At 40.2% G+C, this 72,089-nt stretch overlaps 1 pseudogene; it reads right to left on the bottom strand.

Moving 5' to 3' along the window:
• Positions 1 to 37,848: 37,848 nt before the first annotated feature.
• Positions 37,849 to 47,543, bottom strand: LOC127643552 (uncharacterized; annotated as a pseudogene).
• Positions 47,544 to 72,089: the final 24,546 nt, after the last annotated feature.

Here is a 72,089-nt window from a genome sequence, read left to right as displayed (position 1 = left end):
GCCTTTTCTATTTTAAGCAAAGGTGATTGGGGCTCTCAAGATCGAACCCTTAGTGTCACTACATCGACACAACGTCTCGTTCCCTCCATCAGGGAAGAGGGGTTACACCAGTGAACCAGACATTTTCACACTTCAATAGGTCATAACAATATGACCTGACACCATTAGTTCAACCCGTGCAGAACTCACTGTACCGAAAACGGAAGTCTTTTTTGGCACAGTCTCAAGAGGGTATAAAGACCTTAACTAATCTTTGATTGTCAAACTAACATCTCAACCCTCTAGCTCTTCACATCTGATCTCCAAATCTTGACTCTCTGTACTTTAACCTTTTTCCATTTACTTACTTACAAAGACAAGACTTTGTATTGTTAGGTTTATACCAGGACTTATTCCTTGGATATATCCTTAAGATATATCTACTTAATATTTCATAATCAATCATTTATTTTCAGTATTGTTGCATTTATTTTGTATTCATTATTTCCTTTTTTATTAATTTAGTAATTTTTACAAATTAAAATGTGTTATTCCTTCTACAAATAATCAGATTTATTGATGTAATTTCTATTTGCTTGATCTGACTGTATCAATAGTAATGATGGAAATTATATGAGTACACTGATCTCATAGAATGATAATATCAATTCTATAAGCAGTCAATATGAATTTGCACTCACACTTTCAGGATTTTTAAAAGAAGTAAATGAAAATATGTAATAATTTATAGACAGATGAATTTTAAAATGTTTTTGTTTCATATGATAGAGAGCTGTTTCGCTGCCTGCCTATATACACTAGGCAGCCACCTTTTAAGGTTGCATCCAAACATGAATGGCATTCGGAATGCTCTACATAGACAGCAACTCAGTGTGCCACAAGGTTCAAACCATGTAAACTAAAGTAAGTAAACACAGACGTTTCTAGCTACGATTTCAGTCATTGTTGAATTTAATTGATTGGTGTTAGCATGTTGCTAAGCTAACAATGCAGTACTCTAATAAGAATAAATAGGCTTAAACACAATCACAAAACATAGTGTGCAGTAGTCAATTGTATATTCTAATAAACTAATTGTATTGACATTTTTCAGTTAAGTATATTTACAATCAACATGTCTTTTGCATTGTTAGCCATGCTGTCACTGAGCTCATAACGTTCTGTGATTGCAATTGCAAAAGCTAACCAGCTTATTGTGTTGAAACTCCTTAACCAGAGATACAGAGGCAGCTGACTAGTTTTTGGAACAGAATAGAGTTATTTAATGGATTAAAAAGTCTGACTAAGAAATTATAATGATTATGTGAAGATAAATATACCTCTGTACTCAGTAGCAACTATTAATAAAGAGGGTATTTAGAAAAATATGGAGTCAAGAAGAAAACAAACATCAGAATTTAATTTGGGGAAAAGGAAACTATTAAACTATTAGTCACCCTCAAAAAATTGCATTGAAATCTGTTTCGTTCATTTGCAGGAGCAATTTTCTTTGTCTCCCCTCAGGTAGAATCCTGGTGACCATTTCATGATGTTTTCTCTTCATTATTTATTTCCATCAGTCACTCTGTTCTGTCACCCTGTTCCCCTCTAGCTCTCACTGTCAATGGCAAAAATATGTCAGAGAGAAAAATGGTCTGACCTCAATCTGTTTTCTACAAACACATTTAAAACATTAATCATCATTAAACTTAAGAAACCTAAAATGTTTGTGTGTGTGTATGCTTGTATATATTATAAAAAAAGAGGTGAAATGGAAAGTGATGTCTTAGTGTACGTTTGCAGTAATATAAAACACTGCTGCTGCTACTGAGAAACAAGGTGTGGAATCTAAGTATAATCTTACCTGACATTTATTTAAAATATATAGTGTTAAACATCAGGTAAACAACTAGAAAAGAAACAAATTTAAATTGCTTGTCTCAAAAATATCAATGTATCAAGGACATGCAACCATTAGAAATTTCACTATTAGTCTCATTTTAAAGTTGCAAAACAAGTAAAACTGTAGTCAGCCACAATTTATTGGTCACAAAGGTACAGTGGTCAGGTATACAGTGTCATGGTAAAATGTTCATATGTCAGACAGTGAGATGGGGGCTAGGTATTGTTGACATGACACTGGTCAGATAATGCATGTCATCTCATAACTCTCAGTCAGTATTCATGAAAAATGACAGGGGCAGAGCACCCATTCCTCAGGGACTTCAGCAGCAAGGATGTACTTTATGTTTCATCTGACCTGTCAGGATCTACCTTCTAGGCAGGGCACAAACTGAAAAGATATTTCAGCCAAAACAAGTTGCATCACATTACTTCTCTGAACAGATCCAAAACGTGAATCTACTGTAAGTCAAGACACCAATTCAGTTAAAGTGAACCGATATGAACAGCAGACATCATTTTGAATTGACCTTCATGTTTTTACCAGAGGCTAACATTCTCTTATGTCAATGTTAACAGATTAGATGATTTACTAAACTTGTAATGCCATTCATTTAGTTGATTGATTTGACTGAATGAATGATGAAGTTTGAGACAGATTAAGACATTTTACTTGAATTCAAATGAAAGAACAAGTTTAAATGGAGCAGAAAATGGTCATAAATGGTCAAATCTGTGATAAACAAAATACTGTATAACTGTAATGAGAATCTAATAATAATCACCACAGATAATAATGGGGAAATTTTTTTAACTACACTGATATGTTTTAAATGTTAAATAAATTATTGCAGAAAGGATTAAGTAATTTCTATATTGAATAAGTTAAAGTGTGAACTTGAAAACATTCAAGCTGAAGTATGTAATTTTTTTAGATGTTGGATATTATGAATAAAACTATTCCGCATTTTAAAAAACAGACTTTGGGGACAGGCTTGTTTTGTTTACGGGACTCTAATATATAATATAATATACAGTTTTACAACATGAATGCTTCTCAGATTGCATAGTTTGTTGAAGAACGACTACGTAAGGGTAATTCTTTCAGGTGAGCTCTCATGTAAACAATGGAGAATATATCAATATTTCTCAGATTTATCACTTTTATGGAAAAAAAGTGCTATTGGATGTTTTTCAATGAACGCTTGTCATGGACAATTGACCCAAGTGTGGCGAACTGGATTCATCTGGCGATCGCGTTTTCATAACAGAGATATGAAATCCTTTTGATATTGCATGTTTTCATTTGTGCTCCTGGCTAAAATAACTAAATTGCTGTTTCTGAAGCATTGCTATCGTGAATCAGAGATCGGATATATCAATGTTGAACCCTTAGACCTTTGAAAAGATGTATAATTTGTTAACATTAATTACATTTATAGATGGTAAATTGTATATTAAATGTAAGCACAGTGATATCACTACTGGGTGCAGGGGTTTTGCATATCAACAGGTTAAAATACTTTTTTTCTATCTCAGCTTAAAATGCAGAGACAACTGTAAGTAAACCATTCATAGGTTAAATATCTTAAAAAAACAATGTTATTCAACCAATGGAGTTAGTTATTTTCAAAATAATTCCATTAATAAGTTGTATTAATCAATTAACTTCATTAAAAAGTGCAGTTAACATAAAAAATAGATAAATAAAACAATATTTGATGTGATCACCATATTCCTTTAAAACAGCACCAATTCACCTAGGTACACTTGCACACAGTTTTTCAAGGTTGTTGTCAAAGAAATTGCTCCAAGCATCTAGGAGAACTTGCCACCGTTCTATGTATTTAGCCTGTCTTCATTTCTTCTGTCTCTTCATGTATCCCAGACAGACTCAATGACAGTTTCCACCTGGTATTACAATGCATTTCGGTTAATCCGACCATATATGTTGAGATGAGACACATCACTGTTTACACCTGGTCACTTAAATTAATCTTCTGTGACCACTTGTGTTCAGATTTGGATGGGAGGTCTCCCTATCTTCCCTATCGAGGTCACTCGAGCTGCGTAATCACTGTGGGGACACGTCCCGTGTCACGTGGTCTGAAGCCCTCATACAAGCACGCCAATTTATTGGTTGATGGTGCTTAAGCAACGGCCCCAGGGAGCTACGTCACAAGCTCCATAAAGTTGCTCTCTTCACACCATCACTTCAGATTTTTTGATCTTCAGTGCACGATTTTGTCTAAGCCGTGTTTGTACCAATGACTCATATCGAAGCGAGTATCATTATTCTCCCTTTTGAGTGGATATACAGCGTAGCAATTTTCATTTTAATGTATGTTTTTCTAAACATTGCAGGGATCTGAGAGAGATAGCAGTGCTTTTCGAGGCTCATAATTTCTCGCCACGAGGCGTTATCCCCACCCGCTCCAGTTCCAATGCCTCTGGATTTGAAGCTCCGTGTGCTGGAGAAATTAGGGATTTGAGCCCTGTGTCTGAGAGGCTGGAGTGCGAACGGACACTGGCTTCTTCCTCGTGTTTGTCACTCTCCCCCTGAGAGAAAGTACAAACCTCATCGGACATGCTCTGAGGCCTTGCTCGGTGACCATTTTCTGATGAACAAAGCATGCGAAAGAGTTACCAGTTGGTATATTGAAGATGTACACGGTACGGATTAAAGTGCTGCAATTCTACACCATTAAGGAAACAGTATGTATGAGCTAGGAACTAAATTAAACTGTCCTTATTCTACATTATTACATAAGGAAATGTATAATGGAATTAGTCAAATTCGACAACCATTATAAGTTTGATGAATTACAAATAACTAGATTATTCGTCTCAATAAAATTCTGCACCATTAAAATCATAATACAACGTCTCGTTGTATCCGCTCACAATTTCTACAGTAAGGAATTACCTTTAATAAGGGAATTATGATTATTTCACTTATTGGAGTAACATTAATCTCATGGCTTATTGAAAATAATATTACAATTTTTTAGGTACAGCTTTGAAGCGAAATCTTTTAAAAACAGGGATGAGATTATTTATCAAAATATACCACAGTCAAATGATCTTTGAATACAGACCAACATTATTGCTATTCTAAACATAAAACTAATCTAACACATACGACATGAAACAGGTTGGTGAGTATTGACAGAATGTGCAGTAAATGATCAATACAGGAAAATTTACATTATAGAGTTTGTTGACAATGCCTTAAGAACCATGTATCCTTCTTTGAGTCTAAATCATTTTGCTATCTTATTACCCAAAGTATTTAACTAATACACCAACACATTGAGCAAAAGTCTGGAGATGTACTTTCTTGTCCTTGCATTGTGTTCTTTGGCATTTGAAGAAAGTTTAATGCGTCAATGTTTTGGACTCTGATGACTGCGGAAAGTTATTGACTGGATGAAGTAAGGCCTTCTGCAAGGAGGACTCACGACTCCTGTAGGGTGTATGAACTGTAGAGCAGAGATTGAGAGGCTTCCTCTAGACTTCGAGTCCCGAACTTCCTTGGACTCTACATGGCACGGAGGATCTGGAAGCAGCAAGTGATGAGTTCAGCAGAAGAGAGGCATGAGAGGAGGCAGAAGCTCCAAAAGAGTATGAAGGAAGAGAGAAGTGGTCGAGAGCCGAGAAGAGAGAGAAGAATTCTTGTTTGGAGACATTTGAACTGAAATCGGCCGAATCCCCAAAGGTGTCTTGCTCCAATCAGAAGTGACTTTTCATAGTCACATGGTGTCTGTCCTTTTTCAGAATTGATTGTTTGGGTTATTCTTGAGATTTGCTGCTCAGAAATAGTGCATGTTTAATCACAAAATATGAAATCCGTGATTACCAATCATACTGGTTAACAACATGGATAATACATTACACTTTATGAGAAACCTGATTGTTGGGGTATATTAACAAATTAAGATTACAAGATTAAATAATATACAGTAATCATCGATTTGTTGATTACAAATCACTACACATGTTTTAAAAGGTACATCGGCTATAATCATTAATTTCTCGTCCAGAATAAAGAGTCATAGACTTGCCGTTGATTTGTTAATCGTAATTTAGGCGGATCTCTCAAGGGTAGCTTGTTCACTCTGTCCTTTATTGCTTGTGACCTCTGCACCCAGGGGCCTCTTTGCAGAGATGTTCTCAAGTCATGTGCGATCTAGACCAGTCTCTTTTGTTAGTTTATTGGACAAATGGGAGCGTCAGCAGAGACTTGGACGCCATACTCTCTAGTAGCTGCAGAGGCTCATGCCTTCCTGCAGAAAATCTTACACAATGGCATGAAGCGGGCGCCTTTATGGAGCTTGTGATGTAGCTCCATGCAGCCATCGCTTAAGTGCCATCAGCCAATAAATTGCCAAGAATGTATAAGGGCTTCCAACCATGTGACACGGAATGTGTCCCCATAGTGATTACACAGCATCTTGTTCCCTCTTAGGGAACCAGGGTTACACTTCACGTTACCAAGACGCTTCATGAAGACATACATCAGTCACTATGTCAGAGTGTTACTGCATGATAATAAAGCGCAACAAAGACAGAAAAAAAAAATGGCACGCTTTTTCTCTCAGATTCAGTTGAAATTTAATCTAAGAACAAACACATGTCGAGCAGAATTATACATTATTTTAGTGGATTACATGTTTTAAAGTAGCTTCAGGTGTTCGTGCTTGTCATCTGTGTTGATATCAGACTAAAGAAGATCTGTGAAGCTCCCATGATTGTGTATATATATGCTTTTTTAAATTTTCTGATCAGACAGATAATTACTTTTAAAGCCGCTCACAAAGTTTGAAATCTTGCTTTAGTACAGAGGTTGATTGACAGATGAGGAGTGGTGCTCCACTCATGTCAGGGCACACAGAGGACAGATTAGCGTTTACACATCAAATTTTATGTGGTCACATGTGTTTTTGACCACCTTCATATTTGGTTTCTTTGATCCGATCACAAAACGTTTCAGACCCCATTTAGAGCTGTATTTAGGCCTTACCACATGTGATCGGATCACCCAAAACTCATCTTAATACTAGGTGGAAATGGGGTCATAAATCTTGAGATCCGGGCTCTGTGGGGGGCCATACTATACTATCTGTTGCAGGACTCCTTATTCTACTTGGATTTGCAAAATAAATTTATGGGAATCTTAATTAGATTTTTCCCATTGACACACCAAAGCAAAAGATAAAATAACCATCTTAAGAAAAATGTTTTGTGAAACGTCTAATGTGCCTAACACTGTAGAATTAACACTTGAACACATAATGTAAACACATTAATTACAATTACCTTTTTTTTCCATTTGAATGGTATAAAAAATAAACAAATGCAAAAACGTGCTTGCTCTTTAGCCGATTCCTCAATCTATGGTGAGGTAAGCTTTCCCTGATTACTTGCTCAGACTTTATGCTTTACCAGACTTCAGTGTCTGGGCTCTTTGCATTGCTTTGTCCTAATTGGTCTTTCTTGTGCTTGGGAAATGATGATCTTGACTGTTGATGATTGGTTTTAGATGTGCAGGCAGCTGAAACAGACAAGGTAGTTATTTGTATGATTGCTTCTAACAAACACATTTCTCAAACTAAAGGTGCCTAATAGTATAAACATTTTTAAAATGAAGAAGCACCATTATGTCCAACTGATATATAAATATGGGACTTCTTGTTATTTTATTTTCATCTTAAAATGTAATCCTTTTTTTTCTTCGGTCAGTGGTAAAAATGAGTTGCCAAGACTGAGAACTGCAAATAAATCAATGTCTTTCAAAATAATGGGATCAGAAAATAGCTTAACAAAATAATGGTGACATTGTTTAAGAACAAACTGACAGTTTACATTACTTAGATTATGAATCTAATGAGGCAATTTAAGATTATTAGAAAATGTGTGAGTTCAATTGACACAAGTTCATTATATTTTACCCTGATTCAAAGCTAACTTGTCCAACTAATCTAGTTACATTTCTGTCAAACTGTCATTAAGAAAGAATCAACTGTGAAAATATTGTATACAGAGTTTTCAAGTCATACAAAATGAAGTCTTCTGCACTCAGTTTAGCTTGGTTTACCACACAGAAACTGCAGCAAATTTAATGTTACCATTGGGCTACAGTCTATCATGCAGTTCTCTAAAAAAAAAAAAAAAAAAATAATACAAAAATAAATAGAAATCTTGCAGGTACAGATAAGGAAATGAGAAGTAGAGACAGAAAAATGGAAATGGTGGTGATTGAGTGCAATAAATGGTGAGGAGGATAGATGAGGTGGGAAAAAGTGAGGAACTAGAAGGGGGGAGGGATAGTTGGAGAGAGGAGGGAACAGAGAAGGAGAGAGACCACAGAGCAGTTCATTAGTGGCCTGGTTCAGTGTTCTGAGAGAGCCATATGAGACGATCAGAGGTTGAAAAAGAGAAAACTCCCTGACAGAAATGTCAAATGACTTCAGTTCTCAAATGAAAACTACTAAATCAAAAAGCTGCATTATCAAAAGATTCAGTGACCTATTTTAGGTTTAAAAAAAAAACAAACAATATATAAATAAAATAATAATACAAAAATATATATATATCAAATAGTTTTTTATGCATATATTTTAAATATTGTTTCCTTTTTACAAAGTAACTAATTTAACATAAAATGGCCTTTAATCCAATGTATTTTTCCATTTTTGTCATTTACTCTGTAACTATACAGCAATTCATCTGTACAAATAATGACCGTAAATACTGTAGAAAATAACACCACAAAATTCATGCAAATTTATTAAAATTTTATATGATGACATTGGCATTATCACGATGGCCACAAAAATTAAAATGAAAAATGAAAAAATGCTGTTTTGGTCTCAGTATTGCTACACATGTGCACAACAACTGGGGCTTCAGTCACCTGTTGAGCACCATTTCTCAAAATTCCAAACTGCCTTCAGTGCAACCACATGGTGAAACTTGTCATTCGGCAATTAGAGCTGACTTTAGGTAAAAACAAATTCCAATGTGATCATGGTGTAATAGAGGACCCTAGTTGGCCCCATTCATCACAGGACCTGGGAAAGCGTTATCGCCACTGATTAGCCTGGGTGCTGCCGTGTCCTTTTTAAGGGTGTACTCAATTCAAGCTGTTGCTGACTTAGACTTGCTCCAGCCATGGGGATAATTTTTGGAAAATATGTGCTTACATTATAAAATTTATCAGAACTACACACTAGATATTAACTGCACACTAACATTCAGTTCACACCACAAAGATACTGCATAAATGTTAACACACCAAAGGAATCTCTTTAGAGAGATTTTAATGGAGTGTTTGTTGATGTTGAGAGAGAATGGCCAAGGGCTGAAAACATTTTATCTTCCTTTCAATTTTGAATCAGTTGAAATTTTGAAATAAAAATGTTCCCCTTGTAGCATTATCCCTTAAAATATGGAAACTGATTTAACAGTCACAAATGAATATGAATTTATGAGAAAAGAAAAATGCGATTTGTAGAGGAGATTTGAATGTTTGGGGAAACACTTGGATGCAAATGTATGCAAGAAAAGCCCATAAGAACATCTACACGCCCCACCAAACAAATCTTAGCAATGGATTTGTATTGTGAAAGGTCATAAATTAAATGAGGCTTCTGGGAAGTGTTTTCGCTGGTGCTTGGCTGAGTGCATTTATTTTTTATTTTTTTTTAGTTGTATGATAAATGCAAACTCATTGAATAAATACATCATATCAGAGTAACTTTAAAATCATCCAAAAGTCTGCTAAACATTCAAAAAGGTATCCCGAAGGAATACCCATCTTAAACATATGGTCACAGAGAGAGAATTTCCCTTGATTACCGACATTAAGAATGTTAGAATTACAAGACAAACTGGGTCAGAAAGCTTTCTCCGTCTACTGCATGCCAATTTCTTCATAAAATACGTGCTTTTCAAGAATACATGATGGGTTATTTTTATATTCAGGGCAATATATGGATTAATACACCATAAATAATATGTTCAGTTGCACACATTACAAGTTGTTCCTATATTTAAGAGTGTAACAGGCTATTTTTGTATGCATTAATGCATTGATGCATTGATGCATTAAAATGCTGTTCAAGAAACAAGCCAAACATCTTACTACATTTTAGTTTAATTGACATGAGGGGCAGTTTATGAAAATAATTTAATATTTTGAAAAAGCCAAATAGAATGAAACCAAAAATATAAAAATTATAAAGAGAACCAGCCATTTAAAAAGTACCTGGTGTATGGTATAGCAGATATAAAACAAAACAAAAAATAATAACACTATGATCCTGTGTCCATAAAACATGAAACTACCATGGTGGATATCCAAAAATCAATGATAATACCACGGTACCATATCCACAAAACGTGTAAATGAAATTTTCCATGTAAATACAATGCTATATTTCTAAAAACATGGTATGGTGCATACATTGATGAGCCGTGTGCTGCCAAAACAACGCCGACCTGTCAAGGCATGGACTCTATAAGACCCCTGAAGGTTTCCTGTGGTATCTGGCACCAAGACAATAGCAGCAGATTCTTCAAGTCCTGTAAATTGCAAGGTGGAGCCACCGTGGTTCGGACTTATTGGTCCAGCATATCCCACAGATGCTCAATCGGATTGAGATCCAGGGAATTTTGAGGCCAGGGCAACACCTTGAACTCCTCATCATGTTTCTCAAAGCCTTACCGAACAATGTATGCAGTGTGGCAGGGCACATTCTCCAGCTGAAAGAGGCTGCTGCCATCAGGGAATACCATTGCCATAAAGGTGTTTACCTGGGCTGCAATGATGTTTAGGTAGGTGGCATGTGTCAAATTGACTTCCACATGAATGGCTGGGCCCAGAGTTTCCCAGCAGAACATTACTCAGAGAATCACACTCCCTCCACCGGCTTGTTGTCTTCCCACAGTGCATCCTGGTGCCATCAGTTCCCCAGGTAAATGGCACATACATACACATGTTGTAATAGAAAACAGGACTCAAAGGACCAGGTGACCTTCTTCCACTGCTCCAAGGTCCAGTTCTGACACTCGCGTGCCCATTATAGGCACTTTCGATGGTGGATAGAGGTCATCATGGGCACTATGCACTATGCATGTTCTGCGTCTATGCAGCCCCATATGAATCAGGGTGCGATGCCCTGTGTGTTGTGAAACATTCCTCCTTTAGCCATCATTAAAATTGTATGTAACTTCTGCCACAGTAGACCTTCTGTCAGTTCATACAAGATGGGATAGCCTTCGTTGCTCTCACGCATCGATGAGCCTTTGGCGCCCAACACCCTATCATTGGTTTGTGGTTTGTCCCTCCTCGGACCACTGTTGGTAGGTACTCACCACTGCTGACCCCACAAGCCTTGCCTTTTCAGAGCTCTGACCCAGTCTTCCGGCCATAACAATTTGCCCCTTGTCAGAGTCGCTCAGGTTAGGGTTAGGTTAAAGTGAATGGTGAGATTTAGAGTAAAAAGGACTAAAAATTGTATCTGTTTCTCACACACCTAGCATAACACTTCTGAAGACATAGATTTAACCACTGGAGTCGTATGGATTACTTTTATGTTGCCATAATGTGGTTTTAGAAGCTAAAAAGGTCTGATCACCATTCACTTGCATTGTATGGACCTACAGAACTGAAATATTGTTCTAAAAATCTTTGTGTTATTCTGATGAAAGGAAGTCATACACATCTGGGATGGCATACGGTTGAGTAAATGATAAGAGAATTTTCATTTATGGGTGAATGTAAAACAATACAAGGAAACCAGCGTCAACTTAAAGGGTAAGTCTTTTAATATTTTCTTTAAAGGGTATCCAGAGACAGTCTTTGCTTCTTTTTTCTCCCGTGCTCCGTCGCTCCTGCCCTTTTTATGCCGCTCTCCTCATGTTACTGCAATCAGACACAGGTGTTAGTCATCATTTAGCTCAGGTGTGAGCCCTTACCGCTTTTCTCTCCGGACGGGCGCTTGACCACGCCCGCTGCCACATACCCCCACTGCCCGACTCAGGCCGGGCGTCATCCGCCTGCCTACCACTCCCCCATTTCTGGAGAGGAAGTCAGCGGCAGCCATCTGCACCCCGGTCTGTGGACCACCTTGAACTTAAAAGGCTGGAGGGCCAGATACCAACGGGTGATCCGGGCATTCGTATCTTTCATGCGGTGGAGCCACTGCAGTGGGGCGTGATCCGAGCAGAGGGTGAAGGCTCGCCCCAGCAGGTAGTATCGGAGGGTGAGGACCGCCCACTTGATGGCCAAACACTCCTTCTCACGGTGCTGTACTTAGTCTCCCTCAAGGAGAGCTTCCGGCTAATGTACAGCACCGGCGTTCCTCTCCCTCCACCAACTGCGAGAGCACGCGCCCAACCCTCTGTCTGAAGCGTCCGTCTGCAAAACAAAAGGGAGAGAGAAGTCAGGTGCATGCAAAAGCGGCCCCCACAAAGTGCAGCTTTAATCTCTGTAAACGCCTGTTGGCACTGCTCTGACCACTGGACCGGATCTGGAGCCCCTTTTTAGTAAGGTCAGTCAGCGGGCTGGTGACATCCGAATAATTAGGTACAAACCGTCTGTAATAGCCAGCCAGCCCCAGGAACTGCCTCACCCCCTTTTTGGTCTTGGGTCTAGGGCAAGTCGCAATCGCCGCGGTCTTGTCAATTTGGGGTCGCACCTGGCCATGACCCAAGTGGAACCCCAGATACCTTACCTCCACACGCCCAATCACGCGACTTTTTCGGGTTTGCCGTGAGCCTCGCCACCGCAGCGATCTCAGGACGGCCCTCAGATGTTGCAAGTGCCGCTGCCAATCATTGCTATAAATGATGATATCATCTAGATAAGCAGCGGCGTAAGCAGTATGCGGTCTGAGGATCCTATCCATGAGGCGCTGAAACGTGGCTGGTGCCCCGAACAAACCGAAAGGAAGCGTCACGAATTGGTGTAATCCGAACGGCGTGGTGAAGGCCGTTTTTTCACGGGATATTGGTGTCAAGGGGATCTGCCAATAACCCTTCGTTAGATCCAAGGTCGAATAAAACCGAGCAGAACCTAACCGATCGAGCAGTTCATCAACACGGGGCATTGGGTACGCGTCAAATTTAGACACTGCATTGACTTTTCTATAATCCACACAGAAACGTACAGACCCGTCGCTCTTGGGAACAAGGACGACCGGGCTGGACCAATCGCTGTGAGACTCTTCTATTACTCCCATGTCCAGCATCGCGTCCAATTCTTCCGAACTATTTTCTTTTTATGCTCGGGCAAGCGATAAGGGCGCAACGCACCACTCACGCCCGGCTCGGTCTCGATGTGGTGTTGTATGATGTCTGTACGGCCCGGTAGAGGAGAGAACACGCCTGCAAACTCCTTTTGTAGTTCGAAACCTCTGCGAGTTGGCGTGGTGAGAGGTGGTCTCCACAAGGAACCGGGTGTTAGGATCGCAGGCTTTGTTTACCTCCGGTCCGAGCTCCGCCCTCTCCGAACTACCGTTGCCAACGTCACAGAGGCCGCCTCTTCCCTCCACAATTTCAGGAGGTTGAGGTGATATATTTGACGCCACCTCTATCGGTACGCTTGACTTCATAATCGAGGTCCCCTACTCGTCGTGTGACCTCAAAGGGTCCTTGCCACTTGGCGAGTAATTTTGAGCTTCGATGTTGGGAGTAATACAAGCACTTTATCTCCGGTGCAAATTCCGTAGCTGAGCACCCCTGTCATACAGCCGGCGTTGCGTTCTTGAGCCTGGAGCAAATTCTCCTGTGTTAATTGCCCCAGTGTGTGGAGTTTTGCTCGAAGATCAAGAACGTATTGAATTTCATTTTTGGCACTAGAAGGTCCCTCCTCCCAAGTTTCACGGATGATGTCGAGGACCCGCGTGGGCGTCGTCCGTACAGCAGCTCAAATGGGGAAAATCCCGTGGAGGCTTGCGGGACCTCTCGTACTCGCGAATAACAGGGGTCCAGCCACTTATCCCAATTCCTAGCGTATTCGGTACGCAATTTACTGAATCATATTTTTGAGTGTTTTATTAAATCGTTTCCACCAGCCCATCCGTCTCGCGGATGGTACACGCTTAGTGCTTAATCGACTTAACGCTCAATAATTCGTAAAGTTCGCGAAGTGTTCGTGACATAAACGTAGTGCCTTGGTCGGTGAGGATTTCTTTCGAACCCCCACCCGGAGATTATCTTGAAGAGTGCCCGGCAACACTGCGTGCTGAGATGCTGCTCAGAGGCACTGCTTCCGGATATCGCGTTGCGTAATCCACCAGGACTAACACAAAGCGATGTCCGCGTGACGTCCGCTCTAATGGCCCGACGAGGTCCATTCCAATTCTCTCGAAGGGAACCTCGATCAATGGAAGGGGGCAAAGGCGCTTTTGGGGTGGCCGGTGGGTTTACCAGCTGACATTCGCGCACGCCGCACACCACCTGCGGACGTCGCCGCCAATGCCCGCCAATAGAAACGGGCTATTAGACGGAAAAGTGTTTTCCGTTCCCCTAGGTGACCGCCATAGGATTATAGTGAGCCGCCTGGAAAACCATTTCCGCGGCTCCGTGGGATCAACAATTGTGTCACCTCCTCCTTTGTTTGAGCGTCCTGCGCCACTCTATATAACCGATCTTTAATAAGCTGAAAAATACGGATATGAAATGGCGACACCGGCCGGAGTTGTTGACCATCGATTACTCTCACTTGGTCAAAGGCGTGCTTAAGGGTTTCATCCCGTGACTGCTCCAAGGGGAAGTCCCCTCAGGGAACTCCCTGAGAGGAGGGGTGACCCCTCGCCCCTTCCCTCGCCACTGGAGCAGCCGAGGACGGCCCCGGCTCGCCTCCCTGCCAAAGCATCGCACATCACACACCTCTTCACTTTCATGCAGGACCCATCCGCACAAACTCCCTCTAATACATTTCTAAAATTCGGCCAATCAGTACCCAAGATTAGCGGATGGGTGAGGCGGAACTAACCGCTGCCTCCACACTATGTTTTTCTCCCCGAATTTGATTGTTAAAGTCACCATGGGGTACTTGTGAATATCCCCATGCACACACCTCACCCTCACCCGTTTAGCTGTGCCCAAAGCCTCGGGTTGAACCAAGCATTGGTGGATGGTGGTCTGATTACAGCCGGTATCCATCAATGCTTGGTATGTACCCCCTGGATCCTTACTGGGACCCGCACGCTCCAGCCCGACCGGGGCAGCCTGCGGGACATCGGAGACCCGCACCACCGTCCCCACCTCCATCAGCGGACACTGATCCCGGAAGTGGTCCGGTCTCCGCACCTCCAACAGACCGGCCCAGGTGCCACGGCCGCACCTGCAGCTGGCGGCGCCACCACCTGAGGAGGAGAGCGGCTGAAGGACGGGAAGGGTTAGGCGGGTTCTCCCACGGCCGGGAAGTTGGCCTGATGTATCCTCCACGCCTCGCGGGGGCAGGAACGGGCCCTGGGGAGAGAGCAGAGCGAGAGGGAACAGGGGGAACAGGGGAAGACACAGGGAAGGGAGAGAGAGAGAGAGAGGGGAGGGCTCATCTGCCCTCGGCATCGCCGCCAGGTGGTCCTCCATGAGCTGAACAGCTGCCTCCAGCGACGCCGGGCGGTGGCACTGGACCCATTCCGCCGTTCTCCTGGGCAGTCTTTGCGTAAATTGCTCCAGTACCACCTGATCGATGACTCCCTCGACGTCGCGGTCCCCCCGAGCAGCCACCGCCGACAAGCGTCCCGGAGCCGTTGAACAAACGCAAACGGGCGGTCGGACTTCTCCAGCTTCATGCTCCGGAAGAGCTGGCGATTCTCTTCTGGGCTCCGACCAACCCGCTGCCGAATGGCCCTCTTCAGGTCAGAGTAAGCCAGGAGGTTCGTCGCTGGCAGTTGTTGTGTCGCGAGCTGTGCTTCCCCGGACAGGAGAGGAATTAGACGGGCTGCCCACTGTTTGGGCAGCCAGCCCCAGATTTCAGCCGTCCTCTCAAACAGGTCGAGGAAGGCCTCAGGATCATCTGCCACCCCCATCTTCTGTAACATGGGCGGGGGCAGCGTAGCGTGGGTGTCCGGGGTCGCGGCTGGGGCTGACGCAGGCTCCTGGCTGAGGAGGCTCCGGATAGTGAGTCGGTCCTCTGCCTGAGCCCGCATGATCTCGAAGAACCGCCGATCTTGATCCTGCCGGAGCTCAAGCAGGGATTGTTGGTGGCCTTGATGGAGATTAGCGAGGGACTGGAGGATTTCCGCCAGCTGGGAGGACTCTATGGGGCGACCTTGTTCCATCACAAAAAAAAAAAAAAATGGTCCCGGGTTTCTGCACCAATGTAAAACAATACAAGGAAACCAGCGTCAACTTAAAGGGTAAGTCTTTTAATCTTTTCTTTAAAGGGTATCCAGAGACAGTCTTTGCTTCTTTTTTCTCCCGTGCTCCGTCACTCCTGCCCTTTTTATGCCGCTCTCCTCATGTTACTGCAATCAGACACAGGTGTTAGTCATCATTTAGCTCAGGTGTGAGCGCCCTTACCGCTTTTCTCTCCCGGACGGGCGCTTGACCACGCCCCCGCTGCCACAGTGAACTATCCCTTTTAATTACAGTTCGATCAAAACATATTGCCTAATGTTAATGAATAGAACTTGAAATGTTGAAGATGTATTAGTATACAGATAAATGAACATTAACCAAGATAAATAACTGTTTTAAAAGTATTGTTCATTGTTATTTTACTTAAACTATTGCATTTACTAATGTTCACATATAAAACCATCTCTATTACCATAGTACATGTTCATAATACATGATAATACAATGTATCCTTTGAAGTATCTATGAGTAACAGGTATTTATCATGGTCTTTGCCCAAAAATCATGGTAATACCATTGTATTATTTGAAGTACCTACCATTACCATCTAAATACCATGGTGCATACAAATAAAAACGTTGATACCATGGGATCGTATCCAAAAACAATAGTAAAATCATGGTACTTTTTATTAGTGATACCAATTAGAGGGAGAAATACCGCAAAAGCTTATCAGTCTTATTTAACATTCGAAACTGCATTGTGGCTATCCAATGGATATGCTGTCTCAGCTTTCTAGTCGAAGCAGAGGTTGAACAGGTACAGGTCAATAAAAACAACCCCACACGTGTCAAACTCCATCATTTCCATGCAGACTCAATGAAACCATGCTCTCTTTCTTTCATTCCCTGTTTTAGCCGTTACTTCTCTCTCTCTCTCTCTCTCTCTCTCTCTCTCTCTCTCTCTCTCACATTGTATGAAACGTGAGCTGTTCAGGTGCATTCTACAGCAGAAACCACACTGTAATGCTCAATTAATATTTAATGACACCGAGGTCTATTATATCGACCATGTCACATCCTGCATGAAGGTACATTCTTCACACACTTTTTTCAAGGTACAAATATTACACATTAACATTTGCTTAAGCACATTTAGACATCAGCAAAAAACAAATTATATCCCTCATCTACTTAAAATTAATTTTATAATTACAAGTTCTTGCTAATAGCTATGCATTTAATTACACTACACAAAGACACTGATATCAAAACATCAGCTAAATACCATGGTGCATACAAGCATCATTCTTTGTTGTCATCATTTTGATTGTATTTAAAATGTTTGATTGTTATTGATTTGATTCATTAGCCTATATAGAAACAAGGGTTTTACAAGCGTGTGTGTGTGTGTGTGTGTGTGTCTGTACCTGTGTGTGTGTGTGTGTGCTGTACCTGTGTGTGTGTGTGTGTGTTTGTGTGTGTTAGAGTACAAGAGTGTAGGGACTTGGTGTCTAACTTGGTGAAAAAACAAGTGAATGTGTACTCTAAATGTGGTTTATTAAATGCAGCTATAGTCCGGGATAAATGTGATCTTGAAAGTTATCTAAATCTGACAAAAGCTCCCTTTAAGGACATTTGGAAATGTTTAGAGAAAGGATTCATAAAGAGATATATACTATTATTATTATTATTATTATTATTATTATTATTATTATTAAAATATCAAAAGTTTTCAATTAGGAGTAGGCTAGTCTACAGTAATTATAATTCACTTTATATAAAAATAAAAGAAGTCTTCACTATGTCCCCATTTAGGTAGCTATGTAAAAGTGTGTGTGGGGATGTGCGAGTATACATTATAATTTAAATATAGTGTATATGAGTCAGTGAGTGGATGTCTCTTGCTTTTCATCAGACATCCAATCAGTGCTAATTACAGAGTCTTTTGAAGCATGAGCTCAGTGTATGATGCTACTCTTAATGAGGCACCCTACACACACACACACACACACACACACACACACACACACACACACACACACACATGCTCATGGATAAATGGAGAGATCTTTACTCACAAGTACCCTCTACAGCAAGTAAAATGTAAACTAAAGGACTCACACTGACCAACACACACACACACACACACACCACAATTGCATAATGTTTATTAACGAGAGATAGTGAGAGATATTATTTATATTTTTGAAGACAAGGGATTGTGAGCAGTAACTTCTCTCTAAGTTTGGGATTTTTGTTTATTTAATGTGTTTTCTTTTCTGCTATCACGGTGGCATTTGGCTGAAAGAACAGGAACAGGAAACAGTGCAGATGGTGCTGACCGACTCTGGCAATTCAGAGAGCAATCATGCTGATCAGAGCTAGTGGCAAAAACACCGGACACACACACACACACACACTCACACACACCAACACAAAAAGTCTATGGTGACGTTAACCCCAGTTGTTAAAAAATAAGCAATTATGAAATTATGCCCCCTAGTGGTGATGATGGTCTCTGCAAATTTGTGGGACTCTCAGCATGTTTGTGGCTTTTGGCACATATTTAAAAAAAATGCTTACATCTGTATGTTTATACTATAAGTACTAGTGTGCAAGATTATGATTGTATAAATCACAAAAAAAAAAAAAAAAAAGTTTTTTTCAGTGGAGATGAGGAATCCATTGAAATTATGAGAAATGCAAGGTAGAAGCAAAGGTAGAAGCAAACCAAACATGTATGTTTTTTCGGTTTTCAATGGAACACAAAACAATAATTTTTTAAGTCTTCACAAAGCACTTTTTCATACTTTTAATGTGCAGAACTACGGAAATGGTTGCAGCCAAACACTAATGTATCTGTAAAGGCTTTCCCTCTTTACACAAACATTTGTTTAACTATAACAGTGAGTTCATCTCATAGACTTCACAAACCACAGATGAAAGAAAGTAATTTGAGTTTGAGATGGCATCACTGTGAGTAAATGATGAGAGAATTATCATTTTAGGATGAACTATCCATTTAAGAATTGTCACACAAGCAAGAGTGCTGTTGTTAATCAGAAAACAGCAATCTTGCTCATGTGATTGCTCGCCTTTATACAACAGTTCAGAAAAAAATTATATAATATTGAATAACTTATTTATTAATTTAGTTTATTGAAATTGGTTTCAAAAATCATAAAATATTACTGGTATATGTACAGACTACTGAAATTTTGTACCATAACATCTCCAATGTTTTATAGCGAAGTAATAATATTTTTAATACCCAAAGTAATGTTTTTACCACAGTAAACAAAAGGATTCATCTGCAAGGCAAGGTCAACACAAAAGCTTCTTTACTTCAGGAAAACGCTCAAAAGTTACACACTCCAGAAGGATAGAAGTAAACAAATATATAATAATAAAAAATAAAAATAAGAAGCATGAAGAGTGGGTTTTAAATAGACAAATAAATGAGTTAACGCAGGACAAGTTTGAGCCATATTTTCATGTCTCGAGTAGAAGTGGAGCTGAAGGCAACTTAGCAGTTGTGCTTCTCTCTATCAGTGTGGCATTTACTGTACATTACAGGACCTAAGGCCCTTCCTGGAATGACAATGATGCCTTCCCTGTCAGACCAGGTACTGGGTCGATCCTCAAACCTTCCGGGAGTCCAAGATATATCGTACCTAGTATTTGGCTTCACCACTGACTAATCTGGCTGGGGGGGGGGGGCACAACAGGAAGGTCAGAGCACTTTTGTATGCAGGCTTCAAAAATGATGCATGGAATGAAGGACATACCCGCATCATTTTGGGTAGTGTCAGCCTGTATGTTATCTTAAAGGGCCCAATGAAGCGAGCACTCAGCTTCAAAGATTGAACTCTGAAAGGCATGTACTTTGTTGACAGCCAAACTCTCTGGCCTGAACGGAATGTCTTCCCTTGCTTACATCGACTGTTAGCAGCTTTGCACTATTGTCACTATTGATTTTTAGCTGGGCAGCACTCACGGTCTTCCAAACCTTACTACAAAGTCTCACCAGGTTCTTAACAGATGGAACTCCAATGTCTGATTCATGGTCATGGAAAAGCAGGGTCTAAATTACAAACTAACACTGAAAGGGGACATGGCCTGCAAACCTCGAAGAATGACCTTACTGCAGGTCTCCGGATTGAACAGCGCAGGGCATAAAGAAATGTCCAGATTGTTCACCCCAAGGTCTGGTTCCTTTCACTAAGCCTATTTCACCAAAGTCTGAATAGACCATGCCAAAATGCCACCAGATACTGTATGTGCCAGGGATTGTCAGAAGAGCAGACTGCTGTGGTCTGTCTAGATGACAAATGGATGGACCCCTCCAACAAATGCCTCCACTCTTCCAAGGCCAACTTGGTAGCCAACAATTCCAGGTTTGCTATATCATAGTTTCTCTCTGCCCCAACCCCAATGTCCAAGGCATCCACCTCCACCACAAATGAATGATTAGGATGGGCTAAGATAGGGGCAGATGAGAACCTTTTTTAGGTCCTCGAATGGTCGTTGTGCCTCAAGTCTCCATTGAATGTGTTTAGGAGCTCTATGTGTCAAGGCTGATATGGAGGCTACAATAGAACTTACAAATAAATTACGAATAAATCTCAGATAAAAATTTGCAAAACCAAGAAAACATTGAACTTGTTACAATGTTGTGGTTTGAGATCACTCTACAACAGCTTTCACCTTTACTGGATCATTCTGTATTCCTGAGTTGTATATGATGTATCCCAGAAAAGACACCTTGTATTGGTGGTTCTCACAATTCTCCAGCTTCACAGATTGTGCTGCTACCACATTTGTTGAACACTCCATTCATGGTTAATGTGTTCTATCATATCCTTTTAGAAAACTAGAATCGGTTTAACATATATCTGAGTACATCATTGACAAAACCCTGAAAAATAGCTTGGGCATTAGTTAAACTGAAGGGCATAACAAGGCATTCATAATGGCAACTGGAGGTATTAATGGAAGTCTTCCATTTGTCGCCTTTCATAATGCGCAAGAGGATGCATTCCACAAATCCAGCTTACTTAAAACTTTGGCCTTAGAAACAATTACTAAAGCTGATGATATAAGATTAACTATAGTACGTATTCTTGCAGATATTCTTGTTCAAGCCTCCGCAATCAATTCAGGGGCACAGTCCGGCATCTTTTTTCTCCATGAAGAAGAAACCTGCACCAGTTGTAGAGGGTCAAATGAAGCCATTGCGGGGCCTCCAGAGTGTACTACTCCATAGCAACAGACTCTGGTTTGAAAAGGGAATGCAATCTGCCCCTAGGTAGCATAGTTCCTGGAAGCAAATCAATGGCACAATCCCCAGGCCAGTGTGGTGTTAGGACAATGGCTTTCTGTTTGACAATCATCTGGGCCAAATCTTAATTCTCAGGAGACTCTAGAATACAATGGAATACACTAGAGAAGAGGAAAACTACAGACAAAGGCACTGAAGAGCGACATTTGTTTAGTTGAGGGTTTTTAGGCAGGTGTCATCACAGGTAAAATGCCAGGGAGACAAAGAGGCTGAGGACCAGATAAAATTGAGGGTCATGACATCCTAGCCATGGCTAGCTGATGATAAGTGGATTTACCAGAGAATCCAGTATGAAGGAGAGGTGTTCGCTAAGATTGTCTTGTACAATTAAACCATTCTTATTTTGCCTTCTCCAACTGGAGAGCAGTCAATGCACATTCAGGTGAGTAGTAAAGCTAAACAAAGGAATGCAAATTTTTTTAGCTGGAGAATGTTCAAGAAAATTACTTTCAGCCCAAGAGTCCTCAAAGGCTTCCATCTAGTGGGTGCCCCCGGTCCATGTCAGAGTGACTGGAATGGTGAGCCGAGAAGGTGGGCTAGATGGCAAGCATGCTCCAGGCATAAAGATCTTCCCTCCCTATTGACTACTGATTTTTCCCACTAACTCTCGACAGCTGTATCTGAAGTGGCCTATAACTCCAAAATAGAAGCATTGTTCTCACGCATCTGGTTCTTCCGCTCTGAGGTGCGTTTCCCAAAAGCATTGTTAGCCAACTATGGTTGCAAGTGCCATCGTTACCAACATATTTCAACGATTTGGTGTTTTCTGAAACAGTAGTTCCAACCAACATTTGCAAACAGCATTGCAAATTGTGTGGTAGGAACTGTAGCTCTCCACCTAAATTTAGAGGCATAGTTTCTTATTAGTTTGCTGTGAGAACAACATTTGACTTCGCTAAGGCTTCTTTAACTTTTGTTCCGTATATATCTTTAATTATGTCAAGACTTCAACAGCGTTTACATGCACTTAAGAAAATGTCTTATTCTGGTGTTTTGCATAAAGGAGTATTCAAATGCCACATAAATTTGGATGCAGCGGTTTAAGAGATGTTAAAAAAAAGCACTTTAACACACATGGTGTCTGTATATATGGCAAAGGAGAGTACAAGGTATTCACAATCCAAGGTTAAACTAACGACTACGTCACAAAGGGACTTCCGCCCTGGGAATTCTCAATGTGAAGACCAATAATCAGGCCATGCAAGTCCCAGTTCCATTAACAAGGCAGGAGTTGCAAGTGTACTAAATAATGGTTTATTTATTTCACAAGAGTCTAAAATATATATTGCCCTATGCAAGGGGCACAACACACAAGCAGTAAATAGTAAAACAGTGATGCAGCACTGAGACAATAAATTATTAAAATGTCCAGGTGTCACACAACTTTTGACAGAAAAACAAAAGAAGAACACAATTACGAGACTGAGGCTTGCCAGCAGGGAGTAAGCTGAATGAAGATGTTATCAGCAACCAAAAATAAAATCAAAACAAAATCCCACTCACACACGTACACGCACTCCAAATCAATAGTGATTCATAGCACAGCACAAAAGGGAAAAGGAAACACCAGCACCAGCAGTCCAACCCCCTACTCTCCAGGCCTCAGCTCCAAGAGCGAGAGGAAACAGCAAACACAGATCAACACCGGACAGGTCAGAAATACGAACGGGAGCACAAGGAAACTAACATAGATCAACACCGAACAGGTCAGAAATACTGTGAATGGGCAGCGATCAAACCCGCCAATGGCCAGAAAACACTCCAAGCCCCACTCTCTGACAATGACGTGTAAAAGCCAAGAAAAAGCGCCGGTTACTCAGTGACAATTCCTTATGGAAGAACGCAATCTATATATACTCTTTCCCCAACACTAATAAGCCATTGGGAGAACAAATAATGCTGCCCGACTGATTAATCATCAGGAAGGGGAGGTGGAGTTACCAATTACCCTGCCACACACACACATATATATATATATATATATATATATATATACACATATATATATGTATATACACTCACCTAAAGGATTATTAGGAACACCATACTAATACTGTGTTTTACCCCCTTTCGCCTTTAGAACTGCCTTAATTCTACGTGGCATTGATTCAACAAGGCGCTGAAAGCATTCTTTAGAAATGTTGGCCCATATTGATAGGACAGCATCTTGCAGTTGATGGAGATTTGTGGGATGCACATCCAGGGCACGAAGCTCCCGTTCCACCACATCCCAAAGATGCTCTATTGGGTTGAGATCTGGTGACTGTGGGGGCCATTTTAGTACAGTGAACTCAATGTCATGTTCAAGAAACCAATTTGAAATGATTCGAGCTTTGTGACATGGTGCATTATCCTGCTGGAAGTAGCCATCAGAGGATGGGTACATGGTGGCCATAAAGGGATGGACATGGTCAGAAACAATGCTCAGGTAGGCCGTGGCATTTAAACGATGCCCAATTGGCACTAAGGGACCTAAAGTGTGCCAAGAAAACATCCCCCACACCATTACACCACCACCACCAGCCTGCACAGTGGTAACAAGGCATGATGGATCCATGTTCTCATTCTGTTTACGCCAAATTCTGACTCTACCATCTGAATGTCTCAACAGAAATCGAGACTCATCAGACCAGGCAACATTTTTCCAGTCTTCAACTGTCCAATTTTGGTGAGCTCTTGCAAATTGTAGCCTCTTTTTCCTATTTGTAGTGGAGATGAGTGGTACCCGGTGGGGTCTTCTGCTGTTGTAGCCCATCCGCCTCAAGGTTGCGCGTGTTGTGGCTTCACAAATGCTTTGCTGCATACCTCGGTTGTAACGAGTGGTTATTTCAGGCAAAGTTGCTCTTCTATCAGCTTGAATCAGTCGGCCCATTCTCCTCTGACCTCTAGCATCAACAAGGCATTTTCGCCCACAGGACTGCCACATACTGGATGTTTTTCCCTTTTCACACCATTCTTTGTAAACCCTAGAAATGGTTGTGCGTGAAAATCCCAGTAACTGAGCAGATTGTGAAATACTCAGACTGGCCCGTCTGGCACCAACAGCCATGCCACGCTCAAAATTGCTTAAATCACCTTTCTTTCCCATTCTGACATTCAGTTTGGAGTTCAGGAGATTGTCTTGACCAGGACCACACCCCTAAATGCATTGAAGCAACTGCCATGTGATTGGTTGATTAGATAATTGCATTAATGAGAAATTGAACAGGTGTTCCTAATAATCCTTTAGGTGAGTTTATATATGCAGCAGACCACCTGCCATAGGATGGACAAACACTCTCAAATCTAGTACAGTCTTTCATTCTTTCTTTCTTTCTTTCTTTCTTTCTTTCTTTCTTTCTAAGCATTTCTTGCTATTAATACATTGTTGCCCACTTAAGTGCTTTTACATTTAACAAGATGACATATAATCTAACTTGGAATATTCTACATTGAAATATGGAGGCTGTATCTTGAACACTGAAAGACATTGGTTAAGCCAGCCTATGCAGAGACCGCGATCACCATCATACCTGGGCAGCAGATGTTGCTTGTACTCATTAGAAAGTAACATGGTTGTTGTCCAGGGCTTGGCAAGACAGAAGGTGATGTGTCGGCACTGGTTACAGTGTCAAGGGTTCCTTGGCTTCAAATGAAATCCAGTACCTTAGACATAGACTTTGACTTAAAAGCTGTCGATGTGAACCTGACATGGCTCCTTATTGGAAACAATTTCTCTGAGCTTTTCTGCCTCTGGTTGGTGGATCAATGGCTACTGGTTTTGCCTTTCTGTAATGTTTTCACCAGAATAGACAAAAGAAAAAGAAAAAAAAAGGATCCACGTGCAAGGCAGGGTCAAAACAAAACTTCTTTACTTTAGGACAACGATCTGAAGGTACACACTCCAGAAGGATCAATGTACAAAAAACAGAATCCAAAACAGGAAGCCTCAAATACTGGACTAGTGACTGATTTGAAAAAAAAAAAAATACAAATATACAAATAGAGAACTTGACAGATAAAATAATCTTACTTAAAAGTAAGTATACAGAGATAGTTCACAAAGACTAAACAAATCATACCAAAAACACAGGGCTTAACAGACAAGTAAACACAGGACAAATGTGACCCATTTCTTAATGTCTCTCGAGTAGAAGTGGAGCTGATGGAAACTGAGCTGGGATGCTGCCCTCTGTCTGTGTGGCATGTACATGACAGCCTAACCATACCCCTAAACCTAACCCTCACAGAAACCTGTAAATATCAGTACAAAACATGATTTGGCTGATATATGAGCCTTTTTAACTTGTGAAGATAGCACCAAATGTCCTCACTAGTTTTCATCATGTCTCACTATGTTAGTGAGGATATTTTCAAAATTGTGACCCTGTACAAACACAGACACATAACATTTATTTCAGTTGATATGGTAAAAAATATTTTTTTCTATATCAAAGGTTTTTGTTACAGTTGTCTGTGTGTCAGAGGTGAATGATTTTGCTGGAATGATGACATAATTATATTTTTATTTTCATATCCTTGTTATGTAAGAGAGTGTCTATGTGTGTATGGGTGGGTTTCGGTGGTTTATGAGGATTTTTTTTAGGCTTCAAACTGGTAATTAGAAGAGTATTATGCTATTAATGTGTTTTAAGAGGACATTTCTAGTGTCCCCATAATTCAAATCGCTTAAGTATCATACTAAACAAAGTTTTTTGGAAAATGTAAAAATTGAGAAAGTTTTTTGTGAGGGTTAGTGTTAGGTTTAGGGTTAGGGGATAGAATATATTCCTGCAGTATAAAAATAATTATATTTATGGGAGTCCTCATAAGGATAGCCGCACCAACATGTGTGTTTGACCCAAGCCATCAACATTTATGCAGTATGGCAAGGTGAGGAAAAAAAATCTGTTGTTACTAAAACTGGCTAAAAAGCACTGGTCACAAGCCACAGCCATTTAAAACAAATACACACACACACACACACACACACACACACACACACACACACACATAAGCGCAAACAAACTGTCAGGGGTATGTATGACTGCCTGCAAAACCACTGGTGGGATGTCAGAATCACTTACAAACTCCAGACACTTACAGAGATGTGAGTTCTCTCCCTCACTTGAGCATACACACGCATACACATAGAGAGAGTCCATTCTTTTTCATGGTCCAAATAAGCCTTCCTTAAGGCTTGCAACTTCATACTCTCTCTGCAGTTTCTGAAACAAACTCCCCAGTTGTCTGCTCTGCAGCTGTCTCAGCAGGTGTGAAGAGCTTCTCAAAGCTGAGGAGACATCAACACAGCATTTCACACTGTGTCTACACACTCAAAAGACAAGCAACACCATCTGCATGTGATAGACCCATGGCCAGACATTCATAGGACTCCCTCTGATTTCAAACCCCTTTCATTTTAGCCCACTGCAGCTTCAGAAATTTCAAGGACCATTAGAACACCATCTAATACTGTTTTAAAGGAATATTCTGGGTTAAAAATGCCCATATGCACCATTTATAAGAAATAGTTCACCAAAAATGAAAAATCTGTCATTAGTTAATCCTAACCCATATGACTTTCTTCTTCACAATTTTTTTTTACAATCACTAATTCCAATACAATAGCAGTTCATACTGACTCACTTTAAAACTTAAGAAAGCACCCAAAAATGTCATAATAGTAAGTCTATGAGTTCCAAGTCTTATGAAGACATGCAATCAATTTGTATGATGAACAGACCAAAATGTAAAAATCATTATTCACTCTCAAATCAAGTCATTGATAAACTCATGTATACAAAACCCAAATAAAACAATATCAAACCTAATTCTTGTGCATCTTATGACCAAAATCATGACATCATGTAACCACAGAAAATTATATTGACTCATTCCTTTGGTTTGTTACATTAATGAAAACATGCTTAAAGTAATGCACATAGAAAGTTAGTCTAACAGCCAAATGTTCTGTGTGGTTTAAAAGCAGTATTGTAAAACAAAATTTTTCTCTTCTCCTTGTACTTTAAGTACCAATGTGACAGTGGTGTTAGACACTGTACTGCCATTTATTGTCATGGATCAGCATGATCATCTCTGCTACAGTTAGTATTACTACTATAATATAATTGCCTAAAAACAAATTCAAGCAAACAGACTTCTACAGTTAAGGACAGATTATTATTGTCCCTCATTTCAATAATCTTTGGAGACTGACGTTATTTCTAAAGACTATATTTCTAAAGACTATTAGAGAACTGCTTAGCATAACATAAACCTCAATTATCTAGCGATACAATGTGTCATAGTAAAGGGAAGATTAGAATTGTTTTTGATGATCAAATTTAGCATGTCCATGAATACTGTATTTGGCAAACTTGCTTTGTTTTCAAGCAACCAAAGACATGGTTTACACAAAATCCACAACAATCAATGTTCCAAGCTACTTTGCACTAAACGAATGAAGACGAATGCCGTTTCATCAAAGTGGATGTATATGGGCCCCCCCTTACTATAGCTTTGATAACAAAGAAAATGACATGTTGCTTTCCGGTTTAATTTGTAAACACAGCTGAAAACTTTCCATTACTAACTACTAATACGTTGACTACACACGTAATCTTAAAAAAAATTCTGTAAATTTCACTGATACTATTTTAGAGTGGTTTAAACAATTAATAATTCCTTACCTGTCCAACAAAAAAGAAGCAACATTGCCATCACTGCTCAGGTTTTTCTCCGTCATCAAATCATTTCACCTTGTGAATGCTGCACCGATGTTTACTCTAGAGTTTTGCCTTTGCCAGTTTTTCTGTCTTCTTGCTTCCGATTTTTTTCACTTCTACGGCAGTACAGCTACTGAATCTCCTGTTGTCTCTGCTTCTAAACACAATAATAAGTGGTGGCTCAGCGGTTAAGGCTCTGGGTTACTGACCAGAAAGTCAGGGGTTCAAGCCCCAACACCACCAAGACACCACTGTTGGGCCCTTGAGCAAGGCCATTAAACCTATCTGCTCCAGTTGTGCCGTGTCATGGCTGACCCTGCACTCTGACCTCAGCTGGGATATGTGATATGTGAAAAATAAATAATTTCACCATGTATATGCAGAAATGTATGTATAATGTGTGACAATTGATCAATTAAATTAAATAAAATTAAGTATGTTCCATTGTGTGGAACATATCACCAAACATAGCCAAGTGTACCTACAGTATATAGGCGGCAGCCAATTAGCACTAGGATTGTCTTCTTCGGCATTTAATGAAACACTGCAGGTCTTGAGATTTCACCATGGTGAAACACATTGAAGGGGGTGACCCACACCATATATAACAAAAACACTTTTTGGACCCACTTTATATTAGGTGGCCTTAACTATTTAATAAGAACAGAGTATCAAAAAGTTATGTGTATACATGGTATTGCATTATAATTACATTTAAAGTACCTGCAGTTAATTACATCTGTAGTTACACTGAAGTTAAATTTACCCCTAACCCAACCCTTACCCCAAAACCTAACTCTAACTCCAATCCTAATCCTAACTATACCCTTACTCCTAAACCTATCTGTACCTCAACCTCAGTAGCAGCAAATGTGGATATTTTGCAGAACAACATGCAGTTATACAGTAAATACATAGTCTTGTATGTATTTAATGTTAGTACATACTAGTTAAGGCTACCAAATATAAAGTGTGACCCACTTTTTATAGAAAAATATAATGAGTACAGTCTACATCTCATTTGTGTGCACACCATTAAGATCACTTTTCACGAAAACACAATTCATTTGTTAATGTGTAAAACTTTTTAAATTAGCCCCAAATTACTGAATGCACCTTTAAAGCATTTACATCAGTGAAACAAGTTAAAATCAACCTTTTCAGATGGGACTACTTTTCTAGGTGAAAGAACGTCTGGTTATGCACAAGCATTGCTGTGAGTAAAGTAAAAATAAAATATATAATAATATTAATTACACTACTGACACCAAGAGAAAATAAATTGGTTTGTTTAAAGTTGGACAGATAAGCTGTTTTTCTATCACAAATGTAGTAGTAGTAGTCCTTTATTGTCACATAGTAAACCAGTGAAATTGGCCATCGACCTGTCCATACAAACATACATATGACAAGGGGGTATACAGGACAGGAAGACAGGGAATTTAGAAAGAAATACAGCATGACATGAGGAGAGGAGAGGAGAAAAAAGGCAGCCCCCAGACTATGCTCCTTAAGAAGTACAGTGTGGGAACAGGAAAAAAAAACACCTCAGCAACATTAGCACATAATCAGCACACTCTACTAGATGAACAAGACTTGCAACAGGGGAGGGGATTGGGGGGTGGAGGTGGCCCAGCACAGGCAAGCAGCCATCCGGACCTGCAGCCATGTTCGGCGCTGGTCACAGACCCGCCCTGTCAGACTGGGGGTACAAAGCGCTAAGGCGAGGGATAGGGTATCGGGCGGATGATTGCATATCTGTATATATGTGTAAGAGTTCATGTGTGTGTAGGCCTGGAGAGTCACTATGCCAGCATCTAATCTAGGTGCTTCAGTCCACGAGGGTTGTCATAGCGATACACAGCAAGTTGCCATGGAGACAACCTTGATCAGGTCCCAGACATAGTCAACAATCACCAGGTGTCTGGGGAGTCGGGAAGGAACGCGAGAGTGGCTCACTGCAGTGCTCTTCCGGGGAGTTGTTGTTCCAACAGCGGCCTTGGCCAAGGCCAGTGCTGGTTGAGGGCGCCCGAAACAGATAAGATTGGGATTGTTTGGTCTTAAGGAGAGTAGCCGCATTCTAATTTACACGGCTATTCTCCTGGTCCATTTTGGTCTCTGAAACGATCCATTTGCCTTTGCAAAGCTGTGAGCTTCTCCATGATGTTATCCGTATTTTGGTTCATAGACCCAGTCTGAGTGCAGACAGCTCTGCCCACTGTTTCAATCATGACGGGCAGCCTTGTGGGGCTTTGGACAGCTGTCACCATCTTCTTAACTCCTTGATAAACCAGGGAAATGCCTAATCCAATCAGCAGAAGACCTGTTATCATGGTACCGAATAGGTGGATATCTTCAACGTCCTCCACGGAAAGAGCCGCCAGACACACGACCCGCCACCTCTCCCACGCGTCCATCGTGTAGCCAGCTGCGAACGTTCCGTCAGGGCAGACAGGTTCCCCCGAACCCAAGCTTCTCGTCGAGAAGATGGTGTCAATTGGGTTGAGAGACCAGTTGATCAAATCCATAGTTCGAAGAGCAGTGCTGAGAGAGTCTCTCAAGTACAAGACAGTAGACTAGATATGACGAGAGGAGCAAAGCAGGGAAGATAAGGGTAGGGAGAGGGTGAGAAAATGCGACCGCCTTCGTTGAGAGCCAAAGAGAAGACCGTCACATGCTTGCACATTAATGTACTTGCATGTATATCTCAGTCTTTCTGAAATCCTCAGCAGTGTTGTAGTCAAGACCAACTCATCCGAGTACAAGTCCAGTCTGAGACCAGAGTAGTTTGAGTTTGTGTCAAGACCGAGACCAGAAAAGGGTAAAGTACAAGTCAAGATCAAGACTGGAGAGAGCCAAGGTTGAGTGTAAGACAATAGTTTTTTTATGAATGTATTAAATAGTTTGAAGAACTATGGGCCCGTATATCAAATAAACCTAATTTATTATCAGGGTTGGGAAGGTTACTTTTGAAATGTATTCCACTACAGACTACAGAATACATGCTTTAAAATATAATTTGTAACATATTCCATTAGATTACTCAAGGCCAGTAATGTATTCTAAATACTTTGGATTACTTCTTCAGCACTGGTAGATTTTTTCAATTGTTTTGACTATAAAAATTCTGCCAGTACAGTAAGACAAAATGCACATGTTAAAAATACATTCTCTGAAAAAACGAAATATCTTATGTAGTGTTCTTCCAGTCAAGACCTTGTCACTAGTCCATGACAAGACCACGATCATGAATTATGGTATTGGACTTGGTTTTGAGAAAGAGTCAGTCTCGAGTACTACAACACTGATCACAAGTACAGACATCTATCTGTCTGAAGTTTAAATGGACTGAAGATGATTTTGTATTTGTATTTTCATTTGGACAACACTATCCAAAGCAACTTACAGTGCATTCAAGGTGTACTGTATGTTTATCATTATGTGTTCTACAAGTTGAGCTACAATATATGAACATTATTCTATGATATGATGATGATGATGATGTAGAGTTGATGCTTCAGAACAAAGCGAACCATACAAGCACATTACAGCACACAAGCACATTTTTTTGGGGTTGGTTTTTTTATTTTTTATATTTTGATTGTAACCCATAAAGGCATACAGAGCACACTACAGACAGCATACCTACACTATACTGTAATACACAAACACACACACACACACACACACACACACACACACACACACACACACACACACACACACACACACACACAAAGATCACTAGAGGCGATGCAGTGCTGTAGTCAAGGGCACAGGAACAAACTCGAATGTTGCCTGCAGTGTTTCCCCCTGCGGTAATCTAAAACATTTTGCATGGGAAACTGGAGACATCCCCAGCTCAGGGTCTCTCTGTGTGTGTGTGTGTGTGTGTGTGTGTGTGTGTGTGTGTGTGTGTGTGTGTGTGTGCCATTATCTCCCATTAGCAAGGAGAGAGTGTTATGAATGTGAGACTGTTCAGAGTTGACTGTCGTGTCATCACGATGCGATGCAAATAATTCTATCACTCTCTTTCACTCTTGAATTTACACAGCTTTTATTATCTCCGATGGCTGGTAGTATTACATTTGCACACATCAAGATCATTCTGTAGTACTCTTGAGCTTTGTAGGAGAGTAGAGTACATATACTACGGTAACCTATGACCAGAAGGTTAGAGAGATCAAGGTACAAACACAAACAAGCTTTCTTTATGAGGTTATAAAGAATTCATATGTACCCTATAAAGGACAAATTTAACATCCACAAACATTTACAGCAAATGCCAAAGGGTCATGACGAGAAGGAAATAATTAAATCTTGTTAAACTATTTGTCCTCCTGTTCATATACATTAAGAGCTACAACTGAGCTACAATGCATGCAATATTTCAAAGAGCAATGGCCAAACTACATCACAAGTAAACATAGGTAATTTTAAGTAGAGAGAGTTGGTTTTGGTGTTTCTGATAAACTACACAGCAAAACAGTTTGTGGATAGCCCTCCAGAGGTGGGTAGATTAGCCAAAAACTGTACTTAAATAAAAATACTAAATCTTTTAAAAATGAATTACTCATGTAAAAGTACTACTTATAATAATTACTTGAGTAAGAGTAAGAAAGTATCAAATGAAAATATTACTCAAGTAGTGAGTAACTAGTTACAATAAAAAGATATTGTACCGATAAGTACTACAACACCCATAATGCATCAGATGTGTGTCTGTGTGTGTGTGTTTGTGTGTGTGTGTGTGTGTGTGTGTGTGTGTGTGAGAACAGGGGGAGATGAGAATAAACCCCCGACTTGTGGAAAACAGATGTGAGCCCTGTTTCTTAATTAATATAATAACTATATTAATTATACCTGGTATCAGAAGTGGACCCGTATATTATGTCGAATCAGACTACGTTTGCAGGTATAGTTAGGGAAAACAAAGTGAGGTTAGACTGGCTAGAAGCCCAAAAACTGGAGTTTGAAAACTGAAAGGATTGTGAGAGAGCAGTACAGATTGCAGGCTACAATGTCTGTTGCAGCAGTGTAGATATCACACCCGGAGCCGTTCGAATTCTCCAACTCAGCAGATTTTCCAAGGTGGATCAGACAGCTTGAACATTTTCGTCTGGTATCTGGTCTGAGTGAAAAACCTGAGGGATACCAAGTCAACTCCTTACTCTATGCTATGGGAGATGAGGCAGATAACATCCTTGCACTTCTACTGCTGGGTGAGTCGGACAGGAAGAAATATGACAACGTTGTAGACACATTTCAACAACATTGTGTGGGCAAACATGACATCATATTTGAACGAGCTCAGTTTAATTGTCGATGCCAGGAAGATGGAAAAAACACAGAGACTTTTATAACAGCTGTAAACAAGCTGGCTTGTCTTCACGTCTTCAACTAGCTCCTGAGTTGACATAAGCAATACAGAATGTGTGCCAAAATGAGACAGTTAAGAAGCAACAAGCAGTGTTACATGGGGCAGAATCGGCAGGGACTCCTGGCTGTATAGATGCAATCAGAGGTAAAATGATGATCAAAAAAATATTCCAACACCAGAGAAAAAACAAGCAAAAAAATTATGAGGGAAAAAGAAAACAAAATCCAACCCAAAAAGACTGTGACAGATGGGGAGCAGGAGCAGGGAAAAATGACTGGAAAGATTGTCCAGTAGTATATGGTGTAGTATATGAGTGCCGTAAATGCAGAAAAAAGGGATCTTTGCAGCAGCATGCCGAACAGTTAAAATAGATTTTTTTCTCGCAAATGGACAATCAATATGCTGAGAAGAGGACTATACTTTTCTTAGGGAAGTGTCCTCAGATACTGTCCAGAATGGACAGAGACTGTTGCAGTGAACGGGGCTGCTGTCAACTTCAAACTGAACACTGGTGCAGCCGTGACAGCTGATCCAGAGAAAATGTTAAATTCCCCAAAATTTCGTGACCTAAGGACAGCGCTAAAAGTACAGTATGGGCCAGGGCGCAACCATGTAAAGGTTTTCAGTGCATGTTGAGTGCAAAAGGACACAGCTGCACTCAAGATGTGTATGTTGTAATTAGGCTCACAAAACCACTTCTGGTGTTACCAGCAATAGAGGCCCTAAATCTTGTATATTGTATCGAGTCTGTAACAACAAGACACTGATTTAATTGCAAAGCTTTACAAAGCTATTTACAAAGCTAGATGCACATTAGGGCTTCTGGCAGATCCACCTTACCCATGAGTCAAGAATTCTCACCACATTCATCTCTCCATTTGGGAGAGATGTCTTCCATGGTCTCCCATTTGGAATATTTTCAGCACCTGAACACTTCCAAAGACAAATGTCACAGCTATTGGAGGGCTACAGCAGAGTGATTTGCCATGCTGATGATGTCCTTGTCTTTGCGTGGGACAAAGCCGAACATGACCAGCGTCTGCACAGGGTCTTGACAAAGATTAAGTCTGTGGGTCTCACACTAAATGAAATGATATGAGTTCGCCAAGAGAAAAATGCTTTTTTTTTGGCCACAAAATCACAGCCAAAGGTCTTGAGGCAGACCCAAACAAGGTCAGTGCTATACTGCACATGCTAGAACCAAGGTGTGTAGCAGATGTGCATAGGGAAATGGGATGGCCAACTATCTAGCCAAATTTATCCCACAACTTGCCTCATTCACCATGCCAATGAAAGAGCTGCTCAGACAGAAATTAAAGGTGTTGGGATGAAGCACATAGATCAATTTCACAGGCTGAAAGATGAACTGTGTTCACCTAAACACAGTTCTGGGCAGTACAACTCTGGGTTGTACTCCCCAGAAAGAGAAACAAAAGTTGAGACAGACATGTCTTCCTATGGGGTAGGTGCTGTCTTGACACAACCCTGTCACATATATTTCCAGGAGCCTGACAGATACAGAGAAGTGCTATGCGCAAATTGATAAAGAGGTAATGGCTGTGACTTGGGCATGTGAAAGACTGGTCTCATATCTACAAGGTTTTCTCTTCACCATACTCACTGACCCCAAACCACTCATACTGCTGCTGGGATGGAGAGGACTGGATGAGCTACCACACAGAGTCCTCAGATTCCACCTTCACCTGTTGAGATTCAGCAATGATATCCATCATGTCCCAGGTAAAAATGTAATCACAGCAGACACACTTTCACGTGCTCTACTCAGTGGGAATCCTTCACAAGCAGACCTGCAGTTGGAAAAAGATGTACATGACTTTGTAGATGCTGTTGTATCTTCACTCCCAGTAAAGACAGCTGTTAGGAGCAGATAAAAAAGGCTTAAGCAGATGTGCAATCTGTAAAAATGTGAAGGAGCAATGTCTCTCTGGCTGGACTGTTTTAAGGAAATAGAATAGTAATTCCAGTGGCATTACAGAAAGAGATACTGGGGAACGTACATGACGTCCACCAAAGAATAACAAAGTGTTGTGCAAGAGCTCAGCACTTAGTGTGGTGGCCAGGCATATCAGCAAACATTCACCAGATGGTTGAAAACTGCCATTGTAAGATATTTGGTATGCAACATTTAGGAGGGAACCGTTAAATTGCCCTCATTCTCACAGCATTATATGTAAGGATATTTGGTATGCTAAATTTAGAAGGGAATTTAGAGTCTCAAAATATGTGATCTATATACTAAATTAAACTGTCCTTATTGTACATTTTTTTAGTTAATGAAATGTATAATGGAATTATTCGTGTTTGACAACCATTATGAATTAGACAAATTACAAATAACTTGATTATTTGTCTTAATAGATTCTCCACCATTAAAATTGTAATACACGTTTTGTTGTATCAACTCACAATTTCAACTGTAAGGAATCAGCTTTAATAAGTGAATTATGATTAATTGACTTATTGGAGTGATATTATTCTCAGGAAGAGAAGAGAGGAAGAGAGAAGAGTGAAGAGAGCGTGTTCTTCCTGTTTGGAAATATTTGAACTGAAATTGGCCGCATCCCCAAAGGTGTCCTGCGCCAATCATAAGTGACTTTTATATCTTGAGAATGGTACAAGAGACATGATATTCATTGTCATCCGCTTTCTCTGCATACTCCAGCGAACGCTTACATACTAAACATGACATATTTTTCATGGATATTATACGTGTAGTTAACAAAACATGAAAATCCCTGGTGACAAATCATACTGGTTAATTCCTTGGTTATACTGCATGAATAAAACATTACACACATTTTAAAGAGGTACATCAGGCTATAATCATTAATTTGTCAGTTATACAAGTTACCACAGTTCAAAGAAAATTAGAAAGACAAGGTCTTGTATAAATCATGGAGTTAAATGCATTCTGTACATTTTAGAAGACTAAATCGGTAAAGTACTGTGACTTTGTGTAAAATATTCCTGGATTAAGATGAAATGTCTTTGAGTTGTGCAAATCTGATGGTCTTTTGGAAACCTTTCAAGGAAAAGTCTGCTTTAACTCTGTGTGGAAGTTCAGGAGATCGTGCAGAGGGGCCTTTCTGACCATGACCCTTTTGCTTTAAATTAGGTTGTTTAGAGTGTCTTGACCATTTTATTGTCCAAAGACAGGCCTTCAGTAGGAAGTTGAGGCTTGGTCCGTTACTTTATAATGCCGACTAAATCCAGGATTAAAAGGGTAAATCCTAGATTAAAATCATTGTTCTGCATGTATAATACTACATCAATGTAGGATATAAGATGCAGAAGAATTGCAGCTATATGACTTGGATCTAAGAAAACCCAACCTTTTAGTCCTGGAATTCCTCAACGTAATAAGTTAAAAGATTCTGCTTGACTAAAGCACCAAGAAATCTAGTGAAGCTCACATCTGGCCAATAAAACTAAGAAAAGAGACTTGTCCAGATAGCACGTGACTTCAGAACTTCATACGTCTGAGGAAATGAATGTAGACTATTTTTCCAGATTCATATAGATAGCACATCTGAAAATCATTGTCCTTTGTCGAGTATTGTAGGTGTAATGTTGGTTCTATAGTCAGGTCATGTTTATGGTTTGTTTCATAGTCAAGTCAAGTTTAGTAAAGTTCATGTTTCTGAAACAAACTGGGGTCCATTTTCTGAAATGACCTCCTCATTTTCAGCTGCTCTTATCTAAAAATTAGGAGTTTTTTTTTTTCCGGAAAATGGACCCCAGTTTGTTTCAGAGACATTTAAACAGTTTGCAAAAGACTGCAATTTCAAACACTCTACAAGTAGCCCTTGCTATCCACAAGCAAATGGAGAGGCAGAGAGGGTGTGTGTGTGTGTGTGTGTGTGTGTGTGTGTGTGTGTGTGTGTGTGTGTGTGTGTGTGTGTGTGTGTGTGAACAGGGGCAGAGGGGGAGGAGAGAATAAAACTGCTGACTTGTGGAATACAGACATGAACACTATGTCTTGATTAATATAATAACTGTATTAATTACACAGATCTTATTATTCATTTTAACATCTTGCATGCATTAATTATATGTCTATGTCATCCTGTATACCAATTGTTACAGTGATAGTTTAAAAAATGAAAATTATTCTATAATTGATTCACCCTCCCATGTTTTTTTTATTATTGAACAAAACATAAATTAATGTATGTAGATGATGCGGCTGGGTTGTCGGGTCTAATCATCATATACCCTCACCTGGGTGACCCAACCTGGGATGATCAGTCCCCAGCTTGTGTAGCGGCACGCTACACCATGGATTCCCCCTCTTGATCCACAACCACCTTGAAGCTTTTTCCACAGCTTCAATGATGTTCCTGGTGGCTTTCCTTTCTTGCAACTCTCTGATGCCAAGGACTCTCTGAGTGCCTGGTGCAGAGACTGCCCTCGAAATCGCCTGCAGCCCACCTCGATAGGCTCATAGGGGGCCTTCCATCCATTCCATCTACAGGCCACTAGCAGCTCAAGGTATTTGGCCCTCTTCCACTCATGGGCTTGCTCTATGCGGTCTTCCCAGGGGACTGTAAGTTCCAAGATCACTACTTGCAAGATGTAGTGTCAGATGTTAAGACCACATCTGGCCTGAGTCTTGTTTTCGCAATGTATTCTGGGAACTTCAGCTGTCTCCCCAGGTCCACTTTCAGCTGCCAGTCGCGAGCCGAGTCTAGCAGCCCTGTTGAGGTCTTCCGCTCTGCCTGCGTTTTCTCACCCTGCACTGACGAAGGTGATGTTGTGCCTTTCTGGGAGTTGCTGTTTGCTCTGTCGTATTCCTGTGCAAATGGTATCCACTACTGCCTTCAACACCTGGTCATGGCGCCATGTGTACCTCCCCTCTCCCAAGGCTTTCGGGCAGCAGATCAGGATGTGCTCAAGAGAACCTCTTGCCAGGCACAGTGGGCATGCTGGTGTTTCCAAAAGAACCCAAGTATGCAGATTGGATGGGCTTGGGAGGACATCGTATACCGACTGAATCAGAAATTTGAGTCTCGCTGGTTCTGACTTCCAAATTTCTGTCCAGGTGATATTTCTGGTAGATACATGGTCCCAGGTGATCCAAGCTCTCTGCTTAAGCATGGCCAATGTCCTACTGCAGCACTTCTCCTCTATCTCAGCACGGATCTCCTCCTGGACCAGCCGCCGTCTTTCACTCCCCTGCGCTTTGTCGTAGTGGGGTCTTGTATGACTACGAAGCCCTGCTCGTCCAACTGCCACAGAACCTACCAAGACACCAAGTCTCAGCCTTGATTCTGCCTGCTCAATTGCCTCCTGAGCCCGCAACTTCCTTCCAGTTCTCACTGTGATGCCTGCAAAGGAAACTCTGCGGTCAGATTCTGTGTTGATAGATCCATGCTTATCTGGGAGTCCTGACTTGTCCACTGCTGACAGCCATGATTTCAGTTCCCTCTGTGTTGACAGGACCGCCGCAGTGTCTATCAGGGTTCTCTTCCGCTCTACCTGCGTTTTCTCCCCTGCGCTGATGAAGGTGATGTTGTGCCTTGCTGGGAGCTGGTGTGTCTCAGGGTTCTGTCGAAGATCTTCCCCAGGCTCTTCACGGGCTTCTCGGACACTGATGGGACTAGGACTCCCTCCAGCTGGAAGTGATACATATCGACCACTATCTCCTTGGTCTTGAAGGCCATCCTTGCCCACATGATGAGCCTCTCCAGCCCATGAAAGTGCAAGCGGCATCCTGTCACTGAAGTTGATGTGACCGTAAGATCATCCATGAAAGCTCGTATCAGAGGTTGGTGAATACCAGATCTGGACAAGAGGCCCCTGCATTCCACTTCTGCTGACTTGATGAGCATATTCATCGCCAGGGCGAACAACAACACTGATATGGTGCAACCAGTAATGATGCCATTCTCTAGGCGATGCCATGCCAATGTTATTGTCCCAGAGGTGAATCTCAAACTGAAGCTGCCGTAGTAGTCCCGAATGAGTTCTTGGATCTTCTCTGGGACATGGTAAGCTGCAAGGTTTTTATTACCAGCTTATGCGGAATGGATACATAAGCATTCGCAAGGTCAAGCTAGAGGATTGACAGGTCGCCTTGGTTTTCCTTTTCTTCACGGATCAACTGGGTGACCACTCCTGTATGCTCTATACAGCCTGGCATGCCTGGAACGCCTCCCTTCTGCACTGTGGTGTCTATATAGGAATTCCTCAGGAGGTAATCAGTAAACCAATTTGCAAGGATCTTGAAAAAGACTTTGCCTTACACTGAGCAGCGAGATGATTCGGAACTGTGTGATGTCACTCGCCTTCTCCTCCAAACACCTTCTGCATGCCTCCACTGCTTGGCTGGCTTCCCCCTCTGCCACACTACACTGATGAGTCTCAATAGCCTCTGCAGGAGTCTTAGGCAATGCTTGTATACTTTGTAGGGCACTTCACTCGGCCCTGGAGCTGAACTTGTCCGTACTGCTCTGACTATATCCTGGACTTCTGCCAGGGAGGGCTCTTTGTTGTTAAACTGGATGGATGGGTCTGATGGTGTAATTAGCTTTCCAAGGGGGGGGGGGTCTTGCTCTCTCCTACTGTCTCTGTAGGTGTCGCTGAGGTTTCGATTGATTTCCTCTTCTGGGCATGTGAGGGTTCCGCTCCGCTTCTGCCCAAGCAGCTGTTTAGTGAATCCAAAGGGATTTGCTATGAAGGCAGTCCACTTGCGATCCCTCTCCCAGCCTCTTTTCCTATGCCACTACACGTGTCGGAGGGAGATAGCTGGGTGATCTTAATCTTGCACCTGTTTGGCCTAGCTGTGCTGCTGGCTTTTGGTTGTTTGATGCCAAATATTTCAGCACCGATGCTGATGATCAAAGTGCACATCAACTGGAGTCGCTGATCAACTTCCCCCATTGATGATGCTTCAAGGGTAGCATCAACAACCTCGTCAAACTGGCGCCACTCAGTCCCCTTGTGTGCAGCATGCCATACGATGGTCTGCTAGGTAAAGCATGCAAAGGTTGGAGGTTCTGCACACTGTGGCGTGGCTCCGGGTCCTGCTCCTCCTCCGTCTCACCAGGGACAGTGGTGCACACTGCCTCTGAGCGCTGCTCAACTTGATTCCTCCTTGTGCAGCCCATCTTGGTCTGGTGGATCCTCAGACCTCTCAGGTTCTTACAGATCAGGCCGCATAAACAGGTCACGCTCGTCGTTGATAATCCATTGCTCGTAATCTTTGCCATAAAATCCGTCCATGTGGGGTGCTCATCCCCCTCGGTCACCCCTGGGGGTGTATTCCAAGGGATTATCTGTAGTTTAGTGTAAACACACATATAAAAAAATATATAAAATAGATGTACATATATAGTAGTGTACACAGGTACTGTGATAAGTTTAAGGAATATGTTAATTTAATGTGATATAATACTAATCATTATTATTAATTACATTATTCTGGTGATGTTGTGGAGAGAGAGACAAAGAAAGATACAGATTAAAACTAGCTGAGTGATGGATTCATATGGAACAATCATAGTTATAATGATAATAACATTTGTAGTAGTAGTATAATACTAGTAATAATAATAATAACAATAATAGCAGTAGTAGTAGTAAAATAATAATAATAATAATAATAATAATAATAATAATAATAATAATAATAATAATATCATCTCAGTTTTATGAAAGGCCAGTCAATAAAAGGATTGCTGATATACACTCACCTAAAGGATTATTAGGAACACCATACTAATACTGTGTTTGACCCCCTTTCGCCTTAATTCTACGTGGCATTGATTCAACAAGGTGCTGAAAGCATTCTTTAGAAATGTTGGCCCATATTGATAGGATAGCATCTTGCAGTTGATGGAGATTTGTGGGATGCACATCCAGGGCACGAAGCTCCCGTTCCACCACATCCCAAAGATGCTCTATTGGGTTGAGATCTGGTGACTGTGGGGGCCATTTTAGTACAGTGAACTCATTGTCATGTTCAAGAAACCAATTTGAAATGATTCGAGCTTTGTGACATGGTGCATTATCCTGCTGGAAGTAGCCATCAGAGGATGGGTACATGGTGGCCATAAAGGGATGGACATGGTCAGAAACAATGCTCAGGTAGGCCGTGGCATTTAAACGATGCCCAATTGGCACTAAGAGGCCTAAAGTGTGCCAAGAAAACATCCCCCACACCATTACACCACCACCACCAGCCTGCACAGTGGTAACAAGGCATGATGGATCCATGTTCTCATTCTGTTTACGCCAAATTCTGACTCTACCATCTGAATGTCTCAACAGAAATCGAGACTCATCAGACCAGGCAACATTTTTCCAGTCTTCAACTGTCCAATTTTGGTGAACGCTTGCTAATTGTAGCCTCTTTTTCCTATTTGTAGTGGAGATGAGTGGTACCCGGTGGGGTCTTCTGCTGTTGTAGCCCATCCGCCTCAAGATTGTGCGTGCTGTGGCTTCACAAATGCTTTGCTGCATACCTCGGTTGTAACGAGTGGTCATTTCACGCAAAGTTGCTCTTCTATCAGCTTGAATCAGTCGGCCCATTCTCCTCTGACCTCTAGCATCAACAAGGCATTTTCGCCCACAGGACTGCCACATACTGGATGTTTTTCCCTTTTCACACCATTCTTTGTAAACCCTAGAAATGGTTGTGCGTGAAAATCCCAGTAACTGAGCAGATTGTGAAATACTCAGACCGGCCCCTCTGGCACCAACAACCATGCCACTCTCAAAATTGCTTAAATCACCTTTCTTTCCCATTCTGACATTCAGTTTGGAGTTCAGGAGATTGTCTTGACCAGGACCACACCCCTAAATGCATTGAAGCAACTGCCATGTGATTGGTTGATTAGATAATTGCATTAATGAGAAATTGAACAGGTGTTCCTAATAATCCTTTAGGTGAGTGTACAAAACTCTCTAGGTCTGGAAGCTGCTCCACTACTGCCGGTGAGCACATCCAACAGACCCCCCCCAACTCAGACGCCAACCCCAACTCCGACCACCCTGTAGCTTACAGTATATACACTGAAAAAATAATTTAGATCATTAGTTGAGCAATAAAAAGTTGTTAAGTTTTAAAATGTTGCACCTTATCTCTGTGTTTAGAAGCACATTTAGGCTTAATTTAGTTCAGAGCTTGTTCTCTGTTTTCCTTAAGAAAAACGCATCACACGCATGCTTTATAATGCATATGGCTGCATGCTCATGCTGCATTATCAAGACCAAAATAAAGTTCTGTATACATCAGACGTGAGCGGCATGGCACGATGTAACAAAAACAAATTGAATCAACGTCGCTGTCTACAATGGTTGTGTCTGCATGGCGATACGACACGACAGCCTTGCGTCCATTGTAGACGGTTTATAACATGGATTTATATGCACTGATGTATTGCTGTAAAGTTATACCTGGGGCTGGATTCATGAAATGTTCTTAAGAAAAAATATCTTCTTAACTACCATTTTCTTCTTAATTTGTAACTTAAGAGAAAAGTTAAGAATATTTTGATTCCCAAATAAATTTCTTAAGAAAGTTCTTATCTTTTTTCTTAAGATTGTTCTTAAAAGAAAACTTAAGAAGCATTCAAATTCTCAAAAAAAATTAAATAATTAAAAAAGTCGTACAAATCGGCATAAATAACATCTTAAAGTTAGGATAACCTCACAGTTGTCTTAAATTCTAAAAGGTAAGATGTATCATTAATTCACTGTGTTTTTCATTCTGAGTCTGACGTCACAGTGGGCTGTTTACACAGAAATTTTATTTTTATGTATAATTATGTTTAATTATATTTACATTTTCAGCTTTCAAACCATGTAAATGTTATCACCAAATTCAAACATAAATGTTGTTTTGAAGATTCTTAATGTGTTGACCAATCATGCTAATGGATGTGCTGCATATAGCACTCTCTCTCCACAATCTTTAGAGTTAATAGAAACATAATAATAACATAAGTAAGCTGAAACTTTCTTTTTCACCCCCATCCACATCCATATCGGAGTTGGGCACAGCGGAGACAGCCTCTGCCACCTTTTCCCATTTACCCACCTCATACTTACAACGTGATATTATTATCAAGCTTCCCAATGAGAATTTTTCCTTGCAGTAATTCCCTCAACAAGAAACTCTTGTCTGCTTAAGTTTTTGTTTCTTTTCTGTTCCTTTCCTCCATTTCAAATTAAAAGTGATGACATTTTTAGCAGCAAGTAAATTCTCCTGTGATGGTTAATGTCGTTAAACTAGCACATCTCATCCACTTTACATTCAAAAACATTATTGTGAAGTGGTTGCTACTTAATAAAAATAAAATAAAAATAAGGTTAATTTATTGTTACAATTTAGCAGTGTTGAAGTATCCTACTGAATTTGTTGTTGGTATGTGACAAGGCAAACCTGTGTGTAGTGGCTGATCAATCAATGTCAAAGCTTAGATGTTCCTAAAAAAATATTTGAGAACTTCTTAAGAATTTTTCAAGAATTTCACTTAGGAACTTTCTTACAAACTTCTTATAATTTATCCTAAGAACATTCTTAATTTTTCTTAAAAACATTTTCCATGAATCTGGCCCCTGAACCCATTGAACACCTTTGGGATGAATTGGAACGCCCCATCGCTCAACATCAGTGCCCTACCTCACTGATGCTCTTGTGTCTGAAGAGGAGCAAATCCCCACATAAATGTTTCAATAGCTAGTGTAAAGCATTCCAAACTAGAGTAGATGTTCATATACTTTTTGTCAAGTAGTGTGTATCTTCATTGTTGACATTTTTCCTAAACTATAATGTTGAAATTACCAGGGTTTGCAAGATGCCATGACCTTAGTAAGAGGCGTTTCTTTGCAAAAGCTCTAATTAAGACAAACAAAACGATCAGAGAGCGAGAACAGGCAAAAAAACTAAAATAAAAAAAAACAACTGACTTTTAAGATCAACATAAACAGTGTGTACTGTCTAATGAGGTTATGCAGTTTACCAAGAAAAGCTGTAATTAGGTTGGAAATGAACCCTATGCAGTTTATGATTATTGCAACCCCAGACCAGCATGCTAACAGTAATATAATGAACAATAATTAATAGAAAAAACATGCATTATTCAAGCAAGACTGAAAGCAAATCAACAGCAACTTGAAAAACAGTGATGGAAATTTCTCCATGCATACATTCATTTTCCTTCACAATTAAATTTCCAACAGCATGTCCAAATGGTAATAAATTACAAATTTCAGCCACACAATAACTCCATGTGCTTGAGGTGAAACCACACTTTTGTAGACTTCCTGTAGGGCAGTGCAGGAAGAGCACGCCTAATGAACCTGCATCATTAATGCAGATTATTATCATATATTACAAAAATTTGCATGAAATTAGCATTGCTTCGGTCCCCCTGAATGTTCAGAGACGTACATAAGAGACAAAGGGAGACACTCCTGTATGCGGGCCCACTTCACAGCTACAAAACAACAAGCGCTCCAAGCCATGGTGTTATCGTCAGCATTCTTATTTATACTGCGCGGAAGTCTTTTGTTTTGACAGTATATCAAAAGCAATAATGTTCACAGATTGCCCATGATGGCCGCGTTCGTGTAGCAATGTGAATAATTTAGCAATTTCACATTCAAATTGGACTAAATAATGAATGAGAGGAAAAAGGAATCACCCCTAGCATCTCTCCATTTGTGTGAGTGGGTAAATATTTTTGACGTGGAGACAAGTCAGAGAGATAGTTGCTCTTGGATGCGCTGTCAGACTGAAACAAGTAAAAATGACTTTTAAATTATTTTTCCACAGACATCAGGCACAGATCGCATCTTAAGCTTAAACAGCAAAAACACTTGTCTGATTAGATTTTTTGGCATTTAATGGATACTTTCAAATGTGGTTCTGAATTTGATGTCTGGCCATCTGACATATATATTCACACACAGAGAGATCAGCCACAACATTAAAACCACCTGCCTAATATTGTAAAGGTCCCCCTTGTGCCACCAAAACACCCTGCATCTCAGAATAGCACTCTGAGATGCTATTCTTCTCACCACAATTGTACAGAGCGGTTATCTGAGATACTGTTGACTTTGTCAGTTTGAACCAGGCTGGCCATTCTCTGTTGACCTCTCTCATCAACAAGGCATTTCCGTCTACAGAACGGGCACTCACAGGATGTTTTTGGTTTTTGGCTTTTAGTTTACTCACCATTTGAAGTAAATTCTAGAGAATGTTGTGTGTGAAAATATCAGGAGATCAGCAGTTATAGAAATACTGCCCGTCTTGTACCAACAATCATATATGCAATTATATAATCAGCCTATCGTGTGGAAGAAGTGTAGTGCATACAATCTTGCAGATATGGGTCAGGAGCTTCAGTTAATGTTCTCATCAACAATCAGAATGGGGAAAAAAATTATCATGTCATGATTGTCTGTGCCAGATGGGCTGGTTTAAGTATTTCTGTAATTGTTGATCTCCTGGGATTTTCATGCACAAAAATCTCTAGAATTTACCCAAATGGTGCCAAAAACAAAAACACTTTCAGTGAACGGCAGTTCTGTAGATGAAATGCATTGTTACTGAGAGAGGTCAACAGAGAATGGCCAAATTGGTTCGAACAGTCTAAGTCTACGGTAACTCAGATAACCACAGATAACAATTTGTGGTGAGAAGAATAGCATCTCAAAATGTTTTGAATTTAGAATTCAGTCATTGTTTTGAGGAATGAAGTCTATACAATGTTTAAAATTGCCAAAAAAACTTTATACAAAGGTGTACACTACTGTCTTCAAAGGCAAAGGACAACTGGCTCTAACAAGGACAGAAAGAGAGGTGGAAGGCCCAGATGTACAACTAAACAAGAGCACAAGTACATCAGAGTCTCTAGTTTGAGAAATAGATGCCTCACATGTTCTCAGCTTACAGCTTCATTGAATTCTACCCACTCAACACCAGTTTCATGACTCATAAGGTGAAGTCCTTATGGGAAGAATTGCAAAGAAAAAGTCACTTTTGAAACAGAAAAACTAAAAGAAAAGGCAAGGGTGGGCAAAGAAACACAGATATTGGACAACAGATAACAGGCAAAGAGTGTTAAGGATCTTCACCCCATTGAAACTCCTTTAGCATTTCAGAAGAGATCTTGATAATGACTCAAAATCTGCTCAGATTTTCCAAGATTACAAAGTCTCCAAAAGTAAAAAACCCATTGAGCTTTTGTGGGCCAGCTATACTAAGGAGCGTGAGAAGTGCCCGAAAAGTGCTACAGGAGCCGTGGGGTGAAATGTCACCTAGGTATCTGGACAAACTGACAGCTAGAACGGCAATGTTCGGCAAAGCTGTCATTGATGCACATGGAGGATTTTTTGATGAGAACTCTTTGAAGTAGTTTAAGAAGTTTTGAACATTTATTTATTTATTTATTTATTTTCAAATTGCAATAGCACTTTGTTATGCCCTCAAATACTTTTTTCGTGCAGGCTTGAATGAGCCTGTGATCTCCTTGATGCCTGGTGGTCGGAGTACCTTCCAAACTGGCTCAATACATCAACTTTGACCTGCAGATGTGTGGTTCATCTTTCACTGTAGGAGAGGCTAATTAGGAACTATGCACTACTACTTTGGCCACCAAGCCAGACTCCCCCGTAATGGCCGCCAAGCCAGAGACGTTCCACGGGCCAGCGCCCACACCCACGCCTGCCGTGGCCAACGAGCCAGCATTGCAAGCCTCGTCTGTCCCAGAGCAAGCTTTGCAAGCCTCAGTGGCCACATCATGCCATGTTGCCACACCTGCCATTCCTACCTCCTCATGTGCTACTGCCACATCTGCCACATCGTGCCATGTTGCCATGCCTGCCATGTCATGCCATGTTGCCACATCTGCCACATCATTCCATGATACCACACCTGACATGTCTAGACAAGAGGTTCTGCCTTGCCATGTTGCCATATCAACTACGTCATGCAATGTAGCCATGTTAGCCTCATCATACTATGCTGTCTCACCTACCATGTCAAGCCAAGCCACTACGCCTGCTATGCCTTGTCAAGCAGCCCCGCCTTACCATGTGCCCTTGTCCTAACACTGCCGTCCAGAAGCAGAAGAAAAGAAGAAGGGCTCCTACTCCCCTGTCACGGCCCATGCTCACGACCACAGAGGTCATTCCCCAGTCTCTGCCAGTGCTCACGACTACAGAGGTCGAGCAGTTTCCTGGTTAAATGAACATGAGAGGTGCTACAACAACAAATAAATTAAACAAAAAACTTTCACCCAAATAATGCATAAAACAACATATTTATCACTTAACATTAACACTTTTTACACAGTGCTATCTTAAGACATATAACAATTTTTACTACAGTGCATTACTTTCAAGGTGATATATATTAACATTTGCATTACATAATAAACTAATTTTACAAGCTTATTCAGACGTGATAAAATTGCAGTCATGTGAGGCAAAGGGTTGTAGTAAGTGTCCTGCAGGGTACGTGATACAACACATGAGTCGAAAGAGGCAGAGAAGTGTTTCAAAATGAAGTGGTTGCTTCAGCAATTACATGTTTCATTTCATATTTGCTTTTGTATGACACCTCAGGTTAGGTTTAGGGTTTAGGGTAAGGGAGGTAGGCTTTAGCTGACTTTCAGCACCTCGTAGTGTACATTAGATTTTGGAAACTTCCAGAATACTTTTAAAATCACATACATTTATTGAGATCAGGCTGTGGATTGCTGTGTACTGTAGGACAGTGATAGGCTTAACAATAATTTGACTTCTAAATGTAATATCTAATAATGTCTAATAAACATATTGTAATGTTTAATGTGTTTGTTCCTGTTCCATGCCATGTTTTGTTCCTGTTCCCTAGTGATGTGATGTACTGTTTTCCCTCCATGTTCATGTGTCTTGTTTTCATTGGCTTCTTGTTTCATTAGGTTGTTATCAGTTCTAGATTGTTCCCACATATCATGTATTTAAGCCTTCATGTTTACCATTTTCCTATGTCTAGGATTTAATGTGTATATGTATGTGAATGTAATGTTGTTATTTTGTTTAGCCATGGCCATATTCATGTTCAGGTTTTGTTTTATAGTCAAGTTAAATCGAGTCTAGTTCATGTTTTGTTTTTGGATTCTGGATTCCACTTTTCTTAATAAACAACACTTGGGTTCCTACATCATCATTGCCAGCATCATTACAGAATACAAGACCGCCTAATAGCAGATTCAATTATGTGCCTACGTCAGGGGAATCATCCCCTGGAGGACTATGTGGAGGACTTTTGTGGTCTGGCCAGCCAGGTGGAATTTAATGAGTTTGCACTCAAGGATTTTTTCCGTCTCAGACTGAGCGAGCCAATCTCCTCAATGCTGCCTTGCGGTCATAGTTCCCTTTGTCTAGTTCAGTGTATCAACCTTGCCCTGTGTATTGCTAGTTCTGCACTTACTGTGGGGGAGGCGGATGCCAAGCCAGCGTCCCACGCCAAGGTCAATGAGCCAATGCCTCAGTCTACTCCATGCCATGTCACAACCACACCTCAGCCTGCTCCATGCCATGTCACAGCCATGTTTCAGTCTGCTCCATGTCACGTCATGTCATAGCCAAGCCCCAGACTGCTCCATGCCATGTCATAAGCAAGCCTCTGCTCTACGCTCCAGGCCCGCCTCTGCTCGACAGGGGACCTCCATCCCTACAGCTCCTCCTTGGTCCTCAGCCTTATGGGAAGAATCAGCCCCTCGAGCCTCTCATATCTCCACCCCCATGGACTCCACATTGATCCCATGCTCCACGCCCTGTCATGCCAGAACACGCCCCAATACCCCCGCCCCCAGCTCCCTAAAGTACTTTGGGATTTATGTCAAGTTTTATGTGTGTGTGTGTGTGTGTGTGTGTGTGTGTGTGTTCATGTTTTGGGGTGTCGGGAGCTGCCCCTAGTGGTGGGGATATATAATGTTGAATGTGTTTGTTCCTGTTCCATACCATTTTTTTTTCCTGTTCCCTAGTCATGTGATGTCCTGTCTTATTTTCACTGGTTTATTGTTTCATTAGATTACTATCATTTCTAATTTGTTATTGGTTTAGTTTAAATGTCTTGTTATCTTGTTTAGTGTTCTGTGTTCTAAAGATGGATGAAACTGAGCTACACAGCTGTTATGTCTATAGTGAATTTAAACAGGCAAGAATTTTTTTTTAATATGCATCAATAGAGATCTGTGCATTAGGTGTTGCAGTGAAAATGCAGCCAAAGTGTTGTTGAGACAATGAAGACACTCTTAGTGCAGCAGAGTCATAAGACCTTGGAGGGTTCTTTTTTTTTTATTCAGAAGTCAGCTTCATGGAAATTAAAAATAACCCCCGATCTTATTATGTACACTAGGCATAATAACATAATTATGCACACAGGAAGTGGGGAGTTATGTGCATGTAGAGTTGACAGAGGTCAGCTGGGGGGTTGAAATATAGATGCCTGCATTGAGCTGGTAGCTAAGTTGAACAGGCACAGGTTTTGGGGCTGCAACCAATAAGGAAGAGTAGAGCTTGTCCCGAGCCACTGACAAACATGTTGGCACCAACCAGAGAGAGAAATAACTCAGTGTCCACAGCAGTCTGACATGAACATCTCTCATTCTCTCAGTCTGTCTTTTTCTCACACTCGTCTGTCTCTCACTCCCCTTCCTCTGTCGCTCCACAGCAACTCAACAATTAACCAGGCAACATCTGGTGTACCAGAAGTGGATATGTTTCTCTCAAACAAATCAGACAGTGACTCCTGCCACCCCTCTCTCGATTTCTAAAATTGCAGTGTTTTGAGAAAGTCCTTGTTATTTTGTTGGCACAGACAGGGTGTATTTGGAGAGGACAATAGGAGGATATGTTTGCCAATGTCCTTCAGTGTAAGTCTAGTTTGACAAACATTGTGTATATACTGTTAAAGGCATTTCTCTTTCTCAGTAGATGTGCTCTTCTATACTAATGTGTGTCTGTTGTGTCCTACTATCCGGGATTACCTATTCTTGATGTAGTAACACAGAGAAGGCGGAGAATGATATAAGTGTATGAACTAGGGTGAAATGTAAAGTTGTGGTTCTCAGTAAATCACTCAGGTTAGAACTACGGTGTCTTTTATTCAAGTAAGTGGACTTACAAATTGGCGATAAGGATACAAAGTTTCGAGATTTAGTATATTGCCAGGGTTGGGGATTAACAAAATACATGTAACAGGATTACATATTTAAAATACAAAATATAAATACTGTAACTGTATTCCACTACAGTTACAGTTTAAAGCATTGGTATTTGGAATACAGTTACATTCAAAAAATATTTTGATTACTGAAGAGATTACTTTGCATTTGTAGGGCCTCATGTATTAAGATACAAGACAAAGGCAGGCCTAACACAGTCGTAAAGCCTGACTGAGGCCCACAAAAACAAAGTCATAAATCTTACAGATAAAAACAGCACCAAAATCAAACAAAGGAAGTACAAAACAGACTACAGCTCCCAAGAAGCCTTGCTCACTTTACAACTCTGTGAAATTCCAAAGGATTGAACTCTCAACTCCTATTGGATAAGGCACTCAAAAGAACGCACCTCAACTATGATGTCATCAGGAGTAGAAATACCACGAAAATCGTTCTGTACCTCGCTTCCAGTGACTTTGCTCGCCGTGCACAGACCAGTCCACACTGATCTCAGGTGTTGCCTCATTGCAAAAGGAAGTAACGTGCAACTTGAAACTGCGGCCATACAATCTCCATCTCGCTGGACGAGTTGAGATTACATTGTGTTCCACCGAACACTTTAACGGATCCGAAGGAAACCGCCGAGCAATCCGCACCTTCATCCGGTTGCCTGCAGAAGTGAAGAAAGAAGGATCCCCTTTCCTCTTCCGTCAAGTTAACGTTGCTGATTTCTCTGCCAGCCGCCGAGAATCAGCAGCCGCCCGCCGACAGAGCGAGATAACGGTCTTCCGTCAGTACTCAAGCCTCAAGGAACCGAGTCGGAGTCGAACGATGGATGAACACACGTTCTACATGCACCCTCAAGCGATTCAAGTAAGAGGTTAACGTCTGGGCAGAGATAGGATATTTAGGTGTGTTATTCTTGTGGATCAAGTTTATTGTTTGTACAGTTTACGGACCGCAGAGTCCGCTCATTTGTTGCTAATAATAGTCAAGCTATTGATGTAACAAACTGTTATCACAAAAGAGAGTTTTCTGTGTTGTAATCCAACTACGTTGGACTGTTGTGTTTTTTTTACGCCATCGCGGATGAGACCGGCAAACTGATTATCCATAACAGTTGCCTTCTCTCCCACGATTGCGAAACCGGCTTCGGTGCCGCCACTTTCTCTCTCTCTCTCTCTTTCTCTGTCGTACTAACCACACACACACACACAAGACGTACAAGCGAAAGACACGCTGCACACGGGCAGACGCCATTAACCGGCTTCACTCCGCCCACATTCGCGGCCATACTCTCTGGCCGGAAATCTCGCGTGACGTACACTCCACGAGAGTCACGTCTGCCATTTTGTGCGCGTCACTTCTCTCTCACACACGCACACACACACACACACACACACACATACCGTCCTCTCATACGTTATAGGTTTATTTTGGTTACTATATCTAATCATCTCACTGTTTAGTTTGTCGTTGAATGATGGAAGTTTATTGACTGCATTGTATTGATTATTAATTGATATTATATTTTCAATAAACTTTGTTATAATTAAAAGAGAAGTATTTTGGTTTGTTTTGCATACACATGTGTCAAAGTCTGGCAGGGGATGCCAGTGCTCGAATTCACCCCTTCATTGTTCCCTTTTTAATCTTGATGATCTACGGACATCCATTTTCCTAAGAGAACAATCTAACATTGAGACTGTTATACAGTCTGGTTATTAGTCCCTGATTCCAGGGTGGTGTCCCGTCTACATTAATCCTAATTAATATTCTATTAATTTTAATAATTAATTATTATCTTTGATAATAAGTCATATTCTGTTAAATTTGATGATTGTTGATTTAAAGGATTAAAAAACGAACATTGATTCAAATCAATGTTCTATTGATTATCTATGATAATTTTTAATTATTGCTAATAACCAAACCCGCTCATAAACTGTGAGCCCTACACATTTTTTTGTCATTTGTTTCATTTAATATTTATAAATATAAATGATGCGATCCAAAGTGCATTTTAACAGTGGTGAAAAACTTTCTTATCATATGTTACATTCATACGAGCAGACAGAGAAGTTTGGAGAACAAGAAATATAATACAATTTTGTGTAAATTGTCATCTTTGCGCTAAGCTAAAATGTTATTTCTAGCCATTTTACATGCACGTTACAAGGCACGATCATATTTTTTTATCAAGAAAATTCCCGTTGGACCATAATTTCTTTTTATATTAAGACCTTTGATATTCTGGCAAAAATCATATTCTTGATAATAATTTTTATATTGTTTTCCTTTAAAAATATCTAAAAATCCTTAAAACAAGATCAATTTGATTGATCTTGTTTTAGAAACAACACTGCTTAAGATATTTAGGTTTTCAGATAATGTATTTTTAACATGTGTATTTTGTCTTGCTGAGTTTATATAGTCAAAACAAGTGAAAACATCTACCACTGCTGCAGAAGTAATCCAACGTATTTAGAATACGTTACTGACCTTGAGTAATCTAACAGAATACATTACAAATTACATTTTATAGCATGTATTCTATTATCTGTACTGTAATACATTTCAAAAGTAACCCTCCCATCTCTGGATATTGCTGACTGACCGACGATGTCTGTGAACGTTTCTGCACTGCAAATGTTTATGCCCTGCCTGGGAGAGCCGACCATGCCGTTCGACAAGTGGTTGCGCATGTTTGACAATTATTTACTGGTGATCAATGGAAGGGGCAACGCATGGCCTGATGCCCGCAGGAGAGCCACATTACTTCATTGCCTTGGCACAGAGGGCCAACAGATCTTTTATGCACTACCAGACACCGGTGAGACATATGATACAGCCACTGCTGCATTGAAAAAATTGTTCACTCCCAAAGTTAAAATTGTCAAGGAGCGGCATACATTCAGAAAATGATCACAAGCCCCACTTGAAAACAAACAACATACAGCAAATGCGACTTTGTTGATAAAGCTGACGATATAACCCATGAACAATTGGAACATTTGAAAAGTGTTGACATTAGAGAGAGACTGTTCCTAGAGACAGACCTGACTCTAGAGAAAGCCACTGCTCTTGCAACTCAACTGGAAGCCACAGCCAAACACGCAAAGAAAATGATGGCTGACAGAGATGCTCCTGTGCGGGCTGTGCAATTCAAGCCACGCCATAGGAGAGAGAAACAACGCTCACGTCCATATGCTGCCCCCACCCCTTCAGCCCATAAGTTTTGTTTGTGATTCAGACAACATCTTGCTAATTCAGCACAATGTCCTGCTGCAAAACTCAATGCAAATCGTGCAATAAAAAAGGACATTTAGCTTGGGTATGCTGTGCAGGTGTATGATGTCACAGTGCTGTATTTAGAGAACTCTGACCTGGTACCAAAGAGACTGCATTGCAACGTTACTGTCCATACTCCTACCTCACCTGAAAAAACCATACAATGAATTGAAGATATGGGCTCTGCTGTGTCTATATTGCCACTCCATATGTACAAACATATTCTTTCAATTAAGGAAAATTTCGAAACTTAGAAATATGTTTTCACAAAATGATTTGGAGCTTATCATTCATGCCTTTGTGTCTTCGCATTTAGACTATTGCAATAGTTTATTTTCATGCCTAAACCAGAAGGAGCTCTCTCGACTGCAATTACTGCAAAACTCTGCAGCCAGAATTTTAACACGTACAAATAGGAGGTCTCATATATCCCCTATCCTAAAAGAACTTCACTGGCTACCAGTGTCTTATAGGATACATTTTAAAATTTTGGTTTTAGTTTTCAGAGCTTTGCATGGTCAGGCACCTCCCTATATTAGTGACTTGATTCAGCGTTATACTCCTGTGCGTGCTTTGAGGTCTGTGGATCAGAACCTGTTGATGGTTCCACGCACTCGCTATCGTACTAGAGGTGACCGATCTTTTCAGGCTGTTGCCTCTAGGTTGTGGAACGACCTCCCACCGTCTATGCGCTCTCTTGACTCTGTTGATGCCTTCAAATGCAGACTAAAGACCCATTTATTTGTTCAGGCTTTTAATTAGCTGCTTGTGGGTTGATATGATCATGTACTGTATATGCTTTTATTGTGTGTATTTTATGATATAAATGTTTTAGTTGTGAGGCACTTTGTGGCCTTATACCTGTGAAAGGTACTATATAAATAAACGTTTACTTACTTACTTACAAACAGCATTTCAGTGCTACTCTATTGTCTACACCTTCCATCCAACTCTGACTTATACCCAGGTATGCATACCTTGGTATTCTAAATTCCTCCTTTGTTATGCAACAGTCCTGGCCCCCATCTGCTAGTGTGCTAAAGTAAAATGATTTTTTTGCATGCTCAAAGCAATCTTGAGGCTTTCAAACAATTGCTTGTGTCCAGCCCTGCCCTTGCCATCTATGATCCAACACTTCATTCAGTGATTTCTACAGACACAAGCGAACACTCTGCACAGTGTTCGTCCAAATACAATTGGATGGAATTGAAAAACCATTAGCCTTTTGCTTCCTGCATGCTTACCACAGCTGAACAAAAATTTCCCATAGTAGAGATGGAGGAACTGTGTGGTTTTCAGTATCCCACACTGTGTGTGAGCTACTGAAAAGTGGCGAACATACCTGTGGGGCCATTGTTTTACTCTCTGAACAGACCACCAGGCACTCACCACCCTTCTCACCACAAAAGGAATGGGGCGGGCCGGAATGCGGGTGGCCCGCTGGTCAGCACACCTGCTTTGCTTTGATTATGATATTATTTACTGCCCTGACTTCCAAAATCACACACCAGAGCTTGTCTCATATTCCCTTACCTGTAGCTGCTGACCCCTCTGCGGATGTAGAGCCTGAATTATCGGCACTCATTTCTTCAACACTGTGCTTCCTCTCAGTGGCTGACATTGAGACTGCCTGTGATGCTTGCCCTGAGCTGGAAAACTTGCAAAAGAAAATCACACGTGGTTGGCCTCCTTCCATCAAAACTGTCAGTCGGGGCATGACTCCTTACTTTAGAGTGAAAGATGAACTCTCAGAGAAGGATGTTTTCATTTTCAGAGGAACTAGGTTGTTACCCCAGTTGCCCTACGCCACACTCTGATTTCCCTGGCACATGAGGCTCACCAGCGGGTCGTGCGCACAAAACAACGCATGTGGGACCTTAATGGGTGGCCGCAGATGGACTCACAGGTCCATTTCTGCATGCATTCCCTGAGTCTAATGATAAATCAGCTGTTACACACCCAGCTCCCTTGCAGCCAGTTCAGTTTCCTGAAGGCCCATGGAAAAAAACTGGGTTTTGATATCGTCTGACCATTTTAAACTTTTTTAAGAAGTGATTATTAAGATTACAGATTATTATTCTAAGTGATCTGAGCTCGCCTTTTCCAGTGGTGCAACTACCGAGGACATCATCAAATTCCTGGGCACTCTCTTTAGTTGCCATGGCAACACAGAATGCATTGTTACAGACAATGGGACTCAGTTTACCTCAGCTGCCTTCTGTCAGGGTAGAGACCAGGAGATCGGAGGTAAGTGATTCAAATGCTGTTTATTTCAGGTGATAATTGTGTAAGGTAAGTATATGGTGAATCCTCGGGTGCAGGTGAAGATCGTTGGATATACAGAGAACAACAGGTAAGCCAGATAACTTCCAACGTAGTAATATCACTCAGTATCAGTTCGTTAACCCCTCTTCTCTTCTAGGGGTGATCGGGGCCATTTGATCAGATCTCGGACATGGGCTCAGGAATCGGGTGGGAGATCTAGAGATGGCAGAACAACAGTGCATAGGGTTAGCATGAATCAGGTAAGGAAAATAGGATACTCAGGATTTCAGAGTTGACGGAGATTTCAGGATGCGGGAAGAAACGGTCTGTTCCTGTTGGAGGCTTGACAAAGACTGGAATCGTGGTGAGTGTTCTTATGAGCTGATTAATGATGTGAGAGATGATGACCAGGTGTGTGTGATTAGTATTCTGGGGAGAGTGATCTTTGAGTGGTGGATTGGAACGAGCTTGACTGATTCCTGACACCTTCCAGGATGTCTGTGTACTACACTGCATCTAACGGGGCTGTTGAAAGATTCCACCATGCACTGAAAGTCTGCGTTCAGACAGCAATTCTCAACTCACAACCATGGAACAAAGCTGTGACAGATTAGCTTCAATTGAACCTTGCCACGCCACATGTTACCACTTCTGTTTCTCCATATGAACTGCTCTATGGGCAAAAGATGCAGACCAAGCTCAACATCCTACCTTTGCAAGGTGAGGAAAAATGTCATACTGCTGCTGTCTGTGAGAATGTGCAAAAGAAACAGAAAAAAAGAGGAATATACAGACTACAAACGCAGTGCTCGCATTCCTGTCTTTGGTGCAGGGAGTACAGTGAGGATAAGGCTTCCTCGTGCAACTCAAGACCATGCTAGATTTTCCACTCCTGAAAGAGTAGAAAAGTCAGACCCAACACATTCCTACTCGGTAACTGCAAAAAGTGGAATGCAGCTCATCTTGCACACTCCCCCATAATGACTGACTGTGCAAATAGCACACTACACACACTCCTTTGAAAGAGTTACGTGTGAGGCACAAAGTTGTCACTACTACTACAACACTATTATCTAACCTCTTGTTTACTTATTGTTAAATGAAGATTCGAGAGAAAGTATTCCTTCACAGAGAGGGGAAATGTTATGTCCAATTATCTGGATACCATGTACTGCCACTAGAGGAGCTAAGTACCTATTCTTGATATAGTAACACAGAGAAGGTGGAGAAGGAGAAAAGTGTGTGAACTTTCATTTTTAGCACTGTGATGAATGTTGGGGTAAGAGATAAAAGATAATGCTCAAACTATCATCCAGGATCGTTAGGATTGCAATCACTCCCCTGGAAGTCACATACTGTACACACATAAATGCATATCACCCTCAACTAGGATAACGTTAACACATAGTATACTTCACTAACTATAAGAACACTAACATCATTCTTAACCATTTGCCTTAACAACAGTATGAGCTCACTACACAGAACACCCTTAAAGAAATAGTTTTCCCAAAAATTATAATTCTCTCATCAGTTACTCACACTCAAATGACTTTATTTCATCTGTGGAACACAAACAATGACAATCTGATGGAGATATAAGTTGTTTTTATCCATGCAATCCAAGTCAATGGGGTAAAACAATTTCAAGCTAAAAAAAAGGACATAAATGCAGCATAAAAGTAATCCATATGACTCAATTTGTTTATTCCATGTATTCTTAAAGATAACATTGGTTTTGTGTGAGAAATAGACCAAAATGTAAAATTTACTACAGTTTTCACCATAAATCTTGTCATCTGCAGTCTCCTTGGTGATCATGACTTAAGATTGATGACTCTTCCTTGCGCTTGCAGCATGTATAGAGTGTCTGTTCACTGCCTCTATGTCATTTTAGAAGAAAGTCATATGAGTTTGAGATGGCATGTATGATGTTTAACTATTCCTTAACTATCAGGAACATTAACACCCAAAGTTCAACACGAAGTTGACACTATTTACTTTCTTAATATGCATTCCTGGTCTTATTGTGCATTATTCATTGGTGTAGATTATTGCAAAGGAAAATAAATAACTTCATAATCTTTTATCAAAACATAATAACTTGCTCCACCTTAGGTTTTCAGCTGACATGACCAAGGCATTTAAGTTATAACCCCTTTCCATTCCATGGAATGCCTACTGTTCACTATCCAGTCTATTCCCAGTGGAAATCCTGCCCTAATTTCCTTAATTTTTTCATTAAATATCCTGTCTCACTAGGAAATGTGAACAATTTTTGAAGTAAAATGGTTTTCAAATACCTTCTCATGTTTGTTTAACTAGGAGAATGCTTACACTAACACACTTCACCTTGAATTATGAGAACACTAACACACATCACCCTAAATTACAAGAAATCTAAAACATGTTGTAATTTGATAAAATACCTAAAGTCAACTATGACATAGAAAAAATATGCTTTCTGTGAAGGGTAGCATGAGAAAATGATAAAAGCCTTAGAAATCCCTCTCTTTTTGTCATTTATTTGTATACGGGTGTCTCAGGGGTCTGTTGAAAAGCACACCTGATCCTAAGAGGCTTAGAAAATTGAAACATTGATTCAGTGCTTGTTTTATAGCAGACAATGAAAATCTATTGCTCCAAAACAGAACCAAGTCTGAAGGAATATTGGACTCCAATGACAGACACTTCAGATCAGTGCTTGGAAATACTAAAGTTTAGTGGAGAATCATTATAACAACTAGATTACAACTGAAATCTCAAATTGAAGGACCTACCAACATTGAAGACGTTAATAAGCCATGCAAAAGAACACATTACTGATTGCATAATTTCAATCACTACCGCAGCCTCATTTTTCCCAAAAAATCTATAAAATCACAAATAAAGGAATAAACAAGCCTTGCTATACCACAAATGCAAAAATTAGCTTGTTCCTCCAAACCTGGAGTCTTCCATTTGACCCTGAGTAACATATATAGTGACTGACCTAGTGTTAACAGGCAAAATAACTCTTTCTTGCCTTTTGCACCTCTTCACACATTCTCCATCTCCTTCTCTCCTGAGACCTAAAGAACAGAACCCTAGTTTAGCTTTAATAGTTTTCCATGCCATGCTGCTCCAAAGGGCAGGAGAAGGACGCAAGCGTGGTCAGGTTGCTCTTAAAAGCAGGGCTGAAATAGCTGAGCGCAAGGCACACTTATATCAACCTCATCGTAGCAAGAAAGCCCAATCCCTTCAAACGAGCCCTGTACCTAATTATGGTACATGCCCTCATTCCCTCCATAAATTGTCCTCTGAAGTGGGCATCTGGCTTCATGGAGAGTGGTTTTTATTGTGCTTGTTAGATAAGAGGATGGTGATATTGTGGCTGTGGTGTTGTAATGGGCCTTGATTAGCTACAAAAATAGATTTGTGTGACTGCCTTGTAGCTGGATACCTCACTGAGACAAAATTAACATTAGTGTCAATTAAATTTTAATCAGAGCAATATGCTGCTGATGGAATGAGACAAGGAGCGTACATTAAAACAACGAGCTATGTGATGAGACGGTTGGTTCATTCCCCCAGTCATTGAAGATACATTTCCTGTGCTTTAGCGAACCCGCATGTCATTCTTCCTGCTATGCATACTCCGTAGCCTCTTCGGTTCTAATTTTCCCATCTAATTTCCAACTCTCGCCTATCTTGATTTCGTTTCTAATTTTTTTTGTCCCACCCTACTTGTTTCACCTCATATACCCTCCTAAATATGCATACTTACACTTAAAAGCATTTCTTCTGTTCACCCTCCCCTGCTACTCAAACCAGCCTAATGTGGTCAGTTGGTTTGTGCATGTAGGTGATTTGTTGCTGGTAGATGATAAGACCCCACCAGATTAGCTAAGGTGGTCTAAGATGGTTAACATGGTTTATCGTGGCTCCAAAGCTGGTAGTCCAAATTATCTACCACTTAAACAAGCTTGGACCAGCTAATGACAATGGGTGACTAGCTTTTAAAAACTGGAAACAATGTAAAACCACCTACCATCAGAAGCTACAAGGTTTCCAGCAAGGTTGCAAAATATTTAAAACACTTTAAAATAGGGTTGGGAATCAATAAACGTATCTTATTCATAACTTGTTCCATCTTAGAACAGATATACTGGAACCAGAAATGTATGACATTTGGTTCTGTTAATGTTCTTGAACACCTGCATTTTTCCCAGAAATGTACAGAATACCATACTAAAATACTGTAACAGTGTCTTCTGCACTGCTATTCAGCTATAATGCTGTGCTACTACTGAATCAACAGCACCAGGGCAAAAAAAAATATGTTTTATCTCAGTTGTGAGCTTGTAATCTGAATTAAATATTATGAGAGAGGAAGATTGGGTGTAGACAAAACCATTTTCTATGGATACAAGCATGATATGTACAGCTCCTATCTACAGGAATAGAGAATGACTGAAATCTTTAAAACTGTTGGTCAAGATTATGATCAAAAAACACATTTCAAATCAGCAGTAAAATATAATAAATTGTTGTTATTTCACTCATATAAAAAAACACTATTTTTCAGGCTGGTCTATCTAATGTGCATGCATGTTCTCAAGTTTAATGTCTCTTTTATCTGTAAGGCGGGTCTTCCTTTTATACACCCACCATATTGGGCCTTCCAAGTTCTCCCATTAATATTAATACAATTGGTGTGTCTCTGGCATAGCGGAAGAGGAATAATACAAACAATAAATAGACAACTTGTCTTTTCTTTTCCATTGTCTTCTGTTGGCTGTGCGCAACAAGAAACATACACACATATGAGTTGGTTCTTTAAATGAAATAACTCATGAATCAATCTCAAACTTATGAGTATTTGGAAGAACAATACTAAAATAATCATTAATGGAATTGTTTAAGAACCGGAATCATTAAGTAGATTCAGATTAATTAAATGTATAATATGCCCTTCACTACTTTGAAGCCAGACTAGTGTAGCTAGGCCTTATTTTTATTGAGTCTAATAATGACTCTGGCAATCCAAAACACTCTCTACCTCTCTCTCTCCCTCTCTCTCTCTCTCTCTCTCTCTCTCTCTCTCTCTCTCTCTCTCTCTCTCTCTCTCTCTCTCTCTCTCTCTCTCTCTCTCTCTCTCTGTTGCATGCTGGGAATCAGGTGAGAGTTGTGGTGGTGAGAGCGGTTGTGTGGTGAGATTTTCTCCAAAAAAATTTGGATTTGGAAAGTGTAAAAGAGCTTTGTTTTGGGCGTTTGTGTGGTAGGATGGCGTCTATTTCCATCCTACCACTGAAACTTCATAATGGTTTCAGGTGTGATCCTGAAGATAATGCCACAGTGGAGGATGTGCTTGTCGGAGCTGGGGATCAGATTGGTTATGAAAACATTTTATATGCGTCACGTATGAATAAGGCTGTTGTGTTTTTTTTGGAATGAACAAAATCTAGTCAGTCGTTTAATAGTGAGTGGTCTGGTTATAAATTATGCTTTTGTAGAACTTTCTCCGCTTTACGCACCGTCCACAAATGTTACGATTTCAAATGTTCTGCCTTTTGTTTCTGAACTGCCATTATTTGGGAAGGTTGTTAGTCCTTTTAAAAGGACTAACTTGGACTAACTTTCTCGCTTGGCTGTAAACACCCTTCCTTGAGACACGTTGTGTCTTTCAGGAGTTAAGTTTTTATGATTTTGGAATCTAAAGACAATATATTGGATATCCATTTTTTGCGTGTAGCATGATGGAAAGTCATTTATGGTGTACGTGACCACTGACAGTTTACAATGTTTTGAATGTGGAGATTTCGGACACAAGCATCTTGCGTGTCCGAACAAGAAAACAGTTGCAGAAAGTGCGGCAGAATCAGGGGTTGATGCGGCAGACTCAGCAGCTCGGGATGACACTGTTCCATCTGCTGAGTGTTGTTAATCCTGACACTGTGTTATCGATGAGGTCTGGAAATCAAGTCTGTTTTGTCAGTTTCTAATGATGTTTGTGCTGATGGGGATGTTGTAGTTAATGTGGAACCTTGTGTTAGCACAAACGTTTTAGTGTTTGATGTTAAAACAGATAGAAGATATAGAATCCTTTATTTTGGTCACACAGTTTTTTTGGTCATACAGTGAAATGTATTAGTTTTCACATATCCCAGCTAAGCTGGGGTCAGAGTGCAGGGTCAGCCATGATATGGCGCCCCTGGAGCAGATAGGGTTAAGGGACCTACAGTGGCATCTTGGTGGTTTTGGGCTTGAATCCCTAACCTTCTGGTCACTAACCCTGAGCCTCAACCACTGAGCCACCACTGGCCCCCAAATATGAAGCAATATTGAAGCAAATATGCCCCCAAAAATGAAGCAGTTCCCAGTACTAGTGGTGTTAAACATCTGAAAAGTAAGGAAGGTGTAAATCAGGAATAATTGTGCTATGATGTTTTTAATTAGGAGATGGATGATGTGCTGTCTGATGATCTTGAGTTACAGGAAGATTCTCTGTGTCATGATGGGAATTCACGAGGAACTGTAGTTCATTTCAAGCACATTTTCAGGAGGATCTAACAAAGACTCATTGTATAGCTAAGAGGAAATCAACAGTTTTCTGGATTAAATTTAAGGTAAACAGATTAACATAAAATACTTATTTCCTGATATAGACAAATTTGTTGAGTCTGTTATTTTTTTATCAGAGGAATGTTGGAGTTGATGAGCTAAGTGAGAAAAAGTGCTTTAGGTAGAAAAAGCATCTTACCACCATAAGAAAATGTAGAGAAGTGGACAGGAAAAGGAAGAAGGCCAGAAATCGTGTATTGTAATATGGTTAATCTCAGTCAACAATATATTATGCATCACACTGTCTTTCTTTTTTTTATTTTTCCCTCTTGTTTTATATTCTAATTTCAAATTTCTCTGTGTGTATGGAAACGTTAAAGATAGGTTATTTAAACATTAATGGTGGGAGGGATAGTTCTAAGCGTGCCCTTGTTAATGAAATTATTGAACCGAAGAAGCTTAATATTGTTTTTCTCCAAGAAACACATAGTGATATTGTAAATGAAGCTGAGTGGAGTTTGTGGTGGAAAGGTCATAAAATACTTAGTCATGGTACAAATCTAAGTAGAGGGGTGGCAATTTTATTTTCCTCATCCTTTGATGTGGTTATTGTAAGCACAAAGGAGCCAGTAAAAGGTCATATAATTTAGGTTGAAGCTAAAATTCAAGGTATGCTTTTTTTTTCCTGATAAATATCTATTATCTAACGGTGGGACATGAATGCCTTAATTCTTTTAATATCCTGAGTTGGGTTCTTAAAAAACATGTTCTAGTGAAGGATACAGTATGTGGTTATTGGTGGGGACTGGAACTGTACTGTGAATTTTACTGAAGATCGTAACACTGAAGAGCCTCACATATAGATATGTGGAGAATTAAACATCCTACTGATAGACAGTATACATGGGTTAAGGCTTTTAACAATAGAGTCAGTGTGGCCCGGTTTGATAGATTTTATGTGTCAAAATGCTTGAATAATCGAGTAACTGATTGTTGTATTTATCCTATAGGTTTTTCAGATCATCATTTGATTTCTATAACATTAATTATGTCTAAGTTACCTAAGAAGTCTTCATATTGGCATTCCAATGTTAAGTTGCTGCAGGATGCAAGGAGTTTTGAAAATGTAAAGCAGTTGTGGGATATAGGCAAAATACTAATAAAAATGTTTTTACAGCAGTATACAGCCAACTCTAGTAATAGAGCAAGAAATGTGATTGAGACCCTTGAAAACAAATACATTTTATAGAATCCCAATTGATATGACTCTGTATAATAGTAATAGATGCTTTATATAATAGTTTAAATACAAAGGAGAGATAATTGAGTTTGGTTCTGAATGATAGGGTGAAGGGAGCTCTGGTGAAGTCTCATTTTATATCTCTGGCAGAGATGTATTCTCCAACTTATTTTTTCTTTAATTTGGAAAGCAGATTGGCTCAACAGTTACAAATGCCATGTCTTAGGCTTCCTGATGGGAGGGTAACCTCTAATGTTTTAGAAATGAGGAATCATGCTGTAGATTTTTATTCAGATCTTTACTCTGCAGAGAACTGTGACAATGACTGTATGATACAGCTTCTTCAGGATCTTCCTCAGTTGGAGAAGGAGGTAAATGATTGGTAGATTTATAATCCAGAATAATGACTTTCCATTTGCAGACTGTTCAGAGATTGTTGTACCACAACAATGCATCCTAGATGGAAATTGCATTTGCTCTCCTTAGGAGGGTAGAAGGTATGGGATAGGACAAACACTTGTTCCTTATGCAGCTCCAAGATGATGATAGGGTGGCTCTTACATTTGTATAAGTCAACTATGGAGACATGGAAGATGTTTACTATCTCACATTCATCAGATAAAACTTCTGGTTTGTGGCTATTTGAAGAACCAGTCTGTAACACAGTTAACGATGGGCAAGGAGGAGGCGAGAACCGGCTTGTCAACATAAATCATAATTTAATGAAAACATAAACCAAAAGCATAAACAAACACACACACACGACGGACATGTCCATAATTCTCTCTCTCTCGAACCATCATCACCGGCCGCCTTTATCCCTCGCGCACCTCATCAGGCCGATTGGGGACCGGGCGCGCCCCCCTCCGCTCCACACAGTCTTTCTCAACTCTTTGTTACCATCAAGACTCATGTCTGGCCCTAGTCTGCATTCACATTTAATTGCTGTCGGATGCACAAAGCTGGGACATGTTTTGAGTATTAAGCTAGAAGATTTGAGTGAAAGGACTGGGGTGAGATCATTGCGACTGCTAAATAAGCTACTTCTGAGATTCTTCAGTCTATGGATGTGGAATATCAGACTTTTTTAAATGACCCAAAAAAAATATCAATGGAGGAAGGGAGTTCCTTATGTGTTTCCCTCATTAAAGGTAACATTTGCTATGGGGGAGTGGGAAGATGATGAAAATGGTCTTTTGTCATTTAAAACCCATTAGTTGGATGAGTTCGAGGAAGTAAAGAGGAAAACCCTTTATATTTCCTGTGTAAAGGCATCTAACACTCACCTTTTGAGAGTAGATCCAGCAAAAAAAGTTCTTAGGAACTAATTCTTCCTCTAGAGGCTGTTGGCGGTCCCTATACAAACAACCTATTGACAAACGAATGGGAGACCTCCAATGGAGGATTGTACATGGGGCCATAGCCACAAACAGACACGTAGCACACCTTAATCCTTCTGTAGGGGTGGGTTGTCCTTTTCGTTCAGAAGTTTAAACAATTTTTCATCTATTTGTACAGTGCTCTCGGTTAAATTATCTTTTCTTTTTTCTATCTTAATGGTTTACAGGAATTGGTGAAGCTTTCTCTTTTGAAATATTTATTTATTGTCCAAAATATTCAGTAAGCAGGAAAAATGAGTTGATTTTACAGAATTTTCTGTTTGGTATAGCAAAACCAGCAATCTGGCAATCTAGAAAAAACAAATTGCTAGGACAAGGTTCTTTGAATGTGCTGAGCATGTTTATGGGACTGGTGACATGTTGGTCTACCTATCCTTATGGACAATTTCCATAGACATAATGATTTTTATACTGTACAAACTATATATTCTATCCCCTAAAGCTAACACAACCCCTAAACCTAACACCTTCTGCACTTTTATATTTTCAATAAAACATTGTTTAATTAAGGGGACACTAGAAATGTCCTCGTAAACCACATTTATAGCATAATAGCCTTGTAATTACCAGTTTGTGACCTACAATATTGTCCTTGTAAACCACATAAACATGCCCACACACACACACACACATTATGTGCACATACTGTGTTGTCTCTTTACTGTACCTCTTAAAACCACTGTTTTAAAGCTTTTTACTGTGAGGCCACTCCATACAAATCAGTTGCCAGCTCAAAACACTTCTCCTTGTATGGCCCATTTTTTCTTTCCTCTATCTATGCCTATTCTTCTCTTTCAGAATTACTCTCCTCACATCTGCCCTCTCCTCCGAAACCTCTCCATATTTCTCTCAAATTCACTGGCCCTCCATCTCTCCCCATCTCTCTTTCTCGTGTGGACATATATAGGGTTTTTGAAATGATTTTTATAGGCATGCTTTGGTGCTGGAGGAGTCTGAGCTGAGGCTGTCACCAAGGCCATTGCCTGCTCGCTTGTGATTCTTAATGTGCTCCATTTGATTTAATGTCTACGATAGGTAAGATGAGGAGAAACTAGGTCACAAGTGTCCTTACTTTTTAAATAATAAGGCAAGACTCGAGAGTGTGTGTGCATCAAAGTTGTGTAGAGAAAAGAGTACAAAAAAGAAAATGAGGTGGGAGGGAATCTAATTCAGTAAGAGAAATAGCATTTGCAGGGCAGGCGGGAATGGAGTATTGCAGAAGAAGCCGAAGAAACGGCAGGAGTGGGTGATAGCGCTGGCAGCTAACGAGAGAACGAGTTTGTGATTGCGTCTCAGCGCCTGTGGTGACTCTTGTCTGATAGGCAGAACAAGTGAGAAAGAGAAAGAGGGCATTTACATTACTAAAGCTCAGCGTATTCTTTCTCCACCCCCCATGCTCCTCCAGTGATAGCTCCAACAAGCCCTGCTGTTGATTGCTCTTGACCATTTCTCTGCACTCATTCCACTTTCTAAAAGTTAGCTCTCTCTCTCTCTCTTTCTTCCTCTGAGGTTAAATTGCCAGAGCTCTTGATTGTGAGAAATTAGTTAGCATTAAGCTGAAAGAACCTCACAGTGTTATGGACTGTGTTGGCATGATTGCATCGAGGGGTTCTGAATGAGTTGTTTTGTGGGACACTTGGGTTGGATACTCAAGGAGAGTGGTTTAAACTTCAGAACATGATTGCCTCAGCATCTGATAAGCCTTAAACTTATCTGACCAGAGTTATTTCTGCAGTAATAGCCAGGCATAGCCAGACTTTTGCTCATCAGAATAAAGTCTGGCCCACACTAGCTGGGTTTCCATCCACATAATTTTATGTGCATGAAAACTACTGGATGGAAACACCAAGATGCGTATAAAATCTAAAAAATGCTCATTTAAATGTATACGCTCACCTGAGGTGGATAACTTTTTTTACATCTGAAGAAGAAATGCACATAAACTATGATGGAAACACATTTACCAAATAAACGCATATTGAATTTATTAGGAATACAAAAATGTGCAACAAACAATTTAACTTAATAACTCGTTCATAACTGGACTAACCAGAGGACCAGTCATCGCATCCGAAATGTTGCTCTGGTCATCCTGATATAATAGTGTCCTTAAAATCCAAAGGCTGGACAGAGTTTGCAGATACACTGAATACAAATTTGAACTGTGCGAAGACCAGGTTCATTGACACTTTTGAAAATTATATTATAAATCTGCATGGCAAAGAGGAAGGAGGAACGCACACACGGTGCTCCCAGAACTGTTGCTCCATTTATGAGACAAAGTTCTTTACAGTGTTTTGTCTGTGTACTCTAAATCGCAAGTATTTTTTAATAAATTAGTCAGAGTGGCAAAAGTTTCTCCCAAAGTGACCATTTTGTTCCTCTGAACACATGGAAATGCAGTCTTATTCACACATTGTTTTTTGCAATATTATGTTTTTCTGCATAAATTAATTTCGCAACTTGGATGGAAACAGATATTCTCATTGGGTAGCCGCTGAGTGAGTGATTTTTATGTTATGTTTATTTCCCAGTGAGATGTGTAATATTATGTTTTTGTTTGTTTTTCTAGTTTGAATCTGTTTGAGGTACCCAGTTTATGATTACATTTCCTTGTTTGTCTGGCTGACTAAATGTTTCAATTACTGTGTACAAAATATATTATTTATTTTGTATTCTATGTATTGATTTATGTGTATGCTCTATTTATGAATACAATTGTTTTCCTTTTGTGCTGCTAATAATCTGTGCTGGTGTGTTGGGCTCTGATTTGTGTCTGGCCCTGTTTTGAGAGTTTTTCAGCACATCATTGTGTAAAATTTTCACACCCACTGTTTGTATTTTAATGTTAACAGTTTATTTGCCTTTTTAATTATTTGCAGTAGCTGAGTGGTAGAGGCCAGGGAGGGATCTAGAAAATAATTTATGGGTTGGCATGAGGACTATGAGGGGTGCCAACACCAAAGTAAGCGCACATGCATAGTTCTTCTGGATTAAGATTCCAAGCTTCATTGCAACAAGTACTAGTTTATTTTTCTTTAATCGCTATCAAAGTACATATGCCCATGAATGCATGAATTCGAATCAGTTGCATTTCTACATAGAGATCACAGAGTAAATATTTTGCTACTGTTTTGCTAACATTAAAATAATAATTCTGCATTCTTACATAACATTAAAAATAAATAACAAAATGTCACTCTCCAAATCATCAAGACATTGTGGGGCAGATTCACTAAGAATGAATTGCGCCTGCAAAAAGCGCAGTTTTTCTGCAGTTTAATGCCCAATTCATTAACGGAATTATGCAGATCAGACAAAGAGACAAACGCGGCCACAATATCACTGCTGAATGCATTTTGCATGTGCAATTCTGATCTTGCGGTCCGATTCTGAGCGCAATACAGCCGAGGATACCACAGACCAGAGACGCAAAAAACATATATGCAAGGTATACAACACATAGGGGTGCCACGTAAAAGGGGTGCCGGCGGCCCACTAAAGGGGGCACAATCGTTTAAAAAAAAAATGTAATCAAGAATACAAATATTTTACCACCTACTTTCATGTGGCGATAATAGCATGATGTAAATTGCGCGGGGCAAATTGCACAGAGTTTTGTGAATGAAGTGCAATCTTTAATGAGTTTAATTTACATAGAAAGAAGGCGTGGTTGTGCGGAAAGTAATGACAATGACTTCATTTAAAAATATTGAAGATGCAGTGCAATTTCACTCGCTAAATGTGATTGCGGGTGGTTAGTAAATAAGACGCAGGCATTTGCTCTGAAATACCATGCGCAGAAGTGGTGCTGTTTAGTGAATTTGCCCGTCTATTAAACACATCAACATTTTCCACATTTTCACCACTATTGCCCAGGAGAAAATATAAAGTTCGTGAAACGTACACTGACCTTTTGTCCTGAAGGGGTTAGTTGTCACAATGGAACCTGCCAGTAAACCAGTGTCATAGGTTTCATTTGTACATTCATGTTCATAGAACTCAGAAAATCAAATACTGTAATTTAAGAGGGATTTGAACTAGATGTTTGAAACAAGCATACAAACTAGAACACCACTGCTAGAAAAAAATATATACATTTGTGTAATTAGACTTTTAACTGAAAATCTTATAGTTACTTAAATATAGCCCTTGTTACTTACCCATTTGAAAATTATCCCTGGTCTCCCTAGATCAAAATCATCTCTCTTCAATAATTACATCCTTTTTCAATATATTTCACATTTAGAATCGGCAATCTAAGGTCAATGAATAAGTCACACTTATTAAGCATCATTGGAGTTGGAGCTTGGAAAGGCAGAAACGCAAGAAGAAAAACAAACTACGCGATTAATAATGTTATGTAGAGCAGGGGTGTAAAATTCATTTTAAATTGAGGGCCAGATTGGACTTAAAGTCACCTAAAGCAGGCAAACTTGTTTTATTTTGTTTAACCTTGATGCACTGTAACTATGCATGAATTGTGCTAAAAAAAAGGACACATAATTAATTACAGGTTAACTCTGTACCTGTAACCTGTATTAATGCATTATATCTAACAATCATTCAATGAAGACCTTAAAACAACTAAGAAATTCACATCGTACCTCTATGTTTCCATGTATCTGATTATGTTTTCATTATTATCATGGTTAAGGAAGAATTAACAGGGTTAAGTGGTGTGGATATGGAGTGATGGTGGTGTAGTGGGCTAAAGCACAGAAATGGTAAGCTGAAGGTTGCCAATTTGATTCCCACAGCCACCACCATTGTGTCCTTGAGCAAGGCACTTAACTGCACTGTAAGTCCCTTTGGATAAAAGTGTCTGCCAAATGCATAAATGTAAATGTAATCTTGGAGTGGTGGTGGCGTAGTGGGCTAAAGCACATAACTGTTAATCAGAATCAGTTTTGGATAAAAGTGTCTGCCAAATGCATAAATGTAAATGTAAGTGTCACTCACATCCAGTTTCCGATGGAAAAATTTGAGACATGCAAAAGGAGGTATGCAAAAAACCGTGAGTGCCAAAACATTGCGAGTCAGATTAGGCCTGTGTTGGAAGCTAAAAAAAGGTGACTGTAATCTGAAAATAAGACCAAAAAACAGCAACACACTAGTGCCCATATTTATAAGCAACTTTATTAAAAAACAAGCCATAGAGTCAGTAGTAATAAGCTGACTTGGAAACTATGCCTGTCCGAAGCAGAATCTTTTAGAAATAGAGATGAGATTATTTATCAAAATATACCACAGTTAAATCATCTTTGAATACATACAAACTTTATTGCTATTCTAAACATAATTCTAATCTAACACACATGAGACAGGTTGGTGAGAAGAGTGACAGAATGTGAAATAAATGATCAATACAGGGAAAATGAAATTTATGGACTCTGTTGACAATGCCTTAAGAACCATTTAGCCATTGAGTCTACATCGATTTGCTATCAGATTACCCAAAGTATTTAACTAATACACCAGCACTTTGAGCAAAGTGTAGAAATGTACTTGCATGTCTTTTTGTTTCCTTGCGTTCTTTGTGTTGCTTGGCTCTTGGTTGAATGTTCGTTCCGTAGATGTTTTGGACCTCTGTAAGATCGGATAGTTATTGTCTGTATGAATGATGAGGTTGGCTTTGAAGCGAGGCCTTCTCATGGAGGATCCGCGACTCCAATTGGGTGTATGAACCATAGAGAGCGACGCTTCCTCGTCGGGACTTCGAGTCCTGAGTTTTCTTGGACTTCACATGGCATGGATCTGGTTCTGACGAGATCCAGAGAAGATCACATGGAAAATGTGAGTGAAGTCTGAGCAGTCAGAAGAGCAGAAGAAGAAGAGATGAGAAGAGCAGAAGAGAGAAGAGACGAGAAGAGAAGTACAGAAGAGAGCGTGTTCTTCCTGTTTGGAAACATTTTAACTGAAATTGGTCACATCCTCAAAGGTGTCCTGCGCCAATCAGAAGTGACATTTTAGAGTCACGTGGTCAACTGGGCTGTCTTTTCCGACAGTTGATTTTATGGTCCTTTGTTTTGGATTCTTACAAATTTCCCGCTCAAAAATAGTGCATATTTAATCATGAACTTTTATATCTTGAGGATGGTACAAGAGACAAGATATTCATTGTCATCAGCTTCCTCTATGTAACCAAGCGAGGGTTTGCATACTAAACTTGACATTCTTTCATGAATATTATACGTGTAGGTAACAAAACATAAAAACCCCTGGTTACAAATCATACTGGTTAATTCCTTGGTTATTCAACATGGATAAAACATTACACACATTTTAAAGAGGTACATCAGGCTATAATCATACAATTTTCAGTTATACAAGTTACCACAGTTCAAAGCAATTGTCAGAATTACCAAGCAAGACTAGGTATTGTATAAATTGTGGATTTAAATCCATTCTGTACATTTTAGAAGGTTAAATTGGTAAAGTACTGTGACTTTGTGTAAAATGTTCCTGGATTAAGATGAAATGTTTAAGTATTCAAGTTGTGCAAATCTGATGGTCTTTTTAATTTATGAAGTG

This window comes from Xyrauchen texanus, chromosome 5 (genome assembly GCF_025860055.1).
Source record: "Xyrauchen texanus isolate HMW12.3.18 chromosome 5, RBS_HiC_50CHRs, whole genome shotgun sequence".
NCBI lineage: Eukaryota > Metazoa > Chordata > Actinopteri > Cypriniformes > Catostomidae > Xyrauchen > Xyrauchen texanus.
The sequence above is the reverse complement of the archived record's forward strand: the minus strand, read 5'-3'. Positions and strand labels throughout refer to the sequence as shown.